The sequence below is a fragment of the Chelonoidis abingdonii genome, chromosome 2 (genome assembly GCF_003597395.2).
Source record: "Chelonoidis abingdonii isolate Lonesome George chromosome 2, CheloAbing_2.0, whole genome shotgun sequence".
Taxonomy (NCBI): domain Eukaryota; kingdom Metazoa; phylum Chordata; order Testudines; family Testudinidae; genus Chelonoidis; species Chelonoidis abingdonii.
The window spans coordinates 179,603,694-179,675,782 of record NC_133770.1 but is presented as its reverse complement, the minus strand read 5'-3'; the positions used below and the strand labels follow the sequence as shown (position 1 = coordinate 179,675,782).

Below are 72,089 nucleotides of genomic sequence, written 5' to 3'. Positions count from 1 at the left end.
TTGCTATTGGGAAAGAGGGCGCATGTGGATAGATGAAGGGCAGAAGACGAAAAGACAATGGTGCTTACCATGGCCGGCAAAGCAAGCGAATTCTGCTGCGCCGGACCTCATCTGATGGTCGCTGTTAATCATCCAACCACAGGCAGTTCTTGTGACTTATCTAAGACTAGCAAAACCCTGCACGGCCTGATAGTTCGAAAAACCACCGTGCTATATGTAAGGTGAATAGTGTTCTTCACTGTGAAAGGTATGACCATGTTCTCTAAACAATGTATTTTTTTGAAAATACTTCTCTCCTTTTTTCACCTCGCCTGCTCCGCGCTGCAAATTTGGTTACAAGTCCCTCAACCCATCCCGAAGGCTAATCTCTAGATAAAGGACGGCAGAAAAAAAAAAAGACGGCGAGAGAAAGTTTTCAGAAATCATCGGATTGGACCACGCAAGTCGAACTAGACTCGATAGGAACTGACTGTGAAGGAGACATAGTTAGAACAGGTACAGGAAAATGCAGTAGACCATGCGGAGACACGAACGTGAGACAGGAGGAGCGGCAAGAGTGAAGGTGGCCGGCGCGAAGATCAGCGTGGCGCGGAGACTTGCAGTGGCAGGCGTACGCTGCGCGTGATCAAACGAGGCATGCGCACCGGCGTTATGGTGTCAAAGCTCTTAGAACGGCGCAGCGACACAGAGTCCTGCTGCAACCCCCTGTATAACCACCTCTCACCTTCACCATTTTTGCCTTGATCCTCCTCACTGGCGCAACCTGTAAGAACGCGTAGGGGGTAGCTCCGTGCACCTGCCCGCCCCCCTAGTGGGACCCAGCCCAACAGGCTCTCACTAATTAATGAAATTTATTTAGCGCCTTTTCCTCCCTACCTATCCTCGCTGCCAAACCACCCAGGCTACCTTGTCAGTTGCTCCTCCCTCTATTTTTATAATTATAGTATAAAGAATACATAGATTTTTACAGGTGGTACATCTAACGGGCAAGAGTACCAATCAACATGGGTGATGGGGTTCATCAAGGAGAAACACAACACAACGTCAGCACGTACAGGCAGTGATGACTCGGTTTTCAAAAGCCTGCAGCTCTTATGCGCCATCCCACAGGTTCCTCGGTGTGCCCTTCCAACGCTGCACTGAGGTCTGGGTGTGCTAATCAGCGCAGGTGGATATAGCCTTCAAGCCTACCTACACCGGCACCACCATAAAGGTCTCCCTCTTTATCTCCGAGCAGGATGTTGTGGAGCACATCGCGACAGAAGCCTAGGCAAATGAGGATAAATGGCGATTGGGTATTGGCGACGAGACAGGTCCGTTAATGTAGCACCAGCGCCATTCTTATAAACTGACCAAATGCCACAAGTTGCTACCACCATTCAAAGGACTCGATGCGCTGTAGGTGTTAACAGCTCCTCGTGCGACTCAGCGTCAGGTTCCTGTGTATGCTTCATGAGCCATGGCACCGAAGTGGTAGGCTGGGGTCACCCAGGGATAACTACAGGTATTTTCAGAAGATGCCCCAACGTTATTTTTCTGGTCATGGAAAGTTACCATTCGCTCTGTTGCTGGAGCCGTTGCTTTTCCCAACCGAGAGTATGTGTTCCTGAAGACTGCCGAGCACATGAACCCTCTCCGCCGATCCCAGTGGATGTTGGGTGAATACGTTCCTTCCGTTGATCAGTGCTTGCCATGCACAATGAAACAAGTACCTTCGCCTCGGTTTTTACATGTAGTGGGTGCCCCTGTGCTCCAGTGCACCAAAGGGATATGGACATGCTGGGTTCCTTCTACCGCAGCCTACTCCACATAGTTCTTGGGATCCCATTCCCAGCCCCAGGAAGCTCGACCTGTCGCACTTGGACCTGCACTTTTCCAGTCCATTATCTTGTTAAGCCCTCAGTACCTCCAGGAGAGCTTCATGGAGATGTCCCTGGAGGATTTCCGCTCCATCCCCAGACATGTTAATAGACTTTTCCAGTAACTGTACTGGCCGCGAATGCATCCCAAGTCCTCTGGGCAAATTAATCATAAAAAAATGCTTGCTTTTAAACCATGTCTTATATTTACAAGGTACACTCACCAGAGGTCTCTTCCATGGCTTCATTGTCTGGGCTAGTGGCTTGCGAGGGCTGGGAGGGAAACACTGTCAGGGTGTGAAAAAGCTCCTGGCTGTTGGGGAGAATGGAGTGCTGTGTGCTCTCTACAAGCTCGTCCTCCTCTTCCTCCTCATCTTCCCCATCTGCAGAATCCTCAGCCATGGCTGAGATTACCACCCTCACCTTGGAATCCATGGACAGGGGTGGGGTAGTGGTTGCGGACCCCCTTAGAATCGCATGCAGCTCAGCATAGAAGTGGCATGTTTTTGGCCCTGCGCCGGACTTTCCGTTTGCTTCTTTGGTTTTCTGGTAGGCTTGTCTGAGCTCCTTAACGTTCACACGGCACTGTACTGAGTCCCTGGTGTGGCCTCTCTGCATCATGGATTTGGAAATTTTTTCAAATGTGTTTTCATTTCGTTTTTTGGAATGTAGTTCTGTTAGCACGGAATCCTCCCCTATACAGCGATCAGATCCAGTACCTCCCGTGCAGTCCATGCTGGAGCTCTTTTTTGATTCTTAGGAGACTGCATTGTTACCTGATGAGCTCTGCGTGGTCACCTGTGCTGATGAGCTCTCCACACTGGGTGAACAGGAAATGAAATTCAGAAGTTCGAGGGCTTTTCCTGTCTACCTGGCCAGTGCATCCAACTCCAGATTGCTGTCCAGAACGGTCAAAATGGTGCACTGTGGGATAGCTCCTGGAGGCCAATACCATCGAATAGCTGCCACAGTAACCCTAATCCGACATGGCAGTACCGATTTGAGCACTACCCCCTCTTCGGGGAGGAGTACAGAAATCGGTTTTAAGAGCCCTTTATATTGATATAAAGGGCTTCGTTATGTGGACGGGTGCAGGGTTAAATCGGTTTAACGCTGCTAAATTCGGTATAAACACGTAGTGTAGACCAGGCCTAAGCCTGAGGGATATAAGGTAACCCCTGCTACATATCAGATCTAAACCAATAGGAGTGTCCACACAGAGGTTTGCAAAACTTTAACTGAATCAGTTTAAAATCATACCTTTAGTTTAGTTCAGTATGTGTAGACTCGACCTAAGACTTTGACTATATGGGAGAATTTCACCGGTTTGGCTAAAGGAGTGATTAAAACTGGTTTAGTTAAACCATCTTTTTGGACATTTATTTAGGGCTGGGTTAAGTTGATTAGGATCAGGTCTGAGCTAAACAAAAGTAAAACACTTTTAAACTGAAATGAGAGTGTCCACCCAGGGGTTTGCACCGCTTTAACTAAACCAGTTTAAAGTAAAATGGTGCAGTTAGTCTGCAGAGAAGGCTTTACACTGGCACAAACACATTGACTTCGATGGAATTGCACTGGTGTCAGTGAGGGCAGAGTTTGTCCCAAGGTTCCATATTCAGACTCCCTCATGTAGGCATCTGAGGGTAGATATATAAATCAAAATTTATTTTAGTCTGGCATCACCCCTCCCTCCCCGTACCCAGTTCAAAACAATGAGTAGCCAGTGAAGTACTGAACAATCACTGTCCCAGGCATAAGATTCTAATATCATCCTATTTTAGACCTGGTAATAGGTAATAGGTGGTTTTAGACCTGGTAATAGGTGAGCTCCTACATCGATGGAAGAATCCCTTGTGTCACTATAGGAAGCGTATACTCTACATGTGCTGCTGTAGTGCCTGTAGTGTAGATATGGGCTGAGAGACATTGGGCCTGATTTTGTGGGCCCTACTCAGGCAACACTCCACTGAAATCAGTGAGAATTTTGTCTGAGGGAAGGCTACAATGTTTGGCACTTGGTGACTGAAAACCGAAATCGCAGGGGGCAGTTTCTCTTTATTTTTCTCAAAGCAAATAAATAAACAAACACACAGATCAGGGACTGTGTGCCAAGCATAACAGGCTTAGCTCAGTCAGGACACACCAGTGTGAAGTTTGTTCAGTCGTGCCAACAAGATTCTCATGGCTGTAATTAGCTGCATACGAATCGTGTGTGGGACAGCCCACTGACCTTTCCTACTGTGGCTAGCACAGCTCAGCACTGAGTGGAAGAGGGAGGAGATGGGGAGATTTCCCTGCTGCTGCTCAGCTGTTTGGCTAGGAGGAGAGCTGTTTTCTACTTGGGCTTGCCTTGGCTGAACAGCGGGTCCTGCTGCAGTATCAAGTTACATGCTATTATGCAGTACTATCCTGTGTTACAAACAATGGCAAGTGGAACCTAAATCATGTAATATAAAGACTATAATTAAGAGGGAAAAGTGCTTATTTTGCCCCACCACCAATTCAGATTAGCTGAACTAGCAAATCACTTGGCATATCCTTAAGGAGGAAAACACTTGAACTAGGCTAAACTTTGGCTGTCTCACTGCCTTGGGCCAAGACAGCCTGCTGTGATTTGAATATTACCGTGGAGTTCAGATCTCAGGCAGTTAATTCTCTGCACAATAGGGATATGATTTATACTTCAAATATTATAGGTGCGCCCACGAAGCAAGATTCTCATCCAGATTTCAAACACCCCCAAGCTCAGAGGTATTCAGATCAGGGGTGCTGCTTCACGCCCATCTCTGGCAAATGGTGGGCTTGGGGATGAGAAGTAGCACTATAGGAATGTTGGTAATCTTTCTCTGTTTCCTATCATTGCTGGTGCTAACTCTAGGACTGTGCGTGTAAGCAGTAAAAGCTTTCCCATGCTTGGCTCTACCCCACCAGCTCCCTTTTCTTGCTCTGTTGTGCCTCCGTGTGGCTATTGAATATTAAACAAAGAGAGCTTTTCTTCCAATTGTTAGATATTTGAATTAAATAGGAATTAAAAAACAGAAGGCCTGATACTCTGTTACTTTGTATCACTTTTGCACTGATGGAATTCCATGGTTTTCAGTGGAATTCATTCTGATTTACACCATGGTATATGAGAGTAGAATCAGGCCCCAAAGAGTTTTAAATAATCTGAATAAAAATCACTTCCTCTTTCAATTAATCACCTATTGCTGCCTTGGGTATTTGTGGAGTCACATACCTACTAGCTCTCTAATTGTCCATAGAGACTTATAGAAAAAACAAGAACCTAATTTTTTAATATAAAATATGAGGAGAGTGAGCTAGTATTGAGTCTGTGGCCTAACAGAATAGGAAGTGTTGTCACTGTTCTCATACCCATTGCCCTACTCTTCTATCTTATCCTACACCTTCTTGCTTTTCCTGCTACACTCTTCTTTCTCAGCATGCATGTTACACTCATTTTACGCACCACTGAATACCAGACTAGTTATGCTATTTATATTGCCCCTGAACCTGGAAAGGCAGGTCAGCTTTTTCATTACGGAGACTTTAATGGAAAAATTATGTTGAAAAAGATGTAAAACTTGCATATTATTTGTATACATCTGTGGTTGTACACTGAATGTGTTCTTGTCCCAGTGCTGCTCCAATAATCTCTATTAACTCCCCCACACTCTCTCACACACTCTACAACCACAGGCTTGCCTGTCTGACAATTCAGAGAGTTTAGAGAACAGGAAGAGGAAGCACTTGCTGTCTTCTACATGCACTCAGACTCCTTGCAGTTAGTTCCCCATGGTTAAGCTGGTTTTACGCTGTGTGGAGTGAAGGATGTAGATCTAAGTTTAACATATCTGACTTGGATAGTATGCTCGCTGTCTCACCACCTGCATGATAGGGGGTCAGTGCATTATTTTCCTGTTTTAACACTTCCACATTAGGGACTCGGTTGTGGCTTTGCCATAGACTTTGTGTGTGGGGCAGGCATAGATGTGCTACCCCAGCTGCAGGCCAGGAATTAAGGCTTAGGTTATATCTACACAACAGCTTATGCTGGCATAATTTATATGAGTAAACCACCCTCCCCCAGTGACATAAATTATGTTGATATAAGCACTCGTGTGCACAGCGCTATGCTGGCAGGAGAGCTCCTGTCAACACAGCTTCTGCCGTTTGTGGAAGTGGTTTTATTATACCAACAGGAGCGCTCTCTCCCATCAGCATAGAGCGTCTTCACCAGATGTGCTGCAGTGGTATGGCTGCAGCACTGTACGTCTAGACCTGGTTTTAGCCTCAGAGTGTCATAATCTGGTCTATGGTTCCTCCCTTGCTCTTGGGAAGGTGTGGGAGGGAAGTCATGTGTGCCAGCTTGACATGGATTACTGCTCCTGTGTGCTAACTCAGCTGTACGGGCTGGTATGTTGTAAGTGGAGGAGCCAAGGCTCCATCTGCTCCCTGCCCATCTTGGAAGGGAGGGAGAGCAGGGACTCTGTGGAGGCTGTTTTCCTTCCCATGTCACTACTTATCACAGGGGAGAACAGGGGCACCTTAATCTCAGTTCTTCCTCATCAGGGGCACTTAGGGTGATTGACAATCTCACTTTGCATTATTAAAACATGCTTCTTCTGGGTAGTTAGAGCCAAACTGATGTTCTTACAAAAGTGATTTCTCTGTGATGTTGCGTGTGCTGGGGGAAACAGCAGTTCATGCAGTACAGTAATAAGGCATCCCAGCAGCTGTTCACATTACAGGTGCAAAGACACTGAAAGTATTTCCATGGATGACAACCCTCCTCTGAGGCATTATGAAGCATTTGAAGTATTTGATACTTCTCCAGAAGTCACATATTTACAAATTTTGGCACTGACATCACTAGTTTTGTAATTTTAGAGAAAGGAAATGCCTGACACTGGTGGATTCATCAATTCTGAGTAGGGATGTGGGGGCAGGATTATATGGCCTTTTCCTATTTTAATCCTTTGATGTTGTGAGCCAATCTACCTAGGTAGTCCTGTTTGCAGCCTCATCTTCATTGCAGCTAAACATTCTCTTCTACAAAGTTTAAATCCAAAGGTTCTCTCTTCTCACTTGAATGCTTGTAACTTTCTCCCTTGCTTCAGATCTCTGTATATCATGTTTTTGGAAGGAATCAGACTTATAGTTGATACCATGTGGGAGAATAAAATAAAAATAAATAAAATCTTCTTTTATTATGATTTTAAATAAAAAATAGCTTCCTTGGTGTTCTGCTTCCTGGAGATGACGCCAATCTCGTGTTTGGCTGCTGATGTTTCAAGGGAACCAAGTTATCAGCTAGTCATAGTGTTTTGCTAAAATCAGACTGATCTGTGGATTGAGAGGCAAATATGTTTCAGCATTAAACCTGCTTTAGGGAATGGACTCTCCACAGGCACTAAGCAGTTGAAATAGTAAGGAAAGAGATCAACTGCAAAATATTTTCCAAGAATTGTTGCTGCATTTCTATTATTAACTATTAGTATTTTATTTGTTTGTTTGTTTTGTAATAGTGCCTAGGACCCCTTGTCGTCGTCTAGGACCTCATTCTTTTGGGCACTGAACAAACACAGAACAAAAAGACGGCCTTTGCCCCAAAGAGCATATAATTAAGTTATGATGTTTTAATTAAATATTGGTTTAAATATTGACTTAGTCAAACCAGGGGGAAACCTTCATAGCCACATTTATGTCGGTTTACAAATAGTCGATGCAAGCTAAATTGCCATAAGCCAGTTGTAAACTCATATAAGCCTGGTCACACAGGTTTGGACTGGTTTAACTAAACAGGGTTTTAATGCAGTTGGTCAAAGGTCAAAATTTCTGTACCACAGAAATTTCAAAATTCTGAAAAAAATTCACACTGTTTCAGGGGGAAAAAAGTACAAATTTCTAAGTTTCCCATGGAAGGAAAAATTGTGTGGGGGGGGAACTGAAATAATCAAAACATTTCATTTTGGAAATTTTGAAACAAAACTGAGTTTGGGTGCCCGAGCTCTGAGCTCTCTGAAGCTGTGGCAGCTGTGAGGGATCTGGGAGCTTGGAAGCCAAGCTTCTAGCTGTGTGGCAGGGAACAAGAAGCTCTGAGAGCTCCAGCTTGAGCCTGGGTTCTCAGGGCTTTCAGACTGCTGGCAGCCAGGGTGGAGCTCTGCCTGCCTGTGTTTCAGTGGAAGTTCGCTGAAACTGTTACATTTCTGCAAAACATTTCGGTTCCACTGAATTGACATTTTCTGATGGAGAAACTGTTTTGTTGGAAAATTCCTAACCAGCTCTAATTTGTAAATCTGTTTTAAATCAGTGTGTGTAAAATTCTACCAAACTAGAACGGCACATTTTGTACCCAGTTTGCACTAGTATATAAGGCTAAACCAGATGCAGGGCCACCCACTGGTTCAACTAAGCTTTGTCTAGAATAGTGTTTAAAAGTACTGTACAGTATGTTATTAAATCGTGTTAGCTGATGTACTGAGCTTATTTAACCCATTCTTAAGCTCTAGTCAAGACAAAGGGCAGGTCTGCGCTAGAAGTGCTACATTGGTGCAGCTGCAGCGCGTCTGGTGAAGATGCTCTATGCTGATGGGAGAGCGCTCTCATTTCGGCATAATTATTCCACCTCTGTGAGAGGCGGAAGCTATGTCAAGGCGAGAGCATCTCCCACCAACATAGTACCGGTGTGGACAGCACTTAGGTTGCTGTAACTTGCGTCACTCAGAGGGGTGTCTTTTTCATACCCCGGAGCGATGTAAGTTAGATTGACGAAAACAGTAGTTTAGACCTGCCCAAAGCAAGTCCCCCCTGTTCTTCCCTCTCCGGACTTAGTTTGACCTGCTAGCACATGATAAAGTACAACTTGCTTGTTTTAGAAAGTGTTAGATCAAGCCAGCTAACATGACCTAACATCACCCCTTTAAATCTAGACAAATCCTTAGGAATAGTTGAAGTCTCTAGTGTAGACTTTTAAAGCACTTTGAGATGCTGAGATGGAAAACACAAAGTAGTATCACAATTCGGATAACTGCCAGGGAACTGATTCAATGCAATTCATTTCAATGACTGTATACAATCGATAAAAGCCGCACCTGTCTAGTTACCTGGCACACCTTTTACTGTCTGTTCAAGTGGCGACTGGGTAAGAAATTGGTATTTGCTGACGTAAATATCTGACTGTACAGTCTTTGTACACTTGAGCCTAAGTCATGAGCAATCCTGCAAACTCACACAGGGAACCAAGGTGGGGAGTTGGGTGGAGGTTAAGGACAGAGGAGAACTTAACCTGCATCACTGGATCCTGCATAAGTTAGGGACAGTAGTGGCTGCTGGGCTCCCTCTGCCTCCACTAGGAGCCAACTGCACCCTGGAGTGAGTGCAGAGGTAGAAGTAATCTGCATTACAGAAGGGCAAGCACAATTAATTTCCCCCTGGGGTAACAGGGAAAGAAGAACCAGATTGTGACTCTGAGGGTATGTCTACACTTAAAATGCTACAGCTGCAGCACTGTAGCGCTTCAGTGTAGACACTACCTGTGCTGACGGGAGGAGTTCTCCAATCGCTGTCATGCTCTTGGGGCAACACAGGTACATGTTGCTATTACTCAGACTGGACTGGGTACAATTCAGTCTTCCAGGTTGTTTCTAATAGCTGCTACACTACTCAAAACTTCTACACTGTTATGGTGTCTTTCACCTGTGCATCCTAAAATACTTTCAGATTCTAAAGGGAAACTTGATTCTGGATAAGAGCATAAGATTGGGACTCAGGAGACCCGGGTTCTATTCCTGACTCTACCATGGGTATGCTGGGTCACGTTACTGCTCTGTGCCTCAGTTTATCCTTCTGTAAAATGAGGATAACGATGCTGATATTCTTTGTAAAGTGCTTTCAGAGATACTGATGTAAGATGCTGTTTGTTTTTGTTTAAACTATTGAACTCTGATGGCTAATAAACATGTTGGAGAAAGATTTTTCTAAACTGAAAAACAGGCAAGCTTCTACACTCTCTTTTTAAAAAAACAAAACAGAAAAACAACAACAACAAAATATATGTCCATAAACCTCTCAGGCCACCTATACCCATCTTAAAGAAGAAAGAGTATAAGCCCAATTTAAAAATAAATGCTTTATAGATCACTTTTAAACACATGCTTGACAACATTTAGGCTGCTGGTGTGCTAAGACCGCTGCCTACCATGCTGATCAACGTTGTCTTATTGTTTCTTTGTACTCTCCTGTCTGTCTATCCATCTGTTGTTGCTTGCCTTATATTTCCATTGCAAACTCTTTGAGGCGGGGGATGTCTTATTGTTCTGTTTGTACGGTGTGTAACACAGTGGGGTCCTGATCCAAGACTCGTAGGCTCTGCAGTAATACAAATGACCATAAAGATAATATATTAATTCTAACAACAAACTCTAACACAATTAAAGTTTCTGAAAATATATATTAACACCGATCCAGTTCCTGAGATCCTTACTGCATATTTGATTCAGTTTTTTATTTGGTTCTTACTCAGGGAGACACTCAGTGCAGTCATTAGAAGCTTATCTGAATTAGGACCTCAGGTTCCTTATCAACTTTTTTTCAAGAAAACCAGTATTTTGGGCTTAATCTATTGGATCATGTTTCTTTAGCTAATTGAGCTTCCTCCCACTTCTCTATGGAAGGTAATGGACGTCTAGGTATTGTTTCATCCACTCCTGAAGTGCAGTCATTCTAGGGCAGCACACAACAGCCATTAAACAGTGGTCGACAACAAAACTTAACATTAGGTTAGGCCAAGGAGTAAACATGACTCAGATCCAGCTCCTATTGAAGTCTATGAGAGAGTTTTCTACTGATTTCAGTGAGTGTTGGATCAGGCCCAACTAGTGTATTGAAATGAAACTGCAGATGGTATTTTAAGTAAGCAGAATATAATTACTATCCTTGACTTGGATTTTGGCCAGAACACCAGGGACAATCCCTCTTCTTTTAGGAACTTGAAAATGTCTTAATGCTATGTACATTGATGAGATTTAAAGTAATTAATGCCTTAATAGTAAATATCTCCCAGCACATTATATTCCTATGAGTCTCTGATAGTCAGGATGGTCTCTTAATTGGAAAACTTCTGATATCACCAGGGACTCTGTACTGGTAAAATACAGCATGTAGGTTGCAATTCCTCAGACTGGTCGTTTCTGTTGCTGTGGTAGAAAAGAGGACGTGGGGGAGGAAGAGGCCAGGTTTCAGGGAGAGTGACTGGCTATAGGGACTTTTAAATAAATAAAAGAAAATTTAGACATTGCAATCTTTGCTGTGATTTGTATAATGTCTGGGTCGCTGTGTGAAAGGGGCAGGCAGAGTAATTGCTGAACCATTTACAACATTCCCATTTAACTGAAAAGAAGTGACACATTAGTGTCATTTGTAGAATTGTTCAAGCACTGGAAAACAGAATTAGTGTAGGGAGGGGATCCCTATTCTGTGATCCAGACTGTTGGTTGTCCAATGTGCATTTGCTAGTGGTCTCTTAGGAGAGCTAGTGAGTCACATGGTGCTAGCTCCTTCCTCTCATTGTTTCTAGCTACTAAACTGCATACACAAGAAGCTAAAAATACATTAAATGTGTTCCCAATATCACTACTTCGTAGCAGCAGTAACCACAAAGATACTTTTTATTTGCCAGTGGGATGGGAAGTGATCTGTGCAATTGCAAATGGGAGGTGGTCCCTGGAATGGTGAGCAAGAGAGGAGGTGGTCCACACAGTGCTGGATGGGGCACGATCCCCAGGATGGTGAATGAAATGGAGAGGCGGTCCCTGTGATGCTCAGTGGAACAGGGGTTGGGGGGTGTTGGGCCCCATGATGGTGAGTGCGAGAGGAAGTGGTCCACAACACTGTCTAGTAGGGTTTGGGCTACATTATGAAAAAGTCTGACAAGGTCAGGTGTAAGGGGATTTCAAGATCACTTTTGCTATTTTTTCACAGCACTTTTTAATACACTGACTCTGTGTGAGTTTGGGATACAGAGAAGTAAGAGACCCTTTGCTTGTAAAGCCGGAAACTTGTAACTATGCCATGTTTTCATGGTACCTAACTGAGAATGTAAGATGCTTCGCTACATGGAACCTGTAATCACCCTTTCATCAGACATCCACTTGAGAAGAGAGGACCTTTTATGTATTGTGTGTGGGTGCAGTGAGGATGTGATTATAAACAGAACTCTAGGAAGACTGGCTCCAGATATTAAAGGGTTAAAAACAAAACAAAAGGTCTTAGAATCACTGGGCGGGGGGGGGGGGGGAATGAGTGTAACAACAAATAACATTTAATAAAACATCTCTCATTATCAATTAGGAAGCCCTTAAAACATTGGTGCAAGAGACAGAGGTTAATGGAAAGGCCATGATAAAACCATTGTGCAGTTAAGAACTTATTTCTTATTTGTATTTTTAAAACTGTAAATCCCGTTCACAATCTCCAAGTCAGATATCCAGGAAGAATCTTGCAAAACAAGAAATATACATAGTGACTCCTAGGTTAACACTGCCACCTACTGGAATAGCGTATAACATAAGGACGTGGATGTTACCAAATTGGAATACGGAATGTACATCTTTACATAGCATAAGATGTAGAATCCTGTAAGTTATTTAAAAGTCTTCCACGCCCAGGTACTGGATCTTGAATGGTATGTAGCTGTAAAGAGGAAGAAAAGGTGTCTAGCACTAGTCAGAAGAACAGCCAGAAAAAACCTTTAGTGCAGAGGTCGGCAACCATTCAGAAGTGGGTGTGCCAAGTCTTTATTTATTCACTCTAATTTAAGGTTTTGCATGTCAGTAATACATTTTAATGTTTTTAGAAGGTCTCTTTCTATAAGCCTATAATATATAACTAAACTATTGTTGTATGGGGTGTGCTACAGACCGCCGGGATCTGATTTGGATATGGATACAGACCTCTTTAATGTCTTTAATGAAGTAAACACAAAGGGGAAATGTGTGATCCGGGGGATATGCTGCTCTATACTAGAATATAGTCAGGGATTAACGTTAAGGGGGAGGGACGATATATTTAAGTTTATACTAAGTAGCCGACAGAGGACAAATGGGTACCAAACCTGGATATTTAGGATATTAGACTTGAAATTAGACGAGAGGTTTCTACCATGCATTAGGGAGTGAGTTCTGGAAACAGCTCGCGAGGGAAGTAGCGGGGCAAAAAAGACTTCTACTCTGGCTTTAAGACTACGCTTGATAAGTATATGGAGGGGATGTTATGATGGAGTAGTTTTATTGGCACATGATTTTGAGATTAATCGGCCAGCATACAGATCACTGCTCAATGGGTCTGTGAGGGGATGTTGGAATGGGATGGGAACTGAGTTACTCGCAGAGAATGTCTTTCTTGGGTGCTGGTGTTGAGTGAGTCTTGCCCACGATGCTCAGGGTTTAGCTGAATCGCCATATTTGGGTGGTCGGGTAGGAATTTTCCTCCAGCGGCGGATTGGAAGAGGCCCTGGAGTTGTTTTCGCCTTCTCTGCACGCGTGGGCAGTGGGCGCTCGCCTTGGCTGGTCGGACATTCCCTGCAGCTTGAGCGTCATTCAAAATTCAATGTCTTGAGGATGCTGGTGGATTCCCTGCAGCTTGAGGTCTTCAAATCTCAATTTTGAGGATTTCAATAACTCAGTCATGGGTTCGGGGTTGTTATAAATGTGTATGGGCAGGGTTTTGTGGCCTGCCTTGTGCAGGAGGTCAGACTAGATGATCATATTGGTCCCTTCTGACCTATGAGTCTATGAGTCTATGAGTAAATAAGGTTTTTAAAAGTGTGAGAAGCTTCATTTAAAATTAAATTAAAATGCAGAGCCCCCTGGACTGGTGGCCAGGACCCAGGCAGTGTGAGTGCCACTGAAAATCAGCTCGCATGCCACGTTTGGCATGAGTGCCATAGGTTGCCTACCCCTGCTTTAGTGTATTGAGTTGAGTAGGGCTGGGCAGGAATCAATTTTCCATTTTGTGGGAAATTCAATGAGTGTGAAATTTTTTTCTGTTCCTGAATGGAATAGAAACAAAAAATGTGAAATTACCTGCAGGATGAAATTCTGATTTTAGTTTTGGTCAACTGAAATGTTTTGTTTTGATAAAATCAAAACATTTTGTTCCACTTTCAGTATTTTTTTAAAAATTTTTAATTATAAAATAAATTTCAAACCAAAAATCATTAAGAAATGAAAAATTGAAACATTCCATTCTGAAAATGTCTAGATATTATGTTTTGACATTATCAAAATTCTTAATTCATATATATATATATTTTTTTCTAAAATGAAAATTCATCAGAATCAACACTTTTTTCTGGCAAACTTTTTGCTCTTGAGGGATCAACATTTTCTGGTGAAAAAAACATTCAGTCAGAAAATTTGTGACCCATTATAGATGTTAGGTTAGCTAAGTGCTGGAAAAAGTCTGGAATTCCCTTCTCTCATTATGTTTCTCCCCCCACCCCCCACTCAAAACAATTACGGTCACTCACCCTCTCATCGCTTCCTACTCCTGAGTCTCACTGGATAGTGAAGGGACACCTGAGTTCTGGGACTAAGAAGTCTGGTGATTTGGACACCAGAGTGAAAAAAAGGATAGCAAGGCTCTGTCAGTAGAAGTTATCAAGATGTGGGCCTGATTTTCTTGAGTGTTAGATGTGTGAGCAAAGCCTCACTACAGCTAGGGTTCAGAGGGGAAGCTGCACTTCCTTCCTCAGAGGTTCTAGTTGGGGCTGGAAAGAGCTGTTTTGCTAGAGAGGGTACTGCTATAAAAGCATGGTCCTATAATCTAAAAATTATATAAAGTTCTGCTTGAATCCAAGGTAAGCTCCAGTGGTACAAATAGTTGCCTTCCTTGTCTGCACTTGGAGTTTACACCAGTGCAGCTGCTGGTTGCTGGCACTGGTGCTGGAATCAAGGCAAATCCACAATATAGACAAGGCTGTATGGCAGCTATGGATGGACAGAAAGATGTGACTCTTGGAGATAATGAGATATTCCAGAGAAATTTGACACTGTAGGGAATGCTCTGGCATTCCACTGCCACATTCCATCATTACGGCTCAGAAGTTCCATTTAGGACCTGCAGCAAAGTGGCTAACCACCTTTCTTTTTAAACATTACGTACAAGATAAGTATTTGTTTTTAAATGGATCTGCATTTATTTTCTCCGGGTTCTGTGGTTATATTTATGAGTGTTAACAAAATAATTAGAGATGGAAAAGAACCACCTGTTTGTGAACTTCCCTGAAATTTGGGGATGATTGAATTTAATGTTATTAGAGAACAGCCCAAGCTGTAACGAAGAAATACAAGCTTCATGGCAAGATTTTTTTTACCCATTCATAGAATCAGTAATAAAACGTTGGTAGTAATTTATCTGTCCTTTGCAGAGCAATAGAAAATCTACATTGTAACTAGGGAGCTACTGACAGCCTCTTCATCTTTCACAACACCCCCATTAATGGGTAAATTGGTTCTGCTTTGATTTTTAATTGGCTACAAACAATAGTGTCTCCAGCTAATTGATTCAAGCCTGAACTTTTTCTCCAACATTAAGATCAGTTTGGATGTCTTCATTTTTTAATACTTTTTCTGTTGGCTTTACTTTCTGGCGTTCAGAATGGGAAATAGCTGGGGCTTAACTTCAATAAATCGAGATGGAAGAGTACAGGGAACTTGTGTGCAGTGTTTCCCAGCCTGAAATAACAAGGACTGCAACAGCCATTGGCAATAGGCCCACCTTGTCACTCTAGTAACTCCAGCTGTAAAATTTACCGTAAGAAAGCTAGTAAATGGGAGCCATGCAAGCAAACAAAAGACACAGGGTTACTGGCAAATATTTGTTTTGGCTCTCAGCAGTGCCATTCTTGTGATCAAGTTGAGCCCATTTCCGGTTGTTTCACACTCAGCGTCATGCTGTCCTGTGGTTAGACTGATGGTGGCAGAGCAGAGTGAGGAGAATGGGAAGAGGAGGAAAAAAGAAAAATCCATGGGTGGCTGCTCAGCGTGTGAGTCAGTGGTAACTGAATTTCTGAAACCAGCCACTATCATCTCACCCTAAAATAGCCTCAGGATCATTGTATAACCAGATAGTGGATACATTATGACAATGCCAAGGATGTTTCACCATCTTGTATATTCATGAGTGGCCGACCAAATAGCAGTTGGGCCCTTACCAACAGAACACACTCCTTTGGAACAGGGATGGCATTTGTCTCATGGTGAGCCCCTGCAGAGCTCAATTCTTGGACCCCTACAAGTGTTGACACTCATCACGCTGGGTGGGCTTGCGTCCCTGCATCATCGTGCTGGGCTTGGCTTGCATTTCATTTGTAACTCAGTTACCATATCAGGGGGCTGCCTCGGGGCCTCCAATGTTTGCATGGGTTGTAGGTGCCTAATGCTACCACTGTGCTGGAAATCCATCTAAGCAAGAGCCTGGTTTCTTTTAGTGTGCCTTGTATGTCTGATCTCTTTGTTCAGGCTTTTTGGAGATGCTTGAAATCACCCTGGCGATTGTCTGCTGGCTGATACTAATTACTTGTCTCCGATCCTTTCAAGCTAGTTAGTTTTGCATGTGGGAGGCCCTCAGCTGGTGAAAACGTGATTTTTTTCTCTGGATCTCAACAGTTTTCTAGTACCTGGGCCAACTTCTAGTATTAGGTAATAGTAATGATGATGGATATCTTTTAGAAAAGGCTTGTAATAATGATCTTTCTATCCACCTCAAACACAAATGTCTTTTCTTTTATTTCAGATAACAAATGTGGCATTAACTTACTCTGTCCCCTTTGTTTCTTTTGTCATTGCTGTTCACATTTTACTTCTCTGTCAGTCCAGCATGGTCTCGCACCTCAGGCTTCACTGTGCTTCAGAATTTGTCCAATTTGTGTATTATTTTGATGACATTTCCTATAAAAACAAATTTTTCCAAAACATTTTTTTTCCTGAATTTCCATTTTGTGGGAAATTTTGTAAAGATTTGTTTTCGGTCTAATTTGGAATGTCAGAATTTTCTGTGAGATGGTAATGCTGAGTTTTGACCAGCTCTGCTTACAAACTAAAGACAAAACAGACAGATGGAGGGTTAGAGGAAGTGGAACAAACAGTGGCTAAGATGGCCAAGTGGTGATGGTGCAGTGAGTCACATCTAAATCGTATAAAATCTTGATGACACAATGTTTTGTTTTTTAAATGACATGTATATAGAGATGGCCCCAAATTGCCCAACAGCCGTGCTGTGATATTAATGATAAGCCTCACTGTAGCAGGGGGTCTTCAGGAAGTTGAGACAAATTTGTAACCCTTGCAAAACAATTAAAGTGAGCCCCTCTCAGCACAACCCAAGAGACAGTGTATAACCTCCTCCAGCCAGCTCTGTCATGCCATGCAGGGGAAGGTTTTGCATCTATATTATTGGGGGCAAGTATTATTTAATTATTTATTTTTTCAAAATAGATTAAAATCAGCTGTGATGGAAAGGGCACCCCAAGTCCTCTGCACCACTTACTTCATGCACAGGTAACTGTTGGTGAGGCAGTAGGGGAGTCCTTTACACAGATCCAGTGGCCCCAATACCCTATGCAGTTGACACACAGGGATGGTGACTGCTCTTCCAGCCATTGCCTTACTCCTGTTTCAAATGGGAGTAGGTCAAAGTGCACCAAGGAACTTCTGGTGTGTGGTAGCAGGGTCCACACAGTCAGTTAGTGTATGAACGCTAGTACACTAAAGATATACTCCCCAGTTTGTCACGCTCTAACTTGCCATATAGACAAGACCTTTGTGTCCTTTAGTCCTTAGCTTTGTCTGCTGGGATATTCTTCGAAGTGCAGACGCGCTCTCTGAAGTCCTTCTGTTGCTTTGGGGCTCCCGACTGGACTGTGCTTTACAACATTGAAGGGATGGAGATCCCACATCCACATCATCTATTCATTTTATGCATTTGTAATGTGCCAGTCACAATGTCCTCCAGGCCCCTAGTCCTGCAGGAGCACATGTGGTTAGACCTTTGTGTTAGATGGAGCCCCTTTCAGTTCAGTGAGGCTTGGCACGGGTTTGCTCCCATGCAATTCCTTAAAAGACTGGGGCCTAGGTGCCACATGGATCCTTCATCAGGCACATGAGTGTGCTATTCCATTGCAATGAGAGCTGAGTGGTGTATAGGGTTAGGAGGAAGATAACTTCATGTTTTAATTTGCCATTGTCCTGATTCAGACCTTCTGAAGTCTCCCCCACCACTGTGTCCCAGAGAACCAATGAAAGAATAAAATGGAGCAACCAGAGCCTTCTTTAGAGACACACTCGAGTCTAAAAAGGATCCTTAAAAATACATGCACTTATTTTGAGGAAAGAATAGCACCTTTGAAGACAACAGAAGACTACGCAAATCCCCAGAGTTGTTTCCAACCCACACAGTTCCTTCAGGGAAGTCTTTGAACACAGAATCTAGCCATTGGTTTCATTTCTGCCTCCTCCTCCTGGTTTCAAGGAGAGCTGATTGGAAAGTTCACAGGTCCTTGTTTCTGTGAAAGCATCCTTCCTCCTCTCTAGAGCTGTGAATCACAAGAGGATGTGCTCTCACACTAACACAGCCCAGCTATAATCAGAACTTGTTTGTTGCTATGGTAGCTTTATTTAGCTTTTTAAGGCTATTTTGGAAAGACAAATGCCGTAATTGCTAAATCTGTTCTAATTCAGGCATCACAGTGTGGCTGCGCCCCACACCTTTTTGGGCCATGAAGGGGTTAACACGCTGTACTGGGACCAGAGAAGACAAAAATCCCTGTCCTGCAGAAACTGCCCAAACTGCCAAGCCTGGAGGGGCCCAGTTGTGGCTGATTATGAACAGGAAATAAAAGGAGAAGCCGGGTTAAACCAAGGGGCTTTTCAGGATGAAGGGGCTGAGCCACTTTTTAATCTGGAAGCAGATGAAGCTATGGGCTGCTAAGCTGTGGAGCAGGGTTGGCGAGGGGAGCCACTTAGTTCTTAGGTAGCAAATGACTGAGCAAAGAGTTCAAGTACACCACCAGGAATAAAATGTGTTTCCAGTTTTATTTGAGGAGTAAAAACTTGGGTTTATTTTTAGTCATTTACCTAATTCTCTCTGACAGCAAGAGACAAGCAGTGTTTGTGCTAGGAAACCATGGACTGTTCAGCTGATCTTGGTGTAATGTACTGGCTTTATGTATGTGTATTTGTGTGAGATCCTCTAGTAGCTGGTCCATCAAGAGGCCAAGGGTATATATACACAGCAATTAAATACCGCTGGCTGGCCCGAGTCGGGACTTGGACTGTGAGGCTGTAAAATTGCAGTGTAGACATTCAGGCTTAGGCTGGAACTTGAACTCTGGAGACTCTGCAAGGAGTAAAGTCCTAGAGCCCAGGCTCCAGCTGAGGCTCCAGACTCCAGCCCGGCAGCCTGAGCCCTGTGAGCATAAGTCAGCTGACATGGACCAGCCGTGCCTGATGTTTTATTGCAGTGTAAACATATCCTGAGGGACCTGCTACAGTTAACACCACAGGGAGATCTATTTTAGCTCAGGTGATAGAAGTCTGATTTCTGGAGATGAGGTTTTGTTGCTCGGAGGTGTAGTTTATTGCATAACTGATTGTCCACAGCACACGGGTAGTACCACACCTCAAGTAAGAGATGACCAGTTTATTTATTTCTCTGGTAATGGAAATTTTTGGAGATATGCTTCTGGATTGAAGAACTTGGTAGCCTGGGCAATGTCTAGGTGGTAGGGGACACCTATTTTAGTTGGAGTGTTTCAACTAGCGAAGGCCCTTGGGATTGTTTTTCATCTGATATGGTCGGTTGGTTGAAGGCAAGGCCATCCAATAGGATTTTAGGGGCAAGGTTTGTCATGGAAGCGAGCTGGACATAGGGAACATTTCTGTGTGCTACTAATGCTGCTAGATGCGATTTTGATCGTTTCTTCTCCATGTCAGTTTGTTCTGACTTTTGTAACCATGTAAGAGTTGTGTAGAGAGGGCTTAAATTTATGGGAAAAAACCTATAAATTACAACTCTTTCTGTGAGAGACAAGGTGGGTGAGGTAATATCATTTATTTTACCAACTTCTGGTGGAAGGTACAAGCTTTTGAGCTTTTTTTGTACCCGTTTTTGTATCCATTTTTGTGATACCTTCTTCTGGGCAGGTTACAAAGAGTTAAAGTGAGTCTCCATGGTGGCTTTTCCACAACATAGTCATTGTGTGCACATCCACATGCACCATGCTGCCTAACAGTTTGTATGTGGGCTGATATCCCATACTTCCTCAGAGGTCTACCCTGTATAGCTTTATTGTCACTGAGCGCAGTTCTGACTCATTGAGTTAACTAACATGATGCTGAGTACTGTTTAGCAGGCAACTAGGATAAACTGTGTTCAATATAACATCAGCTCGTCATGTTTAAACCCTGATCAGAGCAAGGTTTAGTCACAATTAGTTGTCAGTATGTTGAATGTTTTGTCCGAGTTTATACTTTGCCCGTTATTTCGTGTTGAACACTGTCAGTTAACATGGTTATTCACAGCTATATTCAGACATGGTAAAACTTCATAGTGTAGATCAGGTCCCTGAAGACTTGAACACAGTTGATGAGACTGGATTTAACAGGTCCACTGCATGGATGAGAAATGGAGGACCATCTCGGAACACCATGGTTATTTATCAGGGGGCACTGTTAGTTCAGAGATGCATTCTTTTGATGAGATCTTGGGGCAGCAGTTGGGGAATGGTTTTTTCTGAGAGAACTGAAGATGGCTTATATCTCTTATCCTGATATTTCTCTGCACTGTTAAAGCCAGAGAGGAGAGGATATTCAAGTCTCAAGCAAGAAATGGTAACTTTTTCTATGAGTTTTTGGCTTTACCTTTTGGGTGGACCTCAGAGGCAAAATCCCTAAACAGAAAAAAGAACATAAAGGACTCTTTTTCATATGACTTTATTGGGAAGCAGATGGCAATAATAGCATATTAGCAGGATCGTTCACGTCATTAAAAAGGACGTAAAAAACAAAAAAGCAAATCCAAAAAATTGAAGAGTGGAGTGCTGTTACTCCAGAGAACAGATTTGACACAAGGATTGCTCAAATAGCAGGTGGAATACTTCTGATCACATTCTTGGGTCTCTCTTTCATGGGTTTGTTAAAAAGAGTCTACACAGAAAGTACAGGGCTACACTGAGGTTATGTTATAGCTTCTATAAAAGTATGTGGATGAATGCTGCAATCAGGATGTCTGAAGAGGCTTCCACATCATGTAGGCCTTTCCCCTACCTTTCTGTATGTCTTTCTGAACATAAATAATTTGGTTTTCTTCACCGTTAATAAATGAGCTGGTATCTGCAGCTTTTTGTAACATTACATTGTATTAATTGCAAATGTTAAGTGCATAATACTGAATGCATGTTGAGAGTTTAACTGTGAGGTGGGTGCCTTTCTGACCTTGATATTGTAATAGCTAATGTAAGATATTGGAAGCTTATTTTTTTTTTAAGTGGCCCTGTGTTAGGTACTGAACTGTACTGAATTTGGAAGGGATAGTGTGAGGCACTCCCTCCTCCCCACCAGAGACTGAGTGCAGTATAGTGGTTCCCAAGGCATCAATTTCTAAGAGTAAGACCTGGGCAGTGCTAGTGCCCTCTTCTCTTAATGCAGCAACTGCAACTCCTGTCCTCTAGTATAATGTTGGCCTGCCTCTCATTTAGTTAAACTAAGGCTGCTCCAAATCTCATATCATGTCAGACTGAACAAAATTGAAATCGGGGACAATCTGAGTCTATCATTGTGTAAAATGAGCATGTGTAAAATGATACAGACATTCATTAAACCAAGTTCAGGTAGGAAAGGGTTCTGTGGTTGGAACTCCCTGCCTCGTGTCAATCACAAAAGCCATCGCTCTAGCAGGCATGCCTGTGTTTGGGAACCACTGTGCTAAGTCCCCTCCTGCCTCCAGTAGCCCAGGAAAAAAGCTCTGATCTCCTCCTGCTAGACAGCTCACTGGGCAATGTCTGTTTCATTCAGTTCTGCAGTTAGTGGACTAGAAGGCTTTTGAGCATTTAAAACTCTTGCTATTTTAAAGCAGCCATATATTATAGAAACAAAAACAAATGGAGTACAGTGAATGTCATAGGATAAATTATCTCTTGAGGTTCTAGTGACTTCCTAAAAGCAATAGATTATAAACAAGAATAGCACCTGAACCTCTGAGTGGAATTATTTCCTTCAATATCACTGTAGAATATAACTAGCTTTCTTAGCTACAAAGCTTGCACTATTTTGGTGACCTGCCCCTTTAAATGAACTGTTTCTGATCGCTTCTTTGCTTTCTATGGGGAAAAATTATTCTTTTTTAATGGTAAAATCAGCACAAGCAACAGTGAGATGATCTTCATTATACAGCATCGCTGAAACGGTGTACTCTCCCTGTGTGAAACAAAAGCAAAACATTAGATTAGTACACAAATAGTACAGAACTGCCTCTCTTCATAGAAGAGAGTCCCCTTTTTCATTAAAATTGTTATACCCCTCCTGAAAGCTCTTCCAGTCCAAATATGTTTCAATGGTGGTAAAAGGTGTGGCCCATTTTTCTTGCCAAATGCCCCTCTTCATAGATGTCAAATGTTGATAGCGCAGCAAATTCAAAATTAAAACATGGCGGTAAATGCTTCTATAGGGAAGCAAAACTTTTGATATTTAAAAATTCCTTTCAGGTCCACGCAGCTTTTCTTGCTCTTTCTGAAACTACTGCACCTTGGCTTTTGCTATTAAGGTTTTTTCTTTACTTTGCAGCTGCTGTATAATCAGAGTGGGAGAAATGTTCTTTTGAATGGGATTCATCCCACTCTAATCTTATTGTTCAAATATTGCACTATTATAACTTCAGATGAATTTTCACAGACGTTAACATATTAATTGGGTATTTTTAAAAAAAGCATCGTCTGTAGAAACACATGACACAGACACAGAACTTGCTGTATCTTAGTTCCAACAAAACAGGTGGTAACAATAACGCTTCCTTTGGGGACAATTTCACATCAGCACTCTGCACAATGTAAAAGAGAAACTATGCACAGTCCAAATGTGGAGACCTGGGCTTAGGGAACATCCTAATTTCATAGGTCAAAATATCTCTCTCCTCCTAACAGTCAGGAACACTGGGAAAGTCAGGTCGCTAAGCTCACTTAAGAGATTGAGAGGAGGACTTAACACAGAAATTTGTTTTAATTCTGGATTTTTGAGCCACGTTTGATCTTCTCTGCAGAAACTGGGAAGGAAACCTGCCAGCAGCGTGGAGGCTCAGAGGAGCAGTGCTGCCTTTGGCCTGAGCCCATAGAAACCTCTCTGGGCGTTAAGAGCTCTCTGGCTTTGAGGTGGTGGGTGTGTGCTTTTAGTAATTGACTGTTTTCCTGGGGATTCTCCTCTCTGTACCATGTGGATTTCTGCAACAGTAACTGGCCTCTTCCCCCTTGAACCTCTCTTTGGGGACAATACAGTGTAGGTTCTGGAGGAGGCCCCATGGCAACATGGTTCCTGAGTATATAGCCTTGTTTGTACTGGACTCCATAGATGCTGACTTGGTGGGTGCTTTGGGGCTAGAGCACCCATGGGGAAAAATTGGTGGATGCTCTGCATCCACTGGCAGCTCCCCACCCTGCCCCCCTTCCCCAACTTGCCTCTGCCTCTTCTCTGCCTCTGCATCCTCCCCTGAGTGTGCTGCATACCCGCTTCTTCCCCCTAGCTCCCAGCACTTGCGCCACCAAACAGCTGTTTTGCACGGCAAGCACTGGGAGGGAGGGCAGAGGACGGGGAATGCGGTGTGCTCAGGGAAGAGGAGGGGCTGGGCTGAGGTTTTGGGGAAGGGTCCAACAGGGGCAGGGAGGGAGCAGAGTTGAGGTGGGGACTTTGGGGAAGGGGTTGGAATGGGAGCGGAGAAAGAGTGGAGTGGGGGCAGGGCCAGGGGCAAGAATGCGCCTCTCAGAGACAACTCATATCTGCTGTGAGTGGTAGTGAGGGGCAAAATTTAAAGGTTTGGCCACCCCTGAAATAGCTCGAGTCACTGCCTTCCTCCCCCGAGGCAGGTCCCTCCCCCTTACTCTCAGTCTCCCTGCTTGGAAAGCAGCAGCCCTGCCCTGCGGGTCCTAGTTGTTGCTCCTGGCTCTCCCCATGGGGCACAGCTCATGGGCTCCGCCACACCATGTGAATGAGCGGGGCCCGCAAACTTTGGCAGAAATCTGGGGAGGCATGTGACCCCACATACCTTCTCCCCATGTGTCTCCTCTGGACTCGCTTGGGGTTGCTAATATTAGATCAATGTTTATAATAATCAGAGCCAGATTTTGCAACCCATATACATGTTGAGTAGTACCTTATTCCCCATGGGTCAGAGTGGAAGGATTGACCCTTATTAGGTAATTGAGGCTGATTTCCTGTTCTGTTATTTATAAATTTAGTAATTCTTCAGTGCTATATAGTCTTTTGCCTGGATATGGGGCTGTTGTGACCTGTCCCAACTGTTCTCGAATGACTGGATTTCTTTAAATTTTATTATAACTTTTTGATAATTTGGAAAACTGAATTCTTATAAATAAAAAAATCTGAGAAGAATGACTGTCTTTCTTATTTAGGTCTGGATTCCCTAACTCTCACAGGGCCAGATTCTTATAGAAGGTTTTAGATAATCTCATTGTCCCATCTGACCTTAAAAATCTATGAAATATATATCCTTACTCACATTAAGTACCTTATTGTAGGAGTGGGACTACTTATGGGCCAATTTGCTTATCAGTGTCTCATGGAATTATATTCTAGTCAACATGAGCAGAATGAAACGGTAGTAGGTCTTTGATTGCTTAATGGGATTGTACACTTTAGTTTTGGTGGCCATGATTCTCCCCACCTGCAAGTTCTTAACCAATGGCCACTCTGATCTAGACCCCTGTGCCCCCTTCCACTGCCCTCCTCAATTCTTTGGCAAATGGTCGGTGTCTTTGCCTGGCCGAGGACAGCGTTTAGTTGTGCCTGGGCAGGTAAACAGACGCTAGGAGGCTTTCAGCATCTCTGGCACTGTGTGCCTGTCTGCTGAAATTCAAGCAGGAGATTGGTTCAGTATGGAGTATGATACTTCCAAAGACATAATGGATAAGTAGGGAAGGAGAGCTGGTAAAATAGGCCAATGAGAGTAGAAGTGAAGGACTGATAGGAAGGAAAAGAGGGGAGAGAGAGGTTGTGTCCTCTAGTCTAAACTCCTTTCACCTTCTCTCCACTTCTTCCTTTCTCCATTTCTTCCCCTTCCCCACTACCCTTGACTCTCATCTTAAGACTTCAGCGAGTTTAAGCTCCTTGCAGCAACTACTGGTATAGAAAACATTGCTCCAGTGGTGCTAATGGGCCCTTGCAGAGGTGACCTTCCTCTTAGGAATCACCAGGAGGTGCTGCTTCCCCTGCTACCAATGCAAGAATCAGGGCAGGGCAGTGTACTAGAGGGCCAAACTACAAACATGGGGAAAACCAACCGTGCTGAATGTCCCCAGCCTCCAGTACTAGAAGAGTGAATCTGTTACTGTACTAGGGACATTCTGGTAGGACAATGTGGTGGTTCGTAAGGACATAAGACTTGCCATACTGTGTCAGACCAATGATCTGTTTGTCACTGTATCCTGTCTCCAACAGTGGCCCATACCAGAGCTTCAGGTGAAGTGTACAGAACAGGGCAGTTGAGTCTTTCCCTCCTGGCTTCTGGCAGGCAGAGGTTTAGGATCATCCCAAGCATGGGGTTGCATCCCTGATCATCGTGGCTAATAGCCATTGATGGACCTATCATCCATGAATTGACCTAATTCTTTTTTGAACCCAGTTACATTTTTGGCGATCACAACATCTCATGGCAATGAGCTCAACAGGTTAACTGTGCATTATGTGAAAAAGTACTTCCTCTTGTTTGTATTAAACCGACTGACTATTAATTTCATACGATGATCCCACATTTGTGTATTGTGGGAAAGGGTAACTAACACTTCTCTATTCACTTTTTTCACACCATTCATGATTTAAGAGACCTCTAGCATATCCCCCTTTAGTCATTGCTTTTCTAAGCTGAACAACCCTAATCTTTTTAGTCTTTCCACGTATGGAAGCCATTCCATATCCTTGATCATTTCTGTTGCCCTTCTCTGAACATTTTTCAGTTCCACTGTATTCTTTTTGAGATTGGGTGACCAGAACTGGACACAGTATTTAAGGTGTGGAGGCACCTGAATTTATAGAGTGGCATTATGATCGTTTCTGTCTTATTTTCTATCCCTTTCCTAATGGTTGCTAACATTCTGTTAGCCTCTTTGACTGCTGCTGTTCACTGAGCTGAAGTTTTCAGAGAGCTATCCACAGTGACTTCAAGATGTCTTTCTAAACATCACTCTGATTATTAGCCATGGTGGCATTCTTTTAGTCCTCTTATTGTCTTTTCTGGTTGAGGGTAAACATTTAGTCTGAGCCTCTATTATGGTGTTTTTAAATAGTACCCCTGCTACTTAACAGGCATTTAACCCTTGTGATAGCGCCTTTTAATTTCCATCTAACAAGTATCCCCATTTTTATGTAGTTCATCTTTTCAAAGTTAAATGTTACCGTAGTAGGTTTTGGAGGGCTTTTATCCCCTCTATGAGAATGTTAAATGTAAGTACATTATGGTCACTATTACTGATTGATTCAGGCACAGTTACTTCTTGGCCCAGATTCTGGATTCCAGTTAGGACTTAATCAAGAATTGCCGCCCCCTCTTGTGGGTTCCAGGACTAGCTGCTCCAAGAAGCAGTCACTGTTGGTGTCTAGAAATTTTATCTCTGCATCATGCCCTGAGGTGACGTTTACCCAGTCAATATGGGAATAGTTGAAATCACCCATTATTATTGCGCTTTTTGCTCTTAGGGTATGTCTACACTACGGGATTATTCCGATTTTACAGAAAACGGTTTTTTAAAAAGGATTATATAAAGTCGAGTGCATGCGGCCACACTAAGCACATTAATTCAGCGATGTGCATCCATGTACTGAGGCTAGTGTCGACGTCCAGAGTGTTGCACTGTGGGTAGCTATCCCATAGCTATCGCATAGTTCCCGCAGTCTCCCCCGCCCATTGGAATTCTGGGTTGAGATCCCAATGCATGATGGACCAAAAACAGTGTCGCAGTTGATTCTGAGTAAATGTCGTCACTCAGTCCTTCCTCCGTGAAAGCAACGGCAGACAATCATTTCGTGCCTTTTTTCTCTGGATTGCCCTGGCAGACGCCATAGCATGGTAACCATGGAGCCCGTTTAGCCTTTTTTCATGTCACCGTATGTGTATGGTGCCGCGACAGACGCGGTACTGCCAGTTGCTCCAAGCAGCTTCTTTGCCTTTGCAAGTGCAGACGGTTACCGGTCCTCTTGCGTCGTGCTGCTTTGGCATTGGCGTGACGGTTACGGTCTATTGTACATCTGCTGCTGTTCATTTGGTGCCCTGACTGGCTTGCTGGGATTGGGGCGCATGGCAAATGGGATGACTTTCAGTATTCCCTCTTTCGTTTTGTCTAACATGGTCGTCCTGCCTAGATATGGGGCAAGTCTTTAGAGACCGAGCCACAGCCGCGCTGGTCGTCCGAGCCCGAGATCCACGATGATGGCTGGCCTTGCCATTTAGGGTGCCCCCTGCAACACCCCCTGTTGCTTCCCTCCTCCCCCCCTCCTGCTCCGTGCGTGTCCCCCATTTGTGTGATGAATTATAACGCTGCGGCTAGAACAGATTTTTAGTGAGCTAAATGAAGGGAGGAGCCTCCCGGCTATGCATATTCGCAGCATCTCATTATTCATTAAAGATGGGGGAAGGAGACCAGGCTCTGCTGCTATGATAGTCGAATCTCTGTAGATGACAGGCGGGTGGGAGCGAGCTCGCTGCAGCTGCTTGATGAAGGACAGTCAGCCTATGCACCATCTGCGACCTGCATGTCGGACCCAGCTTTAGCAGGCGGACGGGTCATTCCTTTTTGCCCAGGCGCCCCGGCACCTCACCAGGCAGCAGGAGCACTCATGGGATGTGCCGGGAGGTCTTCATCTATTGTACTGTACTTAGCCACCGGGACGGCGGTGAAAGATGCTGCGTGTCGCGTGCGCACCGTTCAGCAGATCGTGGCATCCCCGGTGGGACTTAAGAGCGAGAACCAATTTTTTGCTCTTGTCTTTGGGGGGGGAGGGTCAATTGCGCCTATTCCCTGACCCACTGTCGATGTTTTTGCCCTTCAGGCATGGACTCAGCCAGATGCATACTTTTCGGAATGCAGAATGTGGCTGTCGGTCCTCAGTCCCCTCCCTCCCTCATGGTCCATTTCGATTCTTATTTTTTTTTTGGTTTCCATTCGCTTGTCACCCCGGCACTGGTGAGTCCTGCTGTGGCTTGTCTATATGGCCTAGATTTTTCAATCTTTATTCGTCTTCTGGACGTGAGCTTGTGGAATTTGTTTCCCTACGGTGATCCATTATCTCCCATACGGTCTATGCTGTAGCTCTTTTTGGATTTGGGACTGCATCGCCACCCGTGCTGATCAGCGCTCCACGCTGGGCAAACAGGAGATGAAATTCAAAAGTTCGCAGGGCTTTTCCTGTCTACCTGGCCTGTGCATCCGAGTTCAGATTGCTTTCCAGAGCAGTCACAATGGTGCACTGTGGGATAGCTCCCGGAGGCCAATACTGTCGGATTGTGGCCACACTAACCTTAGTCCGACATGGCAATACCAATTTGAGCGCTACTCCTCTCGTCGGGGAGGAGTACAGAAATCGGTTTTAAGAGCCCTTTATAACGATATAAAGGGCTTCGTTATGTAAACGGGTGCAGGGTTAATTCCATTTAATGCTGCTAAATTCAGTATAAACACGTAGCATAGACCAGGCCGGAGTCAGGTAATTCTTAGATTTCAGGACATAACCACAGGGAACTTACTTGGGGGATTTCATGGATTCCCAGTGTGACAGGCCCTTCGTAGTAGATATGTTCTGAAAAACAAATGGATGATGATTGTGCAATGAACAAAGGAAACGAGCAGGTGATAGTATGCACTGTTTTATAGCAATACTTTGAAACCCTCAGTGACAAGTGCTCTAGGACTTAAAAAAGCTTTATGGACAACAACTCTCTGAGAGAAGCGTAAAGGTATGGACCATCTTCCTAGTATAGGAGAGACTATGCAGAGTCCCAGTGTCATCACTGCCCATCTGAGTAAAGTTGTGCAAGTGCTTCAATGTCTGCAGAATCCAGGCCTATAACTCCTGTCTAGAATCCAGCAAAACTAAACAGAACAGGGTTTTGCAGTATTTTTTAAATATTGTGTCATTACTCGATGCAGCAGAGAAGCCTCAGACTCTAAGGCTCCTGCTTCATGCACAGAAGTGAGCAACCATGGCAACAGCTCTTTGAAAAGGAAAATGTTTCCCATGGCACAGGTGAAGCAGTTGGAGAGTCCAGGCCATGAGCCAGCTGTAGTCTAGTGAATTGGATTTAGTGTCAGCAGCTAAAATATCCTGAATTCTAATCCCAGTGTTGATGTCAACATTTTGGGCCCCTTAGACAAGTCACTTGCCCTTTCTGCCTTCATTTCCTCTTTTATTAAAAAAAAAAAAAAAAAAAAAGTGGGGTTTGAGCATTTGCAGAAGCAGAGGTGTAGATGGGAGCTGTCCTATTTGTAAAGTGCTGGTGTGGACAGTGCAGTGCAGAAATCAACCCCTTGCTGTAGAATCTCCTGTAATGGGCCATGTTTGAGAAGGAAAATGCAGCAAGTGAGACAGGCAGCTTGGAACCAGGATCAAACTGCCCAACAAGTCCTGGACAGCAGCAGAGGACAAAAGTGGAGGAAGTATGAGCTCTGAATCCTTCTCTAACAGTTGGAGATAGAGACTCTTCACAGGTCACATGAGTCAATGGAGTCAGCCCTGGAGTATTTCAGAATTGGCAAGAGATTGAAGGTGAAATGACGGTGTCCTAGCTGTGCAAAACCTATGTTTGAAACTGAATTAGACAAGATCAGACAACACACATGCTTCTGAACATGTGGGGATGCTAGTATCTCCCTGGTGAAGGTAGATGCTAATTTTTCTACTACACCATAAGTCAACTTTGACCATCCCACCAGGGCTAGATTAAGGCAATCCTGGGCTGTAGATGTGCTTCCCCCATTAGGAGACCCTGAGGTCCTGCCCAGGCATTGTGGGCACACTCTTGCTTGAGGTGGTATTAGTAGGAGTTATTCCTAGGACTACTGTGTGGTGAGCAGAAACCATCACCACCAGTACTATTCTTTGGGGCATCTGGGGGAGCCGATCTGGAATTTAGTAGGGGATAGGAACTGTGCATCCCTGAGTTCTATTCCTTTGTGAGCTGAGTGAATATCAGTCCCACTTCACAGATAGGGAAATGGACTCTACTCCCCTGTACCAGTAGGTGGGCTTCTGCTGCGGGGGATGAGAGCAGCTTTAATCTTCATCTACTGGAGGCTCCCAGGAGATGTTCTGAATCAATAGGTCTACTGGGTTTTATGACCAAACCCCTAGCTTACCAGAACCACCCACTTTGGTGGCTGTGTTGTTTAAACTAGGTCCCTGAAACCAGTGTGATTGCCTTTCCGTGGACTTTACAAAGCTGGGGCTACAGCCAAAAGCAGTGTTTCCCAAGGCTGAATCCAACTGAATGCATGTCTTGCTTTTGGGATTCCAGTTTAACATAGTATTCTCGATACAGTACATCTTCCTAAACCCTTGCATTTACCTATCAGTGAGGGGCAAATCAGATAAATTAGTTGCAGTAATTATAAATAAGACTAACACTTAGCTTTGTGCATTGAATGGAAAGTATTGCCTCTTTGGAACTTTCCTGTCTGAGTTCACATAGGTTATATAGTGTGAACGATTGATCTTATTTATGGGATCAATTCACAAATCATGGGAAACTTTCCAGTCAAAAGGTTCCCCCATCTTCATATGTGCAGGATACTAATAAGTCACAGCATCTGTTAATGTCCCAAGAACATTGGCTGTTTTGCGCTGTCTTCCATGATCAACCCTTCTCTTAAGGGCTAACATGACTGAAGAGGTTTTCTGCAGAACATCATAAAAAGGTCTCTAGGTACTGCTGACTTTGGGCTTTCTTTTCTATTTTGTGGATTCTTTTCACTCTTACTTCCTAACAAAAGTAATTTACTCCTCCCTGGCATCAACAGGTCTCTAGCAATTTACAGTAGGAAGTGGAGCAGGTAAGAATTTCCTGAGAATTACTTCAAGTTACTTGTTCTTGTGAAGTTGACTCTCATTTCTGACAAAACACCTATAATGAAATTCTGACGCCTCTTTCTCAACTCTTTCTTAGACTGAAAATCTTTGAACATTCTCACACTTGTTACACTGTATAAAGTCCCCAGTACATCTACACCCACCTCTTCCTTTTCTGGGCTTTAAACCTTTATATAATTTTTATTTTTTTCTGTGTGAGTAATAATACAGTAATACTTAGCTCTTCTAGGGCCAGATCCTGCACCCATTCAATTCAATGGCACAACTGCCATGAATTCTGTTGGTTCAGAACTGATCTGAACAGTGCTCATCTAAAAATATTGGAGCTGGGTGAGTATCATTAACTCACTTTACAGGTGGGAGAAACTGAGGTGGAGAGGATGAGTTTCTTACTGAAGGTCATATGGCAGATCAGACCAGAACCCAGCTCTGTGGTGCAGCTGCTTGCTGAGAATACATGTCCATTTCCTCACAATTGCACTCAAAAGAAATACCTAACTTCACATCTTATACTCTGCAAGTGTAACTCATTATACACACAAGCCATTACATGTGTATGTTCATTTGTAACTAAGGTCCGAGTTAAGATTTTTTTGTTGAGTGTGATTGCAAGAAATTGGGAGTGTGCTTTGAGCATCCTATGTTGGATGTGAAAAAGTGAGTTTGTGCAGCCGCAAAGTTTGTGAGTGTGTTTGGGCATTAATTGGGTAAGGTGTCTAAGTTGTGCTGGATGTAGATCCTAAAGTTACCAGAATGGGTGGTTTTTCTGTTTTTTGTGACACTGTTGATGAGAAGTACATTTGAGCAATCCTAACTCTTATGTAACTATTTTCTTGTGTGGGATATGAACGACGATCAGAAAAATTCCTCCCTAGAGAGAGGAAGCTCATCTTTAAACTGAATACCACAAAGACTCTAGTAGTGAAAAAAATCATTGCTAAAGTTCACCTCTTTGCCTTCTTTGGAACTGAAGAGAGTATAATAGGTTTAGATCTCAAAGAAACAGACATAAGTTGTTCGGAATCATGTTTGAGATCTCTCGTGAGCTTTGCTAGTCCGGTTGTGACCATTATACAATTTGTTTAAATAAAAGTAAAAAGATAGGTAACAAATACTGTAATTGAAACGAAGATATTGGTAAAACATCCATCTATGTTTGTTCTGACAAGACAGTTCTAATCATGAGTTGCTCATCTAGAAGTAAAAGATAATAGAGGAAGGAAAATTTTCTCTATTAGCCACCTTTGACTCCTCCTCAATTACATTCCACGACACCCTCCTGTCTCTCAGCCCTGTATATTCCTAGCTCTCTCAAAAAAGATCTATAAATGGAACGAACTATAAAGCCTGTGGCTTGTTTAGGAGCGGGGTAGGAGAAAGCTTTACAGTCTTTGTTCTCACTACAGTGGCCAACCAAAACCTGCTTGCAACTATATTTAAACTGAGGTCAAAATAAAATTTGTTTTACAAATGTTACTCAACATGCAATGAAGATGGGGCTCTAACTGACAACATTCATCCCTAAAAAGAGAATGGTCTTCCATCTTCACACTTCCTTCACCTCATATTTGACAGCTCAAATTATGGCCCTCGCTACACAGGGCAATGGTCAAGTTTAACAACAATGCTAACAACCAGGCCATGTCTACATTAGAGACTTTACAGTGGTACAGATATACCGCTGCAGCTGTGCCACTGTAAGGTCTTCTGTGTAGCTGCTCTATGCCAGTGGGAGAGACCTGTCCTGTCAACACAATTAAACCACCCCCAATGAACAGCAGTAGTTGTGTTGGCAAGAGAGCGTCTCCCACTGACATGGCGCGGTCCGCACCAGCGCTTTTGTCAGTGTAATTTATGTCGCTCAGAGGGTTGTTTTTTCATACTCCTGATTGACATAAGTTATATTGACAAAAGTGCTAGTATAGACACAGCCTTCAAGTGTGGCTGTGCTGAGCTGCTCCATGTGGGGCTGGAGACCAAACTTCATTATAATATAGTGTAAAAACGTACACTATCTAGAAATACTGCATCTCCATTTTGGAGTCCCATCATCTAGCAGACTTAACCCCTTCCCTCTGTGGATTGCATGGGAAAGTCCTGACTACCCAGTGAAGGTGGCTATTAAACAACATGGCTTCTATTAACAACTGTGTGATAAGGTTCCGTCATTCACTGAGGGCAGCTTCTAAATGAAGATACATGGCATTATTTAAACAATCAAGTGTTGTTTTATATCATGATGTACTTCATTTAGTGAAAACAGTCTCCCTGCCAGGCTAAGATTAAGGGCCTGCGTACCCCTGAAGGGTTTGGCTGTGTGGCTTAATGTGTAAACAGCAGCTTGTGCTGGGCTCAGGATCGACTCTAGTTCTCCTTAATCCATTTTCTATAGGGTGTTATTAAGCACTTCATCAGAATAAAACAGTCTTCCGGTAGGTCTGTGGGTGTCTTATTTTTTCTTTAATTCAATACATTATTGAGAAAGCCTCTGAATTTAATTTTTCTGTCTGTTTGGCTTGCAGAATTTACATAATTGGTTGCTCGTGCAGTATTTCTCTGCTATTCTTTTTGATATCTCTGTACTGTGTGAAATGTCTTAGCAATTCCCCCAATGCCATCTTGTCCACAGTGCAGTGTGCGGTCACAAAACCCACAGCCCTACAGCAAATGAATTATTGTAGTGCTGATGGAGATGCAGGTGACTGGGGAAAAATAGCTTTCAAAACTAACTTACTGAACTGCCATTCTCTTAACTCTCTGGGAAATTGCCCTCCCCCACCTTTCTTTTCAAATCAGCCCAAAGAGATGAACATGGTATCAGGAAGAATAAGAATTTATTATTATTAAAGATCCTTAAATAAAACCAAACACCTTAGATGGTACCAAAATGTATCTTGGTCCAAATGTTGCAGTTAGGGTGACCAGATGTCCTGATAAAATTGGGACTGTCCTGATTTTTAGGCCTTTATCCCACGTCCCGATTGATGTTTGTTCGGGACTCTATTTTTTATTTTCTCTCTCTGCCTTTTTTTTTTTTTTGCTCCCCCCGGTGAGACTCCCCAAAATGTGTCCCGATATTTTCTTCATCCCATCTGGTCACCCTAGCTGCAGTCTTGAATCCTTACTCAGGCGCAACTTCTATGAAAGCATTATGGATCAGTGAACAGGAAACACAACTTTTTAGATAGGAAACATTTCTCCAGTAATCTTGTTCATTAGTTCAGCCCTTGCTTTTACAAAAATGGGAGACAATCCTGCAATATCCTCAGATATGCAAGCAGTCTTGCTGAAATAAGACTGCTACTGAACATAAGGGGTGTAGGCCCATGCTACTTATTTACATTATATGTTGAGTTGTAGATTATCCTTCTAAATTCCCCTTGAACACTGATGTATATAGCACTCAGACCTCTGTGCCATTAAAACAGAAGCTAGTGAGCTCGTTATGCAAAAAGAAGACTTTAAAAATAAAAGGACGCTCTCCTACTGTGTTTCTGTGATCCACTAACATTCTGTTGTAGTAAACAGAATGTTAGGAAGTAGTGGCACATTCAGCAGCACAGCGGTGTGTCCTGCTTGCAGTGTTCAGCACCCATCAAGTGTTTAGTGTGTTAGGTAAAATTACCTCCTTTTTTCTTTCCACAGAATATAAACCTTCGGCCATTTGGCTCACAGAGTTTCTGTGAGTAGGTTAGGATACTCTTCCCATTTAGGATGAGATTAATGTTCATAGACAGTTCCTTGATGTTGTGTCCTACGCAGAAAACAGAAGGAGAGTTTAGGGAGAGAACTATTTGGAAATTGAGCTGCTATTATTTATTTTATAATGAATTTATTAATTAAATTAATTAAATAATTAGTTTATTATTTATTTTTAAAGGATCCTATTCTTTTCTTATTGAGGCCTCAATTCCACTGAGAGTTCCTGAAACCACAGAACACTATGCGATACAGAAATTGCACTGTACTGTCACTGGTGGTAGATAACAAGACATGTAGTGAATGAAGAGTAGCTTCCTTTTGAGCAGAGGTTCTCAAACTGGGGGTCGGGACCCCTCAGGGGGTCACAAGGTTATTACATGGGGGGTCATGAGCTGTCACCCTCCACCCCAAACCTTGCTTTGCCTCCAGCATTTATAATGGTGTTAAATATACAAAAAAAGTGTTTTTAATGTATAAGGGTGGGGTCGCACTCAGAGGGTTGCTGTATGAAAGAGGTCAGTGCAAAAGTTTGAGAATCCCTGCTGTTGAGGCTACTGGATTCAAACCCTGCAGTCAGGGGTTGTGAACCAGCATATGCAAGGATTGTAATAGAATCCTGAAACTTGTCTCACTTGTGACCCCCGAAAACAGACATGCCCCCAGAAGTCTTAGTGCTGCACACAAGTGAGCGCAGGGCCAGTGTAGCCACAGCAATTCAAGTGTTATTTCGCAGTGTGGCCCCTTTCACTCTCTAGCTAGGCTAACTCCCGAAGAGTAACTTTAGTTAACTTTGCAGCAAAGACAATACCCGAAGGACAACCCCCTGCCGGAACAAGTTTACAATGTGAACAGGCTGACAAAGGGTGGGAGGAGAAACAAAGGTGCAGGGGTGGGGAGGGATGAAGTGACTTACTCAAGGTCACACAGTAGGTCAGAGACACAGCTGAGAATAGAATCTATGCCTCCTGAGCCCAATCTGTGTCTGAGCCCCTGGACCCTCGCATGAGAGTGATAAACCTTCTCATGTTTTATCAAAAGCACTTGGTTATTATTCATCAGACCCTCTCTAACACTGACACATGCACAATAACGTATCTTATTTGTAACACTCAAAAACAGCACTTTACTTACTTAAGACCAATGCAGCTCTGATGTTAAAAGTATTCATTAAGATATTGGAACAACCGTCGATGCTAAGAGCAAAATCTTGCACGGGATCTGTCAAAAGGTAACAGGCAACTGATTTTTACTTTTATTTCCAATGCATAGGAACTCTACTTCATAAAAAATAATGATAAAAGAATAGAATCTTTATGAAAATCAAGTCACACATATTTTCTTTGAAATCCTCCCAAACATAATCCCCAAACTCCAACATCGTGTGGCTAAAGGATTAGACTGCTCTGTGTTTATTTCACTGACATCACGCTAATCCCAACTGCGTTCGCTTTCAGGTGGAATGTAGCTAGGACCTGCTGTGGGGAGAGACCACTCAAAATGAGAGTTCAGGGATGGCAATCAGGACTTAGTTGAAACAAGAGTCTTTGCACAGTTGCACTTTCCAGTGTCTCTAAACCAGGGCTGCCCAGAGGATTCAGGGGGCCTGGGGCAAAGCAATTTTGGGGGCCCCGTCCATAAAAAAAAAAGTTGCAATACTATAGAATACTATATTCTCGTGGGGGCCCTGCGGGGCCCAGGGCCTGGGGCAAATTGCCCCACTTGCCCCCCAATCTGGGTAGCCCTGCCCTAAACTCTCATTCCCGCTATCACAGTGACTTGTGCTTAATAATAATAATAATAATAATAAAGAGTAATATAATTATTATTTATTGTTCTATTTGTATTGCAGTACTGCCTAATAGAGCTGGCCGGGAAATTTAATTTAGGTCTGTGAAAGTTTTTGGAAATTTTTTCATCCTGAATCATGACAAAAAGCCAAAAACTCATTATTTTTTTTTCCGGAATTGAAATCTGTTTGTTTTTTCACCATTGAAGCATGATGTTTCTGAAATTAAATATGCCTCCAAGCTGGATGCTTGGGAGCTGGGGTGCAACAAACTCTGGCAGAGGCTGTCTGAAATTGACATGATCCTTGTCACTTTACTGCTGCCTATCACTGAATAGCAGCATGAAACTGACCAGACTCTTGTATAAATTCAAATTCTCTCCCTCCCCCTACATTCCTGCTTTCTAGTCGTTAGGCCCTGGCCAGTCCTTAAATTATTTAATACTTTAAGGCTTTGGGCTTGGCTACACTGAAGAGTTGCAGGGCTGGTGGTGGGTTTACAGCACTGCAACTTACTCACCATCCACACTTGCAAGGCACATACAGTGCTGCATCTCCCTGGCTGCAGCGCTGGCTGTACTTCTGCTCTGCCTGGGGTATAACGATTTCAGCGCAGGTGATGCAGCGCTGCTTCACCAGTGTGGCCACCAAAAGCGCTGTAATTGGTCTCCAGAGTATTCAAAGGTATTCCAGAATGCCTGTTCAGCCACTCTGCTCATGAGTTCGCACTCTACTTTCCTGGCCTCAGGTGACCTGCCCTTTAAATGCCCCGGGAATTTTAAAAATCCCCTTCCTGTTTGCTCAGCCAGGTGTGGAGTGCACATATCCATTTCTGATGCTGGGTGTCGACAACAATTGCAGCTGAGCCAGTGCCGAACCTGGTTTAACTGCAAGCGTAGACTAGTGGTTCTCAGACTGTGGGTCAGGCCCCCAAAGTGGATTGTGACTCCATTTTAATGAGATCATCAGGGCTGGCATTAGACTTGGTGGGACTGAGGTTACAGGCCCCCTGCCTGGGGCTGAATCCCTTTGGCTTTTGGCTCCCACACCCAGGGTGGCAAGACTTGGGCAGGTTCAAGCTTTGGTCCCCCTCCTGGGGTCGTGTAGTAATTTTTGTTGTCCAAAGGGGGTCACGGTGCAATAAAGTCTGAGACCCCCTAGTGTAGACCAAAACAAACTTGTTCAGAACATTTCAGAAACCATGGGTGACTTCAGGGGAAGTTGCCTGGTGAATGAAAATCAGGTCACTTAGGTGCCTAGCTAAGGACTTAGGAGCCTAACTTTATGCTCCTATTTTTGAAAACCTTAGCCCAAGCTTTGTAGGTGACATTTTATTGAACTGAAAATGATGGGATAGGGACAGGTTCACATCTTTGCAATTCTAGTGGGGCACCATTTAGGGGGGCAAAGTGGGGCGGGAGCCCTCCCCTGAGTTTCGTTCAGGAGGTGTGCAAGCTCCCAGGTGGAGCTCTTAGCTACAGCACAGCATTAGTGTGAAATGTAAGCTCTGCAGAGGAGATGTGGCCCTGGGGAGGTTAAAGGGGAGACTCCAACGGGTCATATTGAAGGGTGAACTGTCAGGCTGGAGGAGAGGGTACTAGTGGAGTTCCTACAAGGGATCGGTTTTGGACCAATCTATTTAACCTTTTTGTTACTACCTTGGCACAAGCAGCAGGAATGGCTAAAAAGTTGCGGATACCAAAGCGGGGTGCTAACACGAGAAGGGCCGGGATACATACAGAAGATTCCTGGATTGACCTTAGTAACTGGGTAATAAATAGGATGAAATTTTAATTAGTGAACAGTGCAAGCTCATTGCACTTAGGCGTATAAAATAAGATTTAGCTATACATTGGGACGCCTCAGTTGGAAACAACGAGAGAGGAGAAGACCTGATATTGGTTGATTCGAAAGAGTGACTATAACCGCCAATGTGACTATGGCCATTAAAAACAAATTGTGTTAGATGCATCGGCGACGGATTCAGCAAGATAGGAAGGTCGTTAGTCTCTTGTATAAGGCATGGTGAGACCTCACCTGGAATCCTGTGTGAGTTCTGGTCTCCCATGTAAGAAGGATGAATTTCCACTGGAACGGTTCAGAGACGGGCTACATAGGATGATTCCGGGCTAGGAAAACCTGCCTTATGAAAGGACTCAAAGGCTTGGCTGTTAGCTAGCCAAAAAGGAAGCGCGGAGAGGATATGCTTGGTCTATTAAATATATCGGGATTACATTAGGGAGGGAGAGGAATTGATTTAACGTTAGTACTAATGTAGACACAAGGAAAATGGGTACAACTGGACATTAGGGAAGTTACTTGAAATTAGACGGAAGTTTCTAAACCATTTAGGAGTACTGAAGTTCTGGAACGACCTTCTGAGGGGGTAAGTGGGGCAAAAGATATTCTGCTTTAAGCTTAGCTTAATAAGTTTTGAAGGGATGGTATACTAGTGATAGTTTATTTTGGGCATTTTTTGGTTATCAGCAGTATCGTCTGTCTCATGGTCTGTTGATGGGAGGTGTTGGATGGGATGGGGATCTGAGTTATGCAGAGAGTTCTTTCCTGAGTGCTCGTGGTGAGCTTGGCCCATGCTCGTTAGCTGATCGCCTATTTGGGGTTCAGGAAGAATTTTCCTCCAGGGGCAAATGGCAGAGGCCTGGAGTTTTTCGCTTCCTCTGCCGGGTGGATGGTTCACTTGCTGTGGACTCTCTGCGCTTGAGGTCTTCAAACACAATTTGGATAACTTTCATAACTCGGACATAGGTTAGGAGTTGTTACAGAAGTAGATGGGTAGGGTTCTGTGGCCTGCTTTGTGCAGGAAGTCAGACTAGATGATCATATTGGTCCCTTCTGACCTATGAGTCTATGAGTCTATGAGTCAGCATTTTGTTTACAAACAGAGGGAGGGTGATTAAGATAAGGAAGGGCTGGTGATTAAATTAAGGATCTGGAAGTCTAACCTGTAAAACAGGAATCCCTGGGGAAGTAGTGGCTGGGAGGGAGGAGGTTGTTTTAGAGATAATATATAGGGGACTCAAAGAAATACAGCTAAGCCCTCTGAGCCAAGGTTACATTCAGAAAGGGGGAGATTTTGGGATGTATGTGAAAAGAAGGGGCCAAAACCAAGGGAAGGGACAGCAGTGGTATAGAGAAGTTTCCACTCTATCTGTATGTGGCCCCATCACCGTAGTATCTGAGCGCCTCACAGGGTCTAAGCTATTTCTCCTCACATCCCCTCGGTGAGGCAGAGCAGTGCTGAACATTGTACAGATGGGGCACTGAAGCACACTCATTCTAAAGGCCAGATTTTCAAAGGCACCTAGTATGATTTTCAAAAGTCCCTAGAAGGTTAATTGCTTTGTAAACCCCACTAGATGCCTAGCTGCATCTTTGGGTGCCTAAAAGATTTTGAAACTCTGTCCTTAACACACTGGCCTGAGATCATGCAGGAAGTCTATGGGGAAGTAGAACTCAGGTCTTTCAGAGAAAGCTCCTTATCCAGCAGATGAGCCTGTCTCTCTGCTGCATGCTGCCGAAAAAAGAGGACTCTGATAGATGAGAACAAAACCAAAGTGGCCAGTTCTCTGAGATGCCAGCAAATGGTCCCAGGAGGTTAGGCTGGATGCCCTGGTGGACAGCATGAAAAGCAGCACAGAGGTCAGGAAGGATGGAGAATGAGAGTCAGATGAGAGGAGATCACTTAACTCCCAAGAGGTGCCAGATTCTGTCCCATGCTGGGTTGTAGAGCAATGACTGCTGTGCAATTTTACGTTTTAACTGAAAACCATTTTGTTTTGTCATTTTTTTTGTTCTGAGTTCGAGAAAAGGAAAGAATCAGAAAGTGTCATAAAAGTATCAGATGTATTTATGCCTCAAATCTTAGGATTTCAGCTGTATCCAGGCCAATTCCAGAACAAAGAATAGAAATTTAATCCACAGAATCCATAAAGTTGATTATTATTATCATGGTTTGTATTATTCACTGGGCACCATCTGTGTGGTCAACACTGTTCAGAATATGTCAGAAAATGTAGTCCCTGAGCCAATGTGTATAAAATGTGTAGCCCTGGATAAGAAGGCTCAGATATTGAAGTATGAAGTATATAATTATTAAGCACACATTGATATCTGTGAGCGGAGCACTAATGGCAATAGAAGTTTTACTGGATTAAGGAGTAGAAGATTTGACCCTCCAACTTTTTTTCATGAGGAAGAGCTCCCCAGAGCTCCTGTGCCTGTCTGTTTTCCTTTCCTGCCTGCAGTGGCCGTGATAAACCTCAGAAGTCTCAATTTTTTTCTCATCTTTAAAATGTGGAATTTTCTTGTTGTTTTGTTTTAAATATTCTCTTGAGAGAACTACAACTCAGTCACTGTAGTGTTGTGTTTAAGAGACTTTTAGAAAATAACTAGCCTTTAAATAGAAATAAAAGCAGTGTTGCCAACTCTCATGATTTCGTCATGAGTCTCATGATAATTATTGTTTTCCTTAAAGCCCCAGCTCCTGGAGTCAAGTGGATATGTGATGATTTCAGAACATAAGAACAGCCGTACTGGGTCAGACCAAAGATCCATCTACTCCAGTATCCTGTATTCTGACATTGGCCAATGCCAGGTGCCCGAAAGGGAATGAAAAGAACAGGTAATCATCAAGTGATACATCCCCTGTCACCCATTCCCGGCTACTGGCAAACAGAGGCTAGGGACACCATCCCTCTCCTTCCTAGCTAATACCCACTGATGGACCTATCCTCCATAAACTTATCCAGTTCTTCTTTGAACCTTGTTATACTTTTGGCTTTAACAACATCCTCTGGCAAGGAGTTCCACAGGTTGACTGTGCATTGTGTGAAAAAATACTTCCTTTTGTTTTAAACCTGCTGCCTATCAATTTCATTTGGTGGCCCCTAGTTCTTGTGTTATGAGGAGTAAATAACACTTCCTGATTTGCTTTCTCCACCCTAGTCATGATTTTATAGACTTCTATAATATCCTCTCTTAGTTGTTTCTTTTCCAAGCTGAAAAGTCTCAATCTTATTAATCTCTCCTCATATGGCAGTTCCATACCCTTAATAATTTTTGTTGCCCTTTTCTGAACATTTTCCAATTCCAATTGGAAATGTAAAATTGGGCAACCACATCTGCACGCATATTCAAGATGTGGGCGTACCATGGAACTATTTAGAGGCAATGTGGTATTTTCTGTCTTATTATCTATTCCTTTCTTAATGATTCCCAACATTCTGTTTGCTTTTTTGACTGCTGCTACACATTGAGTGGATGTTTTCAGAGAACTATCCACAATGACTCCAACAATTCTCTCTTGAGTGGTAACTGCTAATGTAGGCCCCATCATTTTATATGTATAGTTGGGATTATGTTTTCAATGTGCATTACTTTGCATTTATTAACACTGAATTTCATCTGCCATTTTGTTGCCCAGTGACCCAGTTATGACAGATCCTTTTATAGCCCTTCGCAGTCTGCCTGGGACTTAACTATCTTGAGCAATTTTATATCATCTGCAAATTTTGCCACCTCGCTGTTTACCCATTTTTCCAGATCATTTATGAATGTATTGAATAGGATTTGGCCCAGTAGAGACCCTGGGGACACCACTATTTACCTCTCTCCATTCTGTAATCTGGCCATTTATTCCTACCCTTTGTTTTCTATCTTTAAACCAGTTACCAATCCATGAGAGGACCTTCCCTCTTATCCCATGACAGCTTACTTTGCTTAAGAGCCTTTGGTGAGGGACCTTGTTTAAGGCTTTCTGAAAATCTAAGTACACTATATCCACTGGACCCCCCTTATCCTTGTTGACCCCCTCAAAGAATTCTAGTAAATTGGTGAGGCATGATTTCCATTTACAAAAATCAAATTGACTCTTCCCCAACAAATTATGTTCATCTATGTATCTGACTATTTTGGTCTTTACTAAAGTTTCAACCAGTTTTCTCGGTACTGAAGTCAGGCTTACCTGCCTGTAATTGTTGGGATCACCTCTGGAGCCATTTAAAAAAATTGGTATCACATTAGCTATCCTTCAGTCATCTGGTACAGAAGCTGATATAAATGATAGGTTACAGACTACAGTTAGTAGTCCTGCAATTTCACATTTGAATTCCTTCAGAACTCTTGGGTGAATACCATATGGTCCTGCTGACTTATTACTGTTTAGTTTATCAGTTTGTTCCAAAACCTCCTCTGACGACCTCAATCTGGGACAGTTCCTCAGATTTGTCACCTAAAAGAATGGCTCAGGTTTGGGAATCTCCCTCACATCCTGAACTGTGAAGACCGATGCAAAGAATTTATTTAGTTTCTCTGCAATGGCCTTATTGTCCTTGTGTGCTCCTTTAGTGTCTTGATCATCCAGTGGCCCCACTGGTTGCTTAGCAGGCTTCCTGCTTCTGATGTACTTAACATTTTTTTTGCTATTACTTTTTGAGTCTTTGGCTAGCTGTTCTTCACATTCTTTTTTGGCCTTCCTAATTATATTTTTACACTTCATTTGCCAGAGTTTATGCTGCTTTCTATTTTCCTCGCTAGGATTTAACTTCCACTTTTTAAAGAATGCCTTTTTGCCTCTCACTGCTTCTTTTACTTTTGTTGGTTAGCCACGGTGGCACTTTTTTGGTTCTCTGTGTTTTTTAATTTGGGCTATACATTTATGTTGAGCCTCTATTATGGTGTCTTGAAAAAGTTTCCGTGCAGCTTGCAGGGATTTCACTTTTGGCTTTGTACCTTTTAATTTCTGTTTACCTAACCTCCCCATTTTTGTATAGCTCCCCTTTCTGAAATTAAATGCTACAGTGTTGGGCCGCTGTGGTGTTTTACCTGCCTCAGGCAGGTGCAGTATAAACTGACGGGGCCTTGGCCTACCAGGATGTTTCCAAAGTTAAATGATCTGTTCCAAGCTTGGTGAACTGCAAAAAAGTGATTGAAAGTAATCTAGATTATTCTGCAATTGTTTCAATTGTTGTAATCAAGAGTTAGGGCTTGTCTACACCACGCAGCTTTAAGCGACAAGGCAGTGTCGACACAGCCTTGTTGCTAAAAGTCAGCGTGTGTAAATGCTCTGTGTTGGTACTTTGTCAGCAAACTTCCAGCCCCTCGAGCGGCGTTAGCTTTGTTGGTGGGAGAGCTCTGCTGCCGACAAAGCTGCATTCACACTGCCACTTGCTTCGGCAAAACTTTTGTCTTTTGTGGGGGAGGGGAGCGGGGGGCTTTTTAAAGTACCCATGAAAGACAAAATTTTGTCAACAATGTCATAGTGTAGACAAGCCCTCATAGCAAATTAAGAATATACATTAAAATTTTAAATCTAACCAGTGTCCCTTAAGTGACTTGACATAAGATGTGAGAACATGCTAGTATTTGAGCTAAGTGGGTCTAATATTTAATTCTCTTTTTTTATATAGGAATTAGATACAGCTAATTTCTAAGTTATTATCTGCAAAAAAAAAACCCTAGAGTTTTCAGGTGCCTAAATAGCCCTGGAATCATGATTAAAGTTGGCTCTTCACCCCCACCATCAAAATCTGAAATGGCGCCCCAAACTGGAGTCAAGATTGTCTTCTGTGAGGCTGGGTTGATGTGGCAGCAGTGCATTGTATTCCAGTTTGAATGCCGTCTTTATAATGGTCCTCCCCCTCCCACAGGTTTAAACTATATGTGTGACTGGAAGGTGGGGCCAGCAGGAATGAAAGTGTGGAGGGAGCCTGTAAGCAATGAAGTCTGGTGACTCAAATGCACAAATGGAAAGGAAAATGCAAGAGGCAGTAAAGAGAAGATGGGTGAGTACCCTAAAAAAAACCCAAACAATGCTAGACCAGGGAAGCATGTAAGCTCTCCAAAGGACCACCCAAAACTTAATTTCTATTCTTAAAAATAACTATAAAATAAAGAAGTGAGACAAAAAAGGCAATGATATTTGCCCAAGGCTTCATGCCAGTGAGCTGCATTTTGTTTTTTCTTTCAATGAACAAGTCCCTTTAGTTGTGTGACGGACTAGAAAAGGAGGAGGGTGCCAAGGGAGCTGTTTAACAGTTACACAAGAGTCAGAGGGACCTGATTTTTTTTTTTTCTGTCAGTTCCTATTTTGCAACTTTGGTTTCAAAAGTCATTGCAATGAGGTGAAAAGAGCCGTTTCTTGCTCTTGTGGGAAATATGGTTTTAGACTTCTCTTTTCTCTAAAGCATCTAGGGCCTTCTCCCCACTTTTCTCTGTCCCCTCTCAGGGGTTGGTTTCCTCTTTGCTTCTGCAAGCGAATCTCTCACTTCTGTATTTAATGCAAAGTGTGATGATAAAGTGTAGAAGGCAGCTGCTCAGATTTTGGACTTTTCAGGAGTCAGTGGCTCAAATGTATCAACCAGTGTTACTCTAGGTGCTGCTGCCACTGCTTTCTGTAACATGTTGAGCTTACATAAGAGCTACAGACGGTTGAATGGTTAAAAATTCCAGTACTGAAGTTTTCATAGGGGGACACAGTTACAAAATGATATTGCAACAAATACAGTTTGGTTTTGCTCTTTTAGATGGGACTGGTCTGTTTCAACTGAATCATGGCACAAAGGCTGGTCAAATTTTTTTGGTCAAAACTGTTTTTCAGTGAAAAACTGGGTTTTTGACAAAACGAAGTTCTTCGTGAAAGGTGTCAGCTTTTTCTGGAAAAGGTTGACTTTTTGTTGAAAAATTGAATTTATGGGAGTTACAGTTCAAGTACCTCATGCCCCTGTTCTCCTTCATGGACTGGGTTCCCCAGCTGGACTACCTCTTCCATGATGTGCTTTGGCCATGAGACTCCCATGAGACACCACAGTGGTTCTACAAGAGGCAAGACTGTGGTGCATCATGCAAGATGTAGTCTGTCCAGAAACCATGGCTGTAGAGGAGAGGAGAATGGAGGTATGAGGCACTCAAATGACAGCTCACATGAGAACGTGCAAGGGAATTTCCCAAAAGAAATTTTATGGCTTTTGAGATTTTGCTGAAAAGTCAAAACTTTCCACTGGGGGTGGGAACACACATTTCTGACCATCTTTCTATGATACATAGGTTTAGGACTTTACGAACCAACATGATAGTTCTGTAGTGGAGATGGGACTTCTTGGTAGCAATTCTTCCTGAGTAATGGGAAGATAGGATGAGCTGCAGTGCCAGTGAGAAGTAGGCAGAGTGGGTGCAGCTAAAGGAACTTAGAGAACCCAAAGTACGCTTTTTTTGTTGTTAAATAAAGATGTCTGCAAATTTTACTGTGCCCAGGTAGCAATGTAGCTGAAAGGAGAGTGTGTCCTGCTTTTTCTGTACTGGTCCTTTAAATGTGGAGGCATTCCCTGTCTCCTACAGGAGCAACTGTGAAGCAGCTGCCATTTTGGTTTTCAGATGCACAATGTTCCAAGAGTGAATTAATGTATTTTGTCTCATGGAGACTTTATACTTGTTCTTTCTTGTTTGCCTCAGTCAGAAGTGACTCATCTAGACTGAATTTTTTTTTTACATGTTATGTCTTTCACATACCCAAAGCAAAAACATTTACCTTTTTGACTATAAAATACATGATCATTCCCTTTCCTGCACCACTTCATAGTGCACAGTACTGTATGTTCCCAGATCCCAGTCGTTCCTCCACCCACTCCTTCAATCTGTTATCTCTTCCATAATTAAAGCTAGAAACTCTTCTTCAGGTTTCAGATAGTTTGCTATTCCAGTTCAACTTTGATATGTTACCAACATTTGAAATGATGATTGTGATTTTGCAAAAACATTTAGCTTTTCTGCAAGTAAATGCTTAATGGAAAAATAGGCATTTTTATGTCTTTATATTTTTGCTTGAGATGGATGTGAGTCCCAGCGTTAGGAACTAGAGCTGAATTTCCTCAAGGCATAGGGGTGTCTAGATCTGCGGTTTGGGTTCAAGCCTATCTGTAGTTCTGACTACTTTCACGTGGCTACTTTCAAGTACAAATGCTCAGCTAGATCCTCAGTTGGTCTGAATGGTTGACTGCAGCTGAAGTTCTGTCCTCTTCTTTGAACATAATAGGACCCACAGGTGCTACTGAGGTTTCGAATGTATTCAAAATTGAGTCTGCAGCTTTTGCCTGGGCCGCACTGCTCTTTTTGAGCTAGAATTTGGAACCACTGTTGACTCTCTGCTATTCATCAGCCATCAGTTGGAACACTACCCACTGATCTGACAAATCAGATACAATGGTACTTCTCTCATTTCACTAGTTCCTGAATGTTTATAGGGATATTCCTTGCAGTCCGTATTTATATATAGATTGCCTGGCACATTGCATGCCGTGGCACCATAATGCTGGACTTCAATCTCGTTTGACATTCCTTGTAGCTGGTAGGTGAATTCTATTGGGTTATTCTGGAATAGTGGGTAGACCATCCAGGGGTGAAAGCAAGGTAAATTACTTACTGGTATGGGGGCCTGGCTCCGGGCCCCTGGAAGGGGTGGGGTCTTGAGTGGAAGGGGTGGGGGTCAGCCTCCCCTAGCCAGCCCTTCCACCCTGCCTGGCCCGCACTACCAGGGGCTCTGGCCGCTGCCGTGGTAGTGGTGGCCAGGAGCCCCGGGCCTTTTTAAATCACCGGGCCCTGGAGCAGCTGCCCCTTTTGCCTCCACCCATTGGCAGCCCTGGGGTGGGGGCAAAAGGGGCAGCAATGTTAAAGCACTGCGCTTAACGTGACCTGTGTACAGGCTGGTACCGGCGGCCACTTCTTATTGGTACACTGTACCGGCCCATACCGGCCCACTTTCACCACTGAGACCATCCAAAAAATACCGTTGGTTGGAGTTTCAAAGAAATTCACTTGATACATTTAAATAAAAGATGTATTTGTCTTGTCTTGTTTTTCTTAGCAGGCCTTACATCAGTGTGTCTAACACAACATTGCATAGGTGCTGCTGCACCCCCCGGCATGAAGTGGTTTCCATCATATCCGGGGTTTACAGATTGGTTCAATGGCTCTCTGCACCCCCTACTCTACAAATTGTTCCAGCATTCCTGCAGCATTGCAGAAACTGGACTGCCACAGTAGAAAAAGGTCTGTTCTAATAATTTTGATGGTCTATTCTAGAACTGTGCTTGTCTTTTTCCCCCTCTTGTTGACTTTGCTCTGGGTTCAATTTCACCTTGAAGTAATCTGATATTGCCTCAAAATACCACTGCTTCCAAGTCATTATAATAAATGAGTGCAGCAGATTAGAGGCAGCAATCACATGAGCTTTGTGGTGCTGGTGTGACAGAGTTCACGTCTCTGCACATCTCAGAGCATTACAGAAGCTCTCCAGTATGATTCTGGTACCTTTTGGCCTTTCAAAATCACACTTTTGGGAGCTGATAAAGAATGCAATTGTATTGAATGGCTTTATTAGGGTCACACAAGGACAGTACAGTGCTGCAGGAACTGGAAATGAGCATGAGGGAAAAAATACTTAGCACTTAAACAGCACTTTTCACCTTCAAAGCTCTTAACAAAACTAATCCTCACAACATCCGAGTGAACAAAGGAGATAAAGAATGATTAACTGTTTTGGATGCCATAATTTATGCATTCCCTCAACACTTCCCTTTTGATGTCTATTTGAATAAATTAACCTGAACCCTCAGAGAGAGATTTGAAACGCAGTGGAACCCACTCATAGTGAACTGAGATGGTCTCTGTTGAAGCAGAATGAAAGTCTCAGATTATGCACATGTACACTCTATTTGATGAACCTCCATTTAGGACTTACCTTCATTCCAAAATTGGACCATGCTGGAACATGGTTGTGAAGAACGGAGTTAGCTGACGCGGTGCTGACAGTGACTTTGCATTCAGTGTAGAGCAGAACAAATTGTATAAACTCATGTCTGCTAATGGTGATTAAACCCTGGGTAGCTCTGCAACTGAAAGGGTTTAATCATGATTAGCTCACACCCTGGCTGAGCACACTTTGTCCTGGTCTACACTGACCTTAGAGTCACAGTCAACATTGAGTTTGCTAATTTGAATCTTCAAGTGCAGGTTGGCATTTCACTTAGCTTGGGGGTTCACTCTGAAACCCAGTGCAGAATTCCTGCTGGGTTTTGTCTCCAAAACCCCACAACACTTTGGCTCATGTAGGAATCATAGAAGTGAAGTGGGAGGAATGTCACATGTCTTTGGGGCTGTAAAGGACCTGTGCACCCTGCTGCAATAGTGCTGCAAACTTGTGTGATATTTAGTGTATTACTTAAAGCCCCAGCTCCTGGAGAAATAAGAACTGCTGTACCGGGTCAGACCAAAGGTCCATCTAGCCCAGTATCTGTCTACCGACAGTGGCCAATGCCATGTGCCTCAGAGGGAGTGAATCTAACAGGCAATGATCAAGTGATCTCTCTCCTGCCATCCATCTCCATTCTCTGGGAAACAGAGGCTAGGGACACCATTCTTTACCCATCCTGGCTAATAGCCATTTATGGACTTAACCACCATGAATTTATCCAGTTCTCTTTTAAACACTGTTATAGTCTTAGCCTTCACAACCTCCTCAGGTAAGGAGTTCCACAAGTTGACTGTGCGCTGCGTGAAGAAGAACTTTTATTTGTTTAAACCTGCTGCCTATTAATTTCATTTGGTGACCCCTAGTTCTTGTAACTTTTCTTCCACTTTCTCCACATCATCATAATTTCTATATACCTCTATCATATCCCCCTTGGTCTCCTCTTTTCAAGCGAGAGAGTCCTAGCCTCTTTAATCTTTCCTCATAATGGGACCCTCTCCAAACCCTAATCATTTTAGTTGCCCTTTTCTGACCCTTTTCTAGTGCTAGAATATCTTTTTTGAGGTGAGAGACCACATCTGAACAGTATTTGAGATGTGGGCGTACATGGATTTATATAAGGGCAATATATATTCTCAGTCTTATTTATCCACCTTTTTAATGATTCCTAACATCCTGTTTGCTTTTTTGTACCACCTCTGTGCACTGCGTGACATCTTCAGAGAACTATCCATGATGACTCCAAGATCTTTTTCCTGAACCGTTGTAGTTAACTTAGCCCCCATCATATGTATGTACATTGGGGTTTTTTTTCCAATGTGCATTACTTTACATTTATCCACATTAATTTCATTTGCCATTTTGTTGCCCAATCACTTAGTTTTGAGTGAGATCATATTGAAGTTCTTCACTCTGAAATATTAGTATCATCTGCAAACTTTGCCACCTCACGTTTACCCCTTTCTCCAGATAATTTATGAATAATTGAATAGAACTGATCCTAGGACTGACCCTGTGGGAACACCACTAGTTACCCTCTCCATTCTGAGAATTTACCATTAATTCCTACCCTTTGTTCCCTGTCTTTTAACCAGTTCTCAATCCATGAAAGGACCTTCCCTTTTATCCCATGACAGCTTAATTTACGTAAGAGCCTTTGGTGAGGGACCTTGTCAAAGGCTCTTCTGGAAATCTAAGTACACTGTCCACTGGATCCCCTTCAAAGAACCCTTCAAAGACACATCAGATTAGTAAAACACAATTTCCCTTTAGAGAAAACCATGTTGACTGTTGCTCACGGTTTATGTTTTCTATGTGTCTGACAATTTTATTCTTAACTATTGTTTCGACTAATTTGCCGACCAACCGAGTTAGACTTACGCGTTGTATTGCCGGATCACCTCTAGAGCCTTTTAAATTTGGCGTTACATTAGCTAAACTCCAGTCATTGGGTACCGTAGCCAATTTAAAGGACAGGTTACAAACCTTGGTTAATAGTTCCTCAACTTCACATTTGAGTTCTTTCAAAAACTCTTGGTGATGCGTTGGGTCCCCGTGACTTGTTAATGTTGAGTTTATCCATTAATTCCAAAACCTCCTCTAGTGACACTTCAATCTGTGACAGTTCCTCAGATTTGTTCACCTACACAAAGCCAGCTCAGGTTTGGGAATCTCCCTAACATCCTCAGCCTTGAAGACTGAAGCAAAGACTCACAAAGTTTCTCCGCAATGACTTTATCGCTTTAAGCACTCCTTTGTATTTCGTTGAGTCAGGGCCCCACGGTTTGTTTAGCAGGCTTCCTGCTTCTGAGATGTACTTAAAAAACATTTTGTTATTACTTTGGAGTTTTTGGCGTACCGTTCTTCAAACTCCTCTTTGGCTTTTCTTATTACACTCAGCACTTAAGTTGGCAGTGTTTATGCATCCTTTCTATTTGCGCTCACTAGAGATTTGACATAGTCCATCCCTTTTATAAAGGAAAATCTTTTCTTCTCTCACTAATTCTTTTACATGGTTGTTAAGCCACAGTGGCTCTTTTTTAGTTCTTTTACTGTGTTTCTTAATTTGGGGTATACATTGAAGTTGGGCCTCTATTATGGTGTCTTTAAAAAGCGCCCATGCAGCTTGCAGGGATTTCACTTTAGTCACTGTACCTTTTAACTTTTGTTTAACTAACCCCCTCATTTTTGTATAGTTCACCCTTTTGAAATTAAATGCTACAGTGTTGGGCTGTTGAGATGTTCTTCCCACCACAGGGATGTTGAATGCTATTGTATTATGGTCACTATTTCCAAGCAGTCCTGCTATAGTTACCTCTTGGACCAGCTCCTGCACTTCATTCAGGATTAAATCTAGAGTTGCCTCTCCCCTTGTGAGACAAGTGATTATGTGTGAATCCTAGCTTTCATTTCTGAAAGAGTAGGTTTCTAGTCCTCATTCTGGTTGCATATAAAAGCTTGAAAACGTGGAACTGAAAGTTTCAAACCCAGAAGATCCTAAAAAATGTATTTTTTTAAAGCTCCTGATATTTAAGCTAATGTCATTATTTTTTTTCAGTCTGACTCATGAGTATCAAACATTTGCAAATAGCAATTATGTACAAAAGGGCTGGATTAAGTGTGGACACTACAGGCTTATGCCTGAGATCCCAGCTCCCAGAGTCAAGTGATTATATCAGAATTGAAAAAGGGAAAGTTTCTAGACCTCATTGTTGCCCATAAAAGCTTGAAAAAACAGGTTGAGGTTAAGAGTATGTCTACACTAGAAACACTACAGCAGCACAGCTGCAGCATAGACACTTACTACAGAGAAGAAAGAGATTCTTCAGTCGCTGTAGTAAATCTACCTCTCTGAGAGATGGTAGCTAGGTTGACGGAAGGATTCTTCAAACGTGTCCTCTACTCACTACATTGGCTTCCCATAGAATTTTGAATGAAGTTCAAGGACTCAGTCCTTACTTCCAAAGCTCTCTATGACGTGGGCAAAGAATATTTAAGGTTCATCCAAAGTTCCAGGACAAAGAACTTGGTCAGCAACTACGCTTCTCTGGCACAATGAAACTCTCAACAATAAGAGTAAAACTCATCAGTGTGGGAGCTTGAACCTTCCCAGGAAGGGGTGGTGGTGGTGGTTTGAGACTGTGGAATAAACTCCCCCAGGACCTAAGGACTATCACAAACTGCATCACTCGCTGTTCCAAGTGCAAGGTCCATTTCTTTGACGTTGCCGTCTCTAACATAAACACGCAGCAAGATGTGTGTTTATATTAAACAAAAAGCAAAAAGCACTGTACCAAAACTAGAACCTCCACTCCATACACTTCGCCCTCTGGGGAGCAGATGAGAGAATAAATCACACATGACAAATGTGTAGTCATGTTGTTTAATGAACACATGGAAGGTATCACTGTATGTCACTGATCATCAATGCTTGCCATAGTGGTTTGAGAATCAGTCCAGTTTCATGTATGAAATAAAACCAAAGACTCCTACAAAGGGTCCTGTGGCTAGAAATGCATACAGCACTCTGGATGTCGGACTTTATTGCTAATTACGCACAATAGTGTCTGGCTGCATGTAAATATACCAGATGTATCCCATTTTCCAGGAATGGGTTGAAATCAGCCACAGAGGTGGGGCAATAAGTTGTAATCAGCACCGTGTGACCCTTAAGGAAACTGCTTGACTTGCTGCACGACCTGCCATTGAATTATTTCACAGAGATCTTTCATTTTCAGATGAAAAGAAGGCCAGTATATGAAATTCATTTTGTGGCAGTTCTTCAGATCTCTGATAAGAAGCTCTCTTGACTCTGCAAGTAACATCCAGGAGTGGCTGGTGTTTAGTGCTTAGCAGGGTCAGCATCACTAAAATCTCCTCCTTAAGCAGACTTGATTAGCACTGTGTTACTCCAGTTTTATGCTGTTGTAACTCCCACTGAAGTCAGTGAATCACATCCTCCTCCTGGATGAGAAGACATCAGAGCCTAGAGAGGTTTTTTTTCTGGATTATTTTAGATGGTTCCTATAAACTGATTGTACATCTGCCAGGGGAGCCCACCTCCCATTTAGAAAGCCCTGCTCTCATGGTAACTGAAGGCGTCTCTGGAGGGTTGAGAGCTATACTAAAGCCTGTATGTGCAACATTCTCTAAATGAGATAGAATGGAGGTCTCTAGAAGGTGTATCTTGTGGTACACCTAAACAGTAAATTTACCATGAGACTGCTCACAAAACACCATTGTTCAGTTCTTAGTCTTTAACATTCGTGTGAGGTGGATGTGCTTTTTGATGACCTTCACTTCACACAAAAAGAGAGCTAATCTCAAGGTCTTACTGGATATCTGGTATAACTTTGGCTCACCTATTTAATACTAAACCTGGACACCATAAAATATTCCAATTTTGCATGTCTTAACAAAATCACAGGCTCCCTACAGTTCTTCTTGATGCATTGTACTCTGTAAATATAATTTAGAATACTGTTTTGGCATTGTTTAATTATGTCTGGGTAGTCCCATGCTCTTTCATAGAGGGAACTGTATCTTAACATTAATTGCCTTATGGACTACTTCCCCTACTGTTTGCGATCCCTTAATGTCCCTGTGGCAGCGACAGCAATTGCCTACATTGGAAAGGAGTTAGTTGGAAATACTATCTTTTAATGCAATATAGCAACTAGAAATAAGAAGGAAGGACTGACACCATGTGATCAGTCATCTCTCTGGGGATCAAGAGCCAGATGGGCATTCAAACTGTCACACCGAGGTATTTTGGATAGCGCAAATGAAAACATTTTCAAGGGAACTCTAGTTCTTTGATTGCTGTCCATTAGGAATCGATGCTAGAAAAGACCAGTGGGGAGCTGGTTTCATGTGGCTTGGAATAATTCAGGAACAAAAGCAATTGCAGGAGACTGCTTGAGGAAAATAAATAAATAATTATGAAGCATCTGGCTCAATCTAGCTGCCATAAAACAATGAGTAATGGAGAGAGAACCTTCTTTTATCAAGTGCATGATTTAACATTTACCCTGTAGAAGCAGGAAGCAAGAGTTTTCCCCACCCACTAACTTCTCCCTAACAGCTAAAGCTCCCAGCAAGCTTATTTCCTTTAATTAAAAAGAGAGTCCATGTTCAGATAACATACACACCAAGGGAGAGAGACCAGCAATCTGATTTAACTTGGAGTGATGGGAAAAGCAGGAATTGGTGTTATGTAAAATTAAAGTTGGTGCAAAGATTAATAAAGAAGACAACCCGTTAGCATGGTACTACTGAATGATCAAAGATAGTCATTCTGGATTTATAAAATATGATCCCATGCTTTACAGATCTGCTTTATATCTGACAGCTCATGTTGTTGCTTCTATTAAGAAAAAAAAGTGGAGCTGTAAACACTGTATATTTGGTCCTCAGGAAGCCTTCAATTCATATGGTAAAGACCTTTGGGGGATGGGAAGAATAACTGACCTGGACTCCACTAAGGGCATGTCTACACTAGAAATGCTACAGCAGCACAACCGTAGTGCTGCAGCTGTACCTCTGTGGTGTAAACACTTACTCCAGTGGTTTGTCTGTCAGGCCTGGTCTACACTTTGGCAGAGGGTGGTCGATCTAAGATACGCACCTTCAGCTATGACAATAGCGTAGCTGAAGTCCACGTATCTTAGATTGGCTTAGATTGACTTTGCGTCCTCGCAGCACAGGATCGACAGCTGCCACTCCCCCGTCAACTCCGCTTTCGCCTCTCGCCCTGGTGGAGTTCCAGAGTCAATAGTGAGTGCATTCGGGGATCAATGTGTCATGTCTAGATGAGACACAATACATCAATCCCCGATAGATCAATCACTACCCGTCGGATTGGCGGTAGTGTAGACATACCCTCACTGTAGTAAATCTACCTCTCTATGGGCATGGCTACACTTGCAGATGTAGAGCGCTGGGAGTTAAACCAGCCTTCGGAGACCACTGCCATGTGTTTACACTGTCAGATTCAAGCACACTGGCATGGCCACATTAGTAGCTCTTGCAACACCACAGAGAGCAGTGCATTGTGGTAGCTATCCCAGCATGCAAGTGGCTGCAATGTGCTTTTCAAATGGGGTGTGTGTGGAGTGAGATAGGCAGTGTGTTGTGTGTATGTGGGGGGAGAGAGGGTGGGTTTTTGGGGTGCTGAGAGTGTGTCAGCATGCTGTCTTGTAAGTTCAGACAGCAGCAGACTCCCCCTTTCCCCTACCTCTCGCTCTCACACACACTCACAGCAGTAACATTCCACAGTAATGGGTTGCTTTTCCCAGAGCAGATAAGTATGCTGGCTGTCAGAAATGGAGCTTTGAAAGAGGATATCCACATTTCTACAGCTGGTTCCAAAGCAATGAGAAGAGTGGCCACTTGACTTCAGGGGATTATGGGATGTTTCCAGAGGCCAATCACAGAGCAGTAATGCAACACCTCATTCACACTGATGCCAGGGTGTTTCAGCCAGAGTGCAGCAAGCTTTATGCTTCTCCTGGAGGTGGATTACCAGGAGCGCTCCAGCTGCAGAGTCCAGGTGCTCTAAGTGCCTTGCCAGGGGTGCCTGGGGCTTCTTTAATGCACTCTAACTTGCAAGTGTAGCCAAGCCCTAAGAAGTGGTAGCTAAGTTCATGGAAGAATTCTTATGTCGACCTAGTGCTGTCTACACTAGGACTTAGGCCAGCTTAATTGCGTCACACCCCTGAGCAACATAGCTAAGTCAATCTTACTTTCTAGTATAGACCAGCCCTCGGAGTGAAAGTATTCCGAATTGCATGGATAGGGTTGTTTTTTTTAAAAAAAAAGATGATTAAGTGATGTCATGATGGTGAGCTATCCAATATGCCAAACCCTGTGACTGGTTTCTTAGCATTGAAAAGATGCCAATAAATCAGGTTTTAGTGTGAGTGTGTTCATAGACTTTAAGACTTTAAGGTCAGAAGGGACCATTATGATTGTCTAGTCCAGAGGTGGGCAAACTGCCGCCTGCAGGCCACATCTGGCCCGCGGGGCCATCCTGCCCAGCTCCTGGATGGCCCCAGCTCCTCCCCTGCTGTCCCCTTTCCCCCACAGCCTCAGCTCACTGTGCAGGCAGCATGGCAGCATGGCTGGCTCCAGCTGGGCGGTATGGCTCAGGGGCAGATTTACAAGTGAACACAGGGTGCCCTGGCACAGGGCCCCCTAACAACAGGTGGACCAGGGGCTGGGCACTCGGGCAGCTCAGCACCCACACAACCCCCCCTCTAGGGGGGAGGGGCTTCACTACAGGGGCAGGGGAGTGGGCAGGCGGTGCGGGTGGTGGGAGCTCGAGGAATGTGGCCGGAGGACTCAGGAGGAGCACCAGGTGGCTGCGCAGCTGTCAGGAGAGAAGCGGCGCTTTGAAGGGGAAACTGCTTCTTCTCTCCGGCTGTGCAGCTGCCCTTGCTCCTCCTGAGCCCTCTGCTTATGTTTGCAGGGCCACATTCTGAAAGGGGCTTAGGAGGGGGGTTGGATAGGGGGTGGAATCCCAGGGGGGTAGTTGGGGCAGGGATCCTGGGAGGGGGCGGTCAGGGGACAAGGAGCAGGGACAAGGCCGGCTCCATGCCCCAGCGCACCAAGCGCATGCTTGGGGCGGCATACCGCGGGGGGTGCCCTGCCGGTTGTCGGGAGGGCGGCAGGTGGCTCCGGTGGACCTCCTGCAGACGTGCCTGCAGAGGGTCCACTGGTCCCACGGCTCCGTGGGCATTGCAGGGCACGCTGCGGGAGTGTCCACGGCAGGCCGCAGGACGGCGAGTGCAGAGCACCCCCGCTGCGTGGCGCCATGCTTGAGGCGGCGAAATGGCTTTAGAGCGCATGGGGGGGGCCCCCCATTTGGGGGGGGGTTGGAAAATGGTTCGGGTTTGGGGGGAGTCAGGGGACAGGAAGTGGGAGGGGGCAGGGGCCAGGCTGTTTGGGGAGGCCCAGCCTTTCCTACCCGGCTCTCCATACCATTTTGCCACCCTGATGTGGCCCTCGGGCCAAAAAGTTTGCCCACTCCTCAGTCTGACCTCCTGCACAACAGAATCTCACCCACCCACTCCTGCATCAAACCTCTAACCTATGTCTGAGATATTGAAGTCCTCAAATCGTGGTTTAAAAACTTCAAGGTGCAGAGAATCCTCCAGCAAGTGACCCATGCCCCATGCTGCAGAGAAAGGCGAAACCCCCTTAGGGCCTCTGCCAATCTGTCCTGGAGGAAAATTCCTTCCCGACACCAAATATGGCCATCAGCGAAACCCTGAGCATGGGGCAAGACTCACCAGCCAGACACTCAGGAAACAATTCTCTGTAGTCACTCAGATCCCACCCCATCTAACATCCCATCACAGGCCATTGGGCATATTTACCACTAATAGTCAAAGATCAATTAATTGCCAAAATTGGGCTGTCCCATCATACTATCTCCTCCATAAATGTATCAAGTTAGTCTTGAAGACAGATATGTCTTTTGTCCCCACTGCTCCCCTTAGAAGGCTGTTCCAGAACTTCACTCCTCTGGTTAGAAAACTTTATCTAATTTCAAGTCTAAACTTCCTGATGGCCAGTTTATATCCATTTGTTCTTGAGACCACATTGGTACTGAGCTTAAATAATTCCTCTCCCACCCTGATATTTATCCCTTTCTATATTTATAAAGAGCAATCATATTGCCCCTCAGCCTTCTTTTGGTTAGGCTAAACAAGCCAAGCTCTTTGGGTCTCCTTTCATAAGACAGGTTTTTCATTCCTCGGATCATCCTAGTAGCTCTTCTCTGTACCTGTTCCAGTTTGATTTCATCCTTCTTAAACATGAGAGACCCTCTTTTTGTGCCAAGGTCAGTAATAAAAAGATTAAATAAGATTGGTCCCAAAACCGATCCCTGAGGAACTCCTCTAATAATTCTCTCCTGCCTGACAGTTGACCTTTCAGTATGACCCGTTGTAGTCTCCCCTTTAACCAGTTCCATATCCATCTTTCAGTTTTCATATTGATTCCCATCTTTTCCAATTTAGCTAATAATTCCCCATGTGGAACCGTATCAAATGCCTTACTGAAATCAAGGTAAATTAGATCCACTGTGTTTCCGTTGTCTAAAAAATCTGTTACCTAGTTTGGCACGAACTACCTTTTTAAAAACCATGTTGTATTTTGTCCCAATTACCATTGACCTTAATGTCCTTAACTACTTTCTCCTTCAAAATTTTTTCCAAGACCTTGCATACTATAGCTGTCAAACTGACAGGACTGTAGTTACCCAGGTCACATTTTTCCCCTTTCTTAAAAACAGGAACTATGTTAGCAATTCTCCAGTCATACGGTACAACCTCTGAGTTTACAGATTCATTAAAAATTCTTGCTAATGGGCTTGCAATTTCATGTGCCAGTTCATTTTAACTATTTGGGGCACAATGGGCCAGACTGTGAACCCAGTTATACCAGAGTAACTCTATTGACTAGTGTTACACTAGTCAACTGAAGTCAGTAGAATTACTTGTAACTTCACTGTGCTCCTCCTCAACCCTTTACATAGTAATATGGCAAACTTCAGGAAAATGGCTTTCTACAAGAGTATGCTTAGTCCACTGCTAAGAGTCCTTAGACCACTCCTAAGAGGTTGCAGTTTTGTACTGTTTGCAATTTGCTGTGCTGCAAATAAAGTGTACCCACTTGACTATTTTGATTATTGAATTTAAGATTATATATATGTTTGTTTACCCTTCTCCTTCTCCTGAAATTTCAGTTCATGAACATTGGGCCTGATTTGACTTGAAAAAATTAAAGAAAAAGCCAGATATGAGGTATGAAGTCAGCTTCTTATTTAAACACTCTTTCTGCTAGTGAGAAGACCAAGTTGGGCCTGATGGCCTTCCGTAAGGTCTGGATCTCCTTCCAGATGTCAACCCAAATATTGGCTTTGTATCATCCCTTTTGAAACTTTCCCTGAAATTCCCTGGTAGTTGCTCAATACATACTGGAAGCGAAGCCTTTAATAATTGATATACCCATTTCTTTATTTTCCAGAGAGCCTCCAGATTCCAAGTTGGAGATGAGGGTTGTTAAAAACATCTATCCCATCCTCTAGAACAGGGGTAGTCAAAGCGGACTGTGGGCCAAATCTGGATTTCCAAATGCTTTTGAATGAGCTCTGAAATCTTTTTATTTACTTATTATTAGCATTTGTTTTTATTATTGTTTTCTCTGGAATCTGGACCTTAGTTTTTGGGTGTTGGTTAATCAGTTGAAGATGTATGTCTAGGAGGGGCTGTTCAATCAGCTGAAACTAGTTGTCTCCAAGTGTTGACACCAACATAGAATAGTTGTACAAACACTGGCTAACCATAAGACTCTTCAAGAAACTTTGTTATAAAAGCCCTTGGAAAATACATTACCCCCTTAGATATCTACAGCAGCAAGCGCCTAGTGTACTCTCTGAGGACGGTGTCCTTGGAACACTTGAGAATGCTGATTAACATGAACTAATCAAATTACAGTTATATAGACACACTATAAGCAGCCGCTGATGGGTGTGTCAGAGTTATGCTCCATCAACTTTGTTTGCATGCAGTTTCAGAGAAGGAGCATGACACTTGAATAGCACTGAAATCTGCTCAGGGCACTTAACTACATTACCTTCTCCTCCCCTTCCCCAGAGAATTGCCATTTAAAATGTAAACTGAAGAGATCAAGAATGTTATTATGGTAGAGGTCACTCTGAAGTACAAAGAGATCAGAGTCAAACTTTCGTGTTGCAGATTCCTTTCATATCTCTGGATAAAACTCTTCTGTTATGGTTCCTCTTTTTCACTTAGTCAGCAAAATGGTGTTAACAATGTAAGAATCACTTGACTATATTTGTCTGCCAGGCAGTTTGCTTCTTGGAAGCCCTCTCCCTTGTGGAGGCGATCCTTTTCTTAAACAAAATATTGTCTAATATCCAGAAATATATGCATGGGGACCAAGAGTAAAAATGCAGTTAATCTTCCAATCACAAGGCAGGTACAAATAACAAAAATGGTATTATTGTAGCCCCTACAAGCCCCAGTCATGGACCAAGACCTCATTGTGTCAGGTGCTGTACAAACAGAGCAGAGAGACAGTCCCTGCCACAAAGAGGGTACGTTAGTTACTCTCAACTATTTGGAGACTAGACCAATGTTTCGGTAATTGGACTAAATTAATCCAAGTCCCTGAAATCTATGATGTTTTCACCAGGGATGGCCTTAACTCTATTTCTTTGATGTGCCCATCCCCATGGAATCTGAGAGAGAATTTGGCCTATTCTGTTCAACAAACCACTTGATTAAAAGACTGAAGCTTTTAGTCACTTTGTCAAATTGCCATTTCACTCAGGCACTTAGTCAAAGAGTTTTAAAATATTATGATGTTTCTAGTCTGATTTTCCTGAAAAGCTGTATAAAACAGGCACTCAGACAGACTATGAAGTAATAAACAAGTGATTAAACTGGCAGTGAAGCTTCACATGTGATAACTTTGAGTTCTTCTTACATGTTTCATATATAATGAATGATAAAACTTGTGGAAGAGATATTATACCACTATGCTTCAGGGTTTATGCCAGTTTCAAACTATTGGCAAGTGGTATGAGATTTAATGTTGGGAGCAAATTATCCCACATCTGCCTCCTGCAGCACACTTATAGCTTCTCCTGAAGCATCTGGTACTGGCCACTGTCGGAGACAGGATACAAAGCTAAATGGACCTTGGATCTCATCCCTGTCTTGTGTTTCTGTAGACACTGAATATATATTACATACGAGAGAGGCATTTGAGCATGTTGAAACATTTAATTTTTTCCTAATTCCTTTTGCCTTATTTCATATGTTGCAAGTGAATGCCAAATCACTTGAAGTATATGAAAGCTATCCTTTTTGACTTAGTAAATCCTGCCGAACACAATCTACCATTATTCCACATTCTAATAAATGCAAAATCAATCTCTCTACACTCCTGGCGCATCTATCAGTTGGTCCTCCGTATAACTCTTCTCTCTTGATTGCTTTTGGCATTGGAAGGATCTTCAAGATGATGGCCTGGGTTACTTCTGTCTTAATACGTTTTCCAAGGTTTCTGAAGTGATTTGTGGTCATGATCGATCTTCCTTCACTTTGATCACTTATACCCTGGTAGACTCTATAGTTATCCCACATGCTCACAGTATAGGCGTTACGTCTGGGAGACAGTGTAGCAGCCTATTTACTTCTCTGGGCCACCGCTTTCTCAGCTTAGGTTGCTCACTATGGAATTACTGATCAGGATTTTTTTTCTTATTTTTTTTTGGATTCCTTTCTTGCAGTTCATGGCTCTTTGTCATTAATTGAGCTGCTCTTTGCTTCCACCTATCTTCAGTTGTCTGTCTAGGTCTTACACTGCACTCGCCATAGTAACATTTGACCTTATTTTGGCTTTAGTCAGTTTTTTGTTGCCATCTTGGTGAACTGCAAAGCAAAAATGAACATTTAATACCAGATTTATATGCTGGAACTAAGCCCCATTAATCAGGCTGTGTAGGGCACTGGGCACAGAAATAAAATCTTGACTAATTTAATTAAAAATGTCTTTCACTTCCTGAAATCCACTTTGTTTTTCCTCCAGCATTGTCAATATCCCAGGATGTAAAATCACTAATAGCCAGGATGAATCCTGGTCCCATTCAATCAATGAGAGTTTTTCCATTGACTTCAGTTGGGCCAGGATCTCACCCTAACAGCCTTATTGTAACCCATATCTGATGTCACAGAATGATGCATTCTGGGATTTCTTCAGAGGAAGTACCCTGAGGCTGTCAGACTGGGAGGGAATGAGGGAGAAGAGTTTTACAGAGGTTGGCTAACATTTATTTCTGGGCTGAATATTCCCAGCTGGATTTGTGGGGTTAAAATTAATGTTCCACTTTTGCTTTGCAATTCACCTTTAATGTTCTTCTGCCATTCAGGAGAACATGCCTGTCATGTACAGCAGTACTTATTAGTATTCCTACTCCACCGACGTCCAAGATTTCTGGGCTAGGCAGCTACTTAAGCTCTTATTCCAAACCTTTGACCTCACACTGACACCATGAAAAGCTATCCTTCTGACATGACAAGCAGCCCTGTGGTTTCTGGGCATTGCTACATCTGAAATATCTCATAAGTCTATGCAGTGTAACAAGCAAAGTTGCCTGGCTTGAAAGATATTCTAGACCTAGCACCAGAAGGTCCGTTGGGAAAGCAATTTATCAACACAGATGAAAGATGAGAATAGCTGAAGGGGCTTTTGACACAGTGGGAGTAGCTTGGGCGGGGGCTCACAAATCGATGCACTTTGTAAGCATCCCTGCCTGGACCAAGTTGGGAGACAGTTGATTGAGAGTGATCAACCAGTTAAGAAGGGGATTCATCTCATCAGCTGGGGCCTGTTAAATGGGAGATATGAATAGAGAGGGGAGGGCTGGAAGGAAGGGCAAAGAAGTCCAGAATTTCAGAGTGGTGAAACTCTCTTCCCACCCTTTCACCCTATGAGAAACCTTGAGAAAAACTTTATGGTGATATAACATGAAGCTGCATAAAACATTATATATAAAGTAAGCTAGGGTAAGAGTATGCAAGGGCTGCTTGCAAAGAGAAATCCAGGGTGAGGGAGCCCCCCTTCCTTTACACAACTGCATGTAGAAAAGTGAGGTTGCTTCTTGCATTGCCAGTAGTATATCCCTGGAGTAGTCTATTGTTGAAAACCCCAAAACTTTTGACTAAAATGAAAAATCTTAGTCAAATCCATTTTTTGTCCAAAAAAGTTTATATATAGATATATAGATATAGATATATTTAATCAGCTCAGGTCAGTGGAGACGCAAGGCCCGATTCTCCTTTCACCAATGCCAATCTCTTGTACCGGAGTAACGTCATTACTTTCATTGGAGTTAGTCCTGGTTTGCCCCAGTGTTAGTGAGAGGACAATCAAGCTCATACATGTTGGAGCTGACCTAGGGTACATCTACACTTCGAGCTGGCCGTGAAAATTCCAACACGAGGAGACATCAGATTGAGCTAGCTCACTAAGAACAGAGTGTAAACATGGCGGTGCCAGCAGCGGGAGGGGCGAGCCTCTCTGAGTACACCCCTGTCTGAAACCCTAAGCAGGTACTCAGGGTGGCTTTGTCAGATGTGAGAGCAGAATGGGGCTTTGTCACGGGGATCTTAATTATGTTCTTTCTTGTTTGCTCTTCTCAATATAAATAATTATTCTGGCCGAAAGTATCTGTGTATGGGGAAACAGTAGTTAAGGTGTATGCTCTAAATCAACACATTTTGGCTAATAAGCTGAGATAGGCGGGAGAATCATTGACTCACATACACCCAGCAAGCAATTCTTCTCATGATTTAAAGCAACTTGAAATTTAGCCCACTGCCTCTGTAAAAGCCTGCTACTTGTTAACGGAGACGTGTCGGGGAGGAGGGAGGGAAGTAATTCACACAAGGAGTTATTGTTAAAATAAAAGTAACGGTAAAGCTTCCATCCAATATCTAATTAATTTTTTCCTAAAACAGTACATCCATTTATAATACGTGAAGCCTGATTTTGTTCTCATAGGAATGGGCTGGTTAAGGATTTTATTACAAATATTTATTTACTCCTCTTGCCACTTGCTGGTTTTATTTTTAATGGATTTGCAAAGCTGCAGGAGAGCTGTAGGGGAGAAAAAGCCTCATGGGGAGCCCTTTGTGTCTGGATGAACTGAAAAAGAAACTCTAGGGTGTTCATTTGCCATGAATCACTTTTCACATTACGTGCGTAATATGAGTGAGATGTCTGTGAATCTAATTCCCTTTGTCCCAATAGTAAAGCAGATTAGTACAATAGAAGAGACGCAAGGCCAGCAAAGCGACCAACTTGAAAAGGAAGCACCATTCAGTGAATTCATTTTCAGCTATTTCAGCGCCGTTTGCTCCTTTCCTTTTCAACAGATTTAAAAAACAAACCTACAGTCCACAGGAAATGCCTCTGTCAAGCATGTCTGCTGCAGTCTAGCTAAGCATGGTAGCAGCTTTCCACAGCCTGATTCCTTCCTACTATCACACCAGGTCTCTTGTCACTCTAAGTGGGAGAAGAGACAACATGCACCTCCACAGCCAAACTTTACCTTAGGAAAACAGTAGATCTATGCCATGACAGCCTCCTGCCTCGATTTCACAAGAGGGGTAAGAAGGATGAAGATTAAAGGGTTTTGTCTAACTTCAAGATAAAAATCCCAGTTGCACAGCCTTTTTGTGCCAAATTACCTCTATTTTTGGCAGCTATTTATTAATCTTCGGAGAATTTACCTGACTTGTTTCCTCTCCCTGTTATCTTTGATCTCAGCAGGAGGTTTTTATGAAGCAAAAAACCTGAAGGACTAAGCTCATTCCAACTAGAAAATCAGGGCTTACTCAGAAACTTAACCCTTTCATTCATCACCTGGAATGGGAACCCTCCCTGGTATGCAGTAACAACTTTATTTTCCTTATAAATATAAAATGGAATTTTAAAGATCTCACCACAACTTTTGTAATATATTTCCAAATCGTTCTCCTTGCAGACTGTGTGCATAGGCCACTTTGTGCTGAGACTGGGATAAAACAGGACTAAAATGAGAATGGCAGCATTAAACATCTTCATGGTGGTGATGGTGAGGTGGTCTCTGTAATTATTTCTCTCTCTTGTCACCAAGGCGAGAAGGGTAGTTTTCCACTTCCTCTCTCCAATGACTGTGACAACTGTAAGAGGTTACTATATTAACCTGCACAGGGATTCAGTGATCCAATACAGGCTCACAGCTTGAAACAACGTAGTGTAAGCAAGTGGCTAATCAGAATTCTGAGTGTGTTAGTTCCGTATGTTCAGACTTCTGCTTTCTGTTTCATGTTAGTTTAAGCTAATGATGAATGATCTACTAACACCTTCTCATTGGAAAAGCTCCACTCAGCAGCCTTAATTCTTTGTTGAACTAGATAGATAACTATTTAATCTCTCCCACCTTCCATTCTCATGTTGTAGTTGGGTACTTGGGGGCTCAGAGTATAAGACAATCTTAGCTTGGCATTTCAGGCTGCAAAACACAGGCAAAATTCATAGAATCATTAGACTGGAACTGGCCTCGAGAGGTCTTGTAGTCCACTCCCTGCACTCATGACAGGACCAAGTGTTATATTCTTCCACCCTTACTCACAGGGAGTAGTACGTTGCTGTATGAGTTGCCAGTTTACCTTCAATTAGACTGTTTGCAAAGGAAGGTACTACTCAAGGTGAGTAAGGGTTGCTGGTTTCATGTGACACCTTGAGGTAGAAAATGCCCTAATCTGGCACTCCTCTCCACTGAGTTTAAGTTCCACTTGGATGTAAGCTCCACTTCCTGAATTTGATTGTCACTACATTTATTTTAGTAGTGAGTTTCTTTGCTAAAGAGAACAGAGCTTTGTTGTTCAGTAGACTTGACTCCCCTGGAGCCTGAGTCTTAGGAACACAGCTTCAGGAAGTATTCTGTTACTTTTGGCTGTGCTAAAAATTATTTCAGGTGTGCAATGATGACTCACCTTTCAAGTCCTGATTTAATTATTTTTGGCATTGCATTGATTAACGTTCCTCCTCTGCTTCTCTTTTAAGCCTGAGCTCTGGATTTTTCTGCATATGTACTGGCTCTATACATGCATGCTACTGAAGTTGTACATTTGTAATCCAGGCTGATTGTTCCATACAACGTGGCATGTGTGAACTGGCAATTCTGGAAGACAGTGAGGAATACACGGTAAAGAAGCCAGGGCTGCTTTAGCTGCAGCAAACATCTGCTGGGTTTGAGAATCAAGATTTTCAATTGGCTTTCAAAATTTAGTTGCTAAAGCAGGAATTTTTTGGACTGGAGCATAAGTGGGAAAAACCTTCAGGCCAAACTCAGCCCTGCAGCAGGTAGATGCAAGTCTTTTTGGCAGAGCTGAGCCAAAGCTGAAGCTGGCCCCGTGGTTTGATGGGCTTGGTAAAATAGTCTGGCTCACTGTATTTTCCCTATTTCAAATCCTGCAAGGTGGCACGTGTGTTAGATTAATGAGACATACCTTTGAAAAAGTGGCTCTCTCCTTTGTCTGTCACTCTGCCATTGAGTAGAGTTGCAGGGGGGACAAAAAAGAAGCACATATGTGGTTGAGAAAACAAAAATGCATGCTACAAGTTTATTGGGAAGTAATACTTAACAACGGGAGCCCTTCAGTTCCGCAACTCCTGCGGCTGAAATCCTGGCCCCACTAAAGTCAAGAGGAGTTTTCCCATTGACTTCAATCAGACCAGGATCTGAACCTTGATGTCTTCTTTAAAAATTGACATTTCAATTACCAAAGCTGGCCAGTAAGATCTGCAACTCCAGTGTTATGCCACCCTCTGCCTGCCCTCATTTTTTTGGGGATTAATCACAGCTGTTTTCTTTAAAGGAAGTTTCCAGTCCTGTTCACTGTGGACAGAATCTTTAAAATATACACTCATGTTAATGTACTAGTAAGGGTGAAAGTTAACTGGCACTGTCCTTTGTTAAAAACTTGTGTGTGTTATGGCTCCCCATACAGCCCATGAAAGCCAGATCTGAATCATGTGGTTCAGGCCCATGTCTAGTTTTGCATTCTTTAGGCACTAGTATAATAGTAAAGCATGTACTCCATGGTCAGGTTCAGAACCCAGGCAGCTGTGCTTCATGCAGAACATGCACCCTGGCCAAGAGTGGGGTTGCTATAGATCTGTTTGGTTTGATCGAACAATTGATCAAACAAACCCAATAGCGATGTCTGATTAAAGCAAAAGAAATTACCCAGGGAACGTGATAGGGAAACTGTATCTGGAATTACTGGTGTACAGGCTGTGGTTAATTTTGATTATAACACAATCAATGTAAACCATTCAAAATAAAATGCTATGCTCACTAAGAACTACATACAGGTGAAACTCTGGAGTATCCCTGTATGTTCAGTGCTACTGCAATTTGCAAAGTGTTATGGATAGAAGCTGTTAAGGCACAACCATGACTTCTCAGGCCAAACATTATGAATGACCATAATGGTGCTGGTCCTGGATTTCATTCTTTAATTCAAAACGCTTGTGTTCTGAAAAGGATCAGAGTGCTAACTGGTCAGAAATGGTTTTCCCATCCTGTGAAAATGTTTCAGATTAAAAAAAAATTCCGCATTCCACAGGCTGTCTGGATTTTTTATGTGAAAAAATTAGAGTGAGAGAGATCCCCTGCCCCAATGGTCAGGGCACTCACCTGGGATGTTGTGGTAACGTGACAGAGAGGGTGGATCAGGGAGTTGAACCTGTGTGTCTCACATCCCAGTTGCAGGCTATTCTGGGGTGGGGAAAATCTCTTTCTGTCTCCGACTATAAATTCTGTCATGGGCCTAAGAAACATTTCTGATGAAATTTTATCAAAATTGATATGTTCCCATAATACTTTTTTTTTGGTGAATCAGCATTTTCCAATCAAAAACTATTTCATCAAACAATTCCCAATCGGCTCTAGTCAGAGGGCTTATTCTTTAGTCTCCTGGGTCAAGATTGTTATTATAGGATTTATTGCCATAGTGGGATATGCAATAATTATTTTTGTTCATGGCAGTGCTGTAATGCAGTAGGTGCTTTTCAGACATGTAAGGATGGGTGGTCCCCGCACTGGGAAGCTCACAGTCCATGGATCAACAGACTTGCGGGAAGCAGAGCAACAAGCACAGATTTTGTTGGTACAAGTAATCCTGCTTCACAGAAGGCAGGATGACAAGTGGTTCTTCCAGAGACTTAAATGTGGCCAGGGTAGGACAGGGGCTTTGCTGATGAGCTCAGGGAACTCAGACTGTGCACAGGGGACCATGTGGTAAAATAGTCCCTCTCTATTTAGATGAAGCAAAGTCACCCTTTTCTGACACTGTCCTGTCACTGTCTCTAACAGTTACATCTGAAAATCATTTGTAGGTGCCTTTGGAATGTACCAGGTTGTACCAAATAACAAGTATTTTATAGACAAACATCCTGGAAGGGACATGCTAACCCTCCTAGAAAGAGTTTTATTACCAATCCCATCTCCTCTGTGGACTATTCCTTCAAACGTGAACAGCCCTCCCAGACTTCTATGACTTGTGGGATAAGAAGCTGTGTCTGGTCAAACAAGCAAGTATGTACCCAGGAGTTTCTGTGGGCTTGTGCAGATGGTGCTGAAACCAGCTCCACGGCATCGTCACTTCTATTTTTAGTGAGTATAGCAAGCCTGGGTACACAAACTGTCATTTGCACCCCCAGCTGCAATGTGGACGTACCCTTGGTTTCCCTCTGAGAGCCCTGCAGAGCCAGCACCACTAACAGGAGTAAAGAGTAGTAAACTTACACTTGTCGCTACTCTGTTCTATATAGATTCTTGCACTGTCACTCATTACTGTAGTATGGAGCATCTTTCAGTAGCTTGTTAAGTGATATGACTAACGTCTCTCATGTTGGTTTGCTCTCTCTCTCATCCTCTCCCCAGCATGAGAGTTGTGTGTGCAGGGTAGTGTTTTGTTTTGTTTTGTATTTTTACATGGGCATGCAGCTATATGGTTAGATTAGAGATGACAACAACAAAAAAGTGCATCTTGTACTTGGAGCACAAGGTTTGTGATGTGACTAAAATGAGCAGAGATAACTATATATTCAAGGAAGGGAGACGTTAAGAAGGTGCCATTTTGAATTAGTGTCTTCAGACACGTCCATTCTTTGCTGGTATCTCAGCCTTCCTACCTTGTGCCCTTGTGAATAAAGGAAGAGGCTGGCAGGGAAATTGAGACTTACTATTGCTCAGTGCAGAGACTATACCAAATGCATTAATTTAACTTGTGCTCACTGGTTGTCAGCTCTGGTTGCTCACAATGCAAAAATTCACAGGCTCAAGACCAGAATGAAATTTTTATCTTTGACTCATGCAGGTTTTCAAGCTCTCCTAATGCTGAAAGTAACAACTTACAGCTAATGGTGCAAATAGAAAAAAACATTCTCCTGGTCTGAATTTTGTGTCCCAGTGAGAAAGATTTTGCTGGCCTCTCTGGAGCACTCTTACCAACTGGAAGAAGTCATTACAATATTTGTCAGATCTTCCACTGTGCCTGCGTTGCCCCTTCCAACACTCAGTGGTTTGACTTGCTGTGCATGTTGGTGGTAGTGATGTGGTGTGAAATTATTCTGGTAAGCAATCTTTAATTAGCTAAGAAAACAGCCTCTGGCTTTTAATGCACTCTGTGGGCTTCATTATGTCAGGAGTCGGTTTCTTCTGCAACGACTTCATGACCGTGTGCTCATGAGCTACAGCAACTGTTTTGCAATCCACTGTGTTTAAACTGGTATTGGAATCAAAACTGTAGTGGATCAATACCTGTGTTAAAACCCATTCACCCTACCAGGTGGACTATATTTGTTTGCCAACATTGCAGCAATGATGTGCAACTTTGGATCAATGTGAATCAGCACTGCTTAGACTGTAAGAAATGACAGCTTCCCACAGCAGAGACAGATGAACTAAAGCATATTGTTTTAGGTTTCTTTGTAGTTTGCTGCTTCTCCAGGTGAAATCAAATTTATTATAGCAGTGTGAATAACTGATTTTTCAGTTTGTTTACAGTACTGATTTTTTTTTTAAGAAAAAGGTCAGTTTTGGGCACCCTGAAACGATTTTTAAAAAATGTTCTGTGAAACAAAAAGTTAAAAAAAAAGGTGGTTTTTTTATATTTAAAAAAAATTGTCTATGAAATTGAGGTGAATTTCAAAAAAAGTCATTTTGAATTAAAAAACTGAAACATTTTGTTTTGAAAACTTCGGAATGAAATGTTTCATTTTTTGGTTTGGGGTTGGTTTGGTTTTTACCAGAACAGTTTGACAACATTGACACAAATTGTTTCAGTCAACTCAAATCTCTATTTTTCACAGAAAAAGAGTTTCCACAAAAAATGTTTGGTTATCTCTACTTGTGAACACAATAAGATATTTTTCCTTACTAGATTTTACAACTTGTGGCATGAGACACGCCTTTTAAAAACATCTAACTTACGATCCCCTTACTTGGAAAAGGCTCTTTAAAGGACCTCTTTCAATATCTTTCTAAAATCCTTTATAAAGAAATCAACTACCATGTCTACACTGCGGGGATTATAGTGGCACAGTGCTCCTATGTGCCATAGCTATGCTGGCATAACCCCATAGTGTAGATGCAGTCTACAGTGAGGGAAGGATTTCCATTGCTGTAGGAACTCCACCTCCTCAAGTGACAGTAGTGAGGTCAATGGAAGCAGTCCTCTGTCAGTCTAGTTGAATCTACACTGGGGATTAGGTTGGCATAGCCACGGTGTTCAGGGATCTGGATTTTTCACACCCCTGAGCATTGTAGCTAAATTTTAAATGTAGACCAGGCCTAATATTAACTGGCCAGGATTGTGCCCTGGGACCAAGTATAATTATCATGGAACAGTCCACCAACTAGAGCAAATAGTACAGTACTGCAGGAGTAACTTTAGAACTATAACACAATGCTTTACGCTTCTTCATTACCTTCCATCCAAGGAACTCAGTGCTTTACAAAGGTAGGTAAGTTATTGCCAATCATTTTACAGTGGAGAAAACTGAGGCATGAAAGTGATGATGGTATAAGGCTGGTATGCTGATGCAAAAGCACCCCCTTTGGCCAGGTGGAGTGTTACACCAACGTTTGCTCTGGCAAAGCGGTCAGTCAGTTTGCTTTGCCCGGGTCCTGCTGGGGTATGTGGGTTTTCTCCTTATTCTTGTCAGAGTCCATTGGTCCAGGTGTCCAGAAGGCCTGGAAACCCCTCAGTTCTTAAGTCTCTCAGGGATAAGTAGGGGAACCAAGGCGCACCCACTCCATTGGGTTCCATTTCAGAGCCCTTAAGCCAGCCATGCAGAATTGGGACTCAACAGCTCTCACTGTGCCCTGAGCTCCTTCCTATCTCCTCTGGTTTTTGTAGGCTTTTCAGCCTGTTGGCCCAGATGTCCCTTCTCAGCATGCTGTCTCAGAGTGGCTTCTCAGCAGCTTGCTGGCAGGAGTTCCCTTCTTCAGCCTGTTTGTCCCTCTGCTTCCCAGCTCTTTTAATCTTCCCAGCTGCTATGAGTCTGCCAGTTAGCTTTGGCCAGCAGTATCTGCATTAGCTGCTTGGTTGCTGGGACAGGATGGAGTATATACACCCCATGATACATGGCCAAGGTGGTCACAAAGCCAGGAATAGGACTCCCATGTTCCCAGTTCCTTGCTCTAAGTATTGGACACTACTGCCTCAGTATCTACTGTACATGCAATCGAGCACATTGGAAATGTATGGTGCTATGTCTACCAAAGGATCACAACTGCACTGTGGGAACAATCTTGGGTTCTTTAAACCAAATCTGTGGACATCAAGAGAAGGTAACTGGGAGTCTAAAAGGAGTCGTCATTTCAGAGCCTGTCATTAGTCAAACAGCACCTAATTGTGCCGGAATGTGGTGTCCCTCTCCTTTTCTCACCTCCTTAAATAAACAGTGGAAAATAAACTCCAGCAACGCCTCCTAGATTTTTAGACACTGGTTAGTCTCCCAAACCCCTCATTCTTAAATCCTAGATTAAAATGCCAGTGGCAAGAGGTTTAGATTGGGATCAATATTGGAAGTCTGTTCAGACTACTTTTTCTTCCCCTTTGGCATTTCCACTGTTAAAGTGGATGGTATGTAGCTGGGTGGGCTGCAATGTACAGTAACATTAAATATAAATATTTAAGGTTGTTACTAGAATGTACAATAACGTTAGATATAAATATTTAAGGTTGTTACTAGTGTTTTAAAAAAACTCTGAAGAAAAGCTATTTCTATATCAACCACCAGGTGGTACTGTTAGTTTAATATCTGAATGGTAGTGTACAGTATATCTTGCTATAATACAGAGTTATTGACCTGAATGTAAATCTTCCCTAACACAATGCATTTAATTAAAAAAAAAGAAGGTCTGTGTCTCCAGTCGGGCTCAGGCTATAGTGTCTCACCTTTCTGCAAAGCCTAGGGCAAGCAATCAAAGGTTATTTAAAGTTTGATTTTTGAGAATCTACCTA

General features: G+C 43.0%; 1 protein-coding gene across 1 annotated transcript; it reads right to left on the bottom strand.

Annotated features, from left to right (window-relative positions):
• Nucleotides 1-20,835: 20,835 nt before the first annotated feature.
• On the bottom strand, nucleotides 20,836-64,763 carry LY86 (lymphocyte antigen 86). Its single transcript, XM_032773061.2, has 5 exons — nucleotides 64,509-64,763; nucleotides 36,050-36,136; nucleotides 34,842-34,970; nucleotides 28,878-28,930; nucleotides 20,836-22,333 (listed from the first exon to the last, which is right to left on the bottom strand). Exons 1-5 carry the CDS (start codon nucleotides 64,627-64,629, stop codon nucleotides 22,250-22,252), a joined length of 474 nt encoding a protein of 157 aa, XP_032628952.1. The 5' UTR covers nucleotides 64,630-64,763; the 3' UTR covers nucleotides 20,836-22,249.
• Nucleotides 64,764-72,089: the final 7,326 nt, after the last annotated feature.

Coding starts and splice junctions, on each gene's coding strand:
- LY86 (XM_032773061.2), bottom strand. CDS start 64,629: ATGAAGATGTTTAATGCTGCCATTCTCATTTTAGTCCTGTTTTATCCC. Junction 28,931..34,841: donor CTGTGGAAAGAAAAAAGGAG/GTAATTTTACCT, acceptor TTTGTTTTTCAG/AACATATCTACTACGAAGGG. Junction 22,334..28,877: donor GAATCCATGAAATCCCCCAA/GTAAGTTCCCTG, acceptor TGTTTCACACAG/GGAGAGTACACCGTTTCAGC.